This window comes from Mixophyes fleayi, chromosome 10, assembly GCF_038048845.1.
Source record: "Mixophyes fleayi isolate aMixFle1 chromosome 10, aMixFle1.hap1, whole genome shotgun sequence".
Taxonomy (NCBI): Eukaryota; Metazoa; Chordata; class Amphibia; order Anura; family Limnodynastidae; genus Mixophyes; species Mixophyes fleayi.
This window is the reverse complement of record NC_134411.1, coordinates 64,379,380-64,451,468: the sequence shown is the minus strand read 5'-3', so window position 1 is coordinate 64,451,468 and position 72,089 is coordinate 64,379,380. Positions and strand designations below refer to the sequence as shown.

The 72,089-nt window shown below is 38.5% G+C and overlaps 1 protein-coding gene across 1 annotated transcript; it reads left to right on the top strand.

The window, feature by feature from the left end:
- Nucleotides 1–53,458: 53,458 nt before the first annotated feature.
- Nucleotides 53,459–57,575, top strand: IRX5 (iroquois homeobox 5). The gene is made up of 3 exons (XM_075187534.1): nt 53,459–54,011; nt 55,752–56,154; nt 56,431–57,575. Exons 1-3 carry the CDS (start codon nt 53,763–53,765, stop codon nt 57,249–57,251), a joined length of 1,473 nt encoding a protein of 490 aa, XP_075043635.1. The 5' UTR covers nt 53,459–53,762; the 3' UTR covers nt 57,252–57,575.
- Nucleotides 57,576–72,089: the final 14,514 nt, after the last annotated feature.

Genomic DNA, 72,089 nt, shown 5'->3' with positions numbered 1-72,089 from the left:
GAAACCCTGCCCAGCGTGAGCAAGAGAAATATAAGTCACTGATGTCTTTACAGTTCTAAAAAGGAAAGAAGAGACCAATTGTTCACCAGTTGCAGTGAAGACAGAGGCGAACTGCTTCAAGTAGGGTTATTAAATACAAATATCCTATATGATGATTTAGTGTAAAATATGTTATACACCATTATATTTAAAAATTACAATTTTAATTTTAAATCTACTGTATATACTCGAGTATAAGTCAACCCGAATATAAGCCGAGGCACTTAATTTTACCACAAAAAACTGGGAAAATTGACTCGAGTATAAGCCTAGGGTGGGAAATGCAGCAGCTACTGGTAAGTTTCAAAAATAAAAACAGTGCTGGATATCGTTAACACTGGGCTCCCAATAATACAAACGTGAGGTTGTAAATGAATATGTCAAAATTTATTGTTATTAAACATCAATAAAATTTTATAAGTACATAATATATACCCATATCCTAATAAATTGTACACAAATGGTTAAACTAAATCCTCTGCACTTGGTATCAAGCCTAATAGGTGAACACAGATATAAATAACATTCACTAAAGACAACTCAGATCATTAATATATAAATCAATGAGACAGTCTGTGGATACTAAATACATGTGCCAGTTAAGTTTATTCACCTTTAGAAGGTGATGAGCAGTTACTCCTAAGTGTTCAGAACAGTACAGTAATTTAGGCTTTAGTAATGCAAAAGATGCTGCACATACACTAAATAGAATTTGATATAATAGCTCAGATAAAGATAAGTTTGATTTTGTTTGCTGGAAGAAACATTTTAACAGAACAATACAATTTGCTTTGTGTGATTTAACCCTTATTATACTTGAAGTTTGGGATGTTTTTAGACTTTTCAATGATTTCACAGTTATGCAAAAGAATCTTCAGACACTTATTAATAGGTGACAAAAAATGAAAATATTGGACTTTATAAAACTGCTGCAAATAATTGCAGTGGACAAGTCAGTGTACTCACATGTGTCTCTGACCAGCGGGGCTAGATGGAAATGTCCCGGTCTTTAGCTTTGATTGACAGGCTCCTTTTGATTTAACTTTATTGTTCCATGTGCAATGAACACACAAAAACGGGCTACAATAAAATGGTGGCTGACAGTGATCCACAGAGGCTGCAGATGCCTGCAGATGAGCGGGGGAGACTGGAAAACGGAGACCAGGTAAGTGGGACTCGAGTATAAGCCGAGGGGGGCTTTTTTCAGCACAAAAAATGTGCTTATACACGAGTATATACGGTAATTATATTGTCTTCTATGCAAACAGTAGTTTATTGTGAGTTAGATTAGGGTTATGGCCTCATTAAGACAGATTTTTGACAGTCATTCTAAAGACCTCTGATAAAACCTATAATATATTGAAATTTTAATTTTATAGATTTGCATTGATTTATAAAATGCTAAAATATAACTTGGCATTGAATACTAAAAATACTCTGTATTAATTTTAGTAAGTGTTTTGATTATTTCATTTTTTTAAATAAATTACACTAAAATATCAGATTTCCTTATTGAATTGTAAAAAATCTTTACTGCTATCTTTTATAGACTTCTTTTCTTTAATTGAACAAATTGGGACTGATAACAATAAAAGTGATAACTGTCCTATACTAGCAAATACTTATAAGTAGTAATTATTAGATTCTTTAAAGAGCATGATAAGTTAATATGTGATTTTGTCCATACATATATACCCGGTAAGAAAATAAATCTTTTTTAGAAGGGTGGATGATGGAAGTTAACTGACTTGACTATTCTAATTTTTTTGTCAGATAATGTCAGTATACCAAATTTCAGGTCAATTGGATGAGCCCTTTCTGAGAAAATAGTTTTTTACACACACACACACACACACACACACACACACACACACACTAACGCACGCCTCTACACATGTGTGTTCATGAGGTAAAATTACCTCATGAAAATGAGTTTGAGCCCTACCAAATTTCAGCCCTTTTTGAATTTTTTTTCCCACACACACTAAGAATTTAGTAGGTCAGTGTATAACTCTGCCCAGCAGGTGGCGCTGCAACTTGTTTTTTTTTTTTTCACACACACACAGACGCCACTAAGCATTTATATATTAGATACATTTCAATGATAGGTTAGATTGCTATTTTTAATACTGTATGTTGTACAAGTTTAGACTTCTGTAACTCTAAACACAATGAAGGTTTAATAATTTTCAATATTGAAATAATTTAAATAGTGTGAATTAGTGAAAATATGATACAAATCTGCTAAGCACATTGAAAGAGACAATTTAAAAAATATGCTACACTATATTCATGTGTATTCTGCAGAAGTTTTTAAATGTGTTTTTTCACATTTAGATTGCATTTGTTTGTTCATGCCCTCCTGTGACTTCAACCAAAAATACATTGATTTTCCTTCCTAGCTGTGGGCTTTAAACCTTTTGACACTAGTTAACAGTCATACGCATTGTGTGTTGTACTTTAGACTGTAGTGCTTGCTAGTGGTAGTGCTTTGTAGGATTTTTATAACTAAAATATCTGTGTAGGTTTTTAATACCATCTAGTACATTGACATTATAGTGTGTAATATGTACTGAAACAAACACCATAACAGATTTTAAACATAAGACTTTTATTGAATACATTCATACAATATGGTCACAGGTAACCATGGGTGTGCTGGTGCTTGTAGTAATACAAGTGCAAAATGAATAAATGAAAATTACCCCACACCCACTTCCCAATGCTTGTGGAAGGAGCCCTAGAGCTATCAGCGCAGGTCTGGTTAAACCTAAGGGGTAGGCCTGGAGTTTTTTTGCAGTCCCGATCTCCCTAGGGAATCCAGCCCTATCCTGAACGGCCTAGGGCTGGTTTGGCATTACGGCAGGGGGACCCCTCTCTGTTGGTTTCCCTGCTATAGTGTCACCAGCCCAGGCTGTTAAAGCTTAGTGGTTTTTGTCCCCCCCATTTTGATAGTACCAGCATAAGCACTAGGATTGGTTAAGGTGTTACGGTGCACACTTTTTTTACAGTTATTTGATTTATTGTGACATTTTGGATGTCAACATTACAACACTATAGACATTATGACCGTGTTGATATTCTCATGTGTCAACATTTAGATCAAGATTTTTGCATTATGTATGTCGACATTTTAATTGTGTAAACTGTTGTGACAATGTCATCTAAAATGTTGACATTTTGCATGTGTAGACATTAGGTATGTCGCCATTTTAATTGTGTCCTCATTACGAACATGTAAACTTTATGACTGTGTCGACAATGTCATCTAAATGTCAATCTAAAAAGTTGGCATTTTGCATGTGTAGACATTAGGTATGTCGACATTTGAATTGTGTACTCATTATGAACATGTAGACATTTTGCTGGTTGACATTATAAAAGTGTAGATATCATCTTTGTCGAAATTATAACAGTGTAGACTTTTTGAATGTCAACATTATGAATGTAGATATTTCATACCCAACCTGATCAGCCGCAACATAAAAATCACTGACAAGTGCAGTGAATAACTTTGATTATCTTGTTACAGTGTAACAGTCAGTTCTTGAAGTTGATGTATTGAAAGCAGTAAAAATGGGTAAGTGTAAGGATCTGAATGACTTTGACAAGGCCCAAATTGTGATGGCTAGACAACTGGCTCAGAGCAACTCCGAAACTACAGGTTTTGTGGGGTGTTCCTAGTATGCAGTGGTAACTTCCAAAAGTGGTTCATGGAAGGACACCAGTGAACTGGCGCCAGGGTCATGAGTGCCCAAGGCTCATTGATGTGTGTGGGGAGCGAAGGCTAGTACGTCTAGTCCAGTTCCACAGAAGAGCTACTATAGCACAAATTACTGTAAAAGTTAATGCTGTCTATGATAGAAAGGAGACAAAACACACATTGCATCACAGTTTGATGCGTATGTGCTGCAGACCGGTCAGAGTGCCCATGCTGACCGCTGTCCACCACTGAAAGTGCCTACAATGAACACATGAGTGTCAGAACTGGACCATGAAGCAATAAAAAAGGTGGCCTGGTCCAATGATTCAGTTTTCTTTTACATCATGTGGACAATAGGGTTTGTGTGCATTGCTTACATGGAGAAAGATGGAATGGCACAAGGATGGAATATGGAGGGAAGGCAAGCCAGCAAAGGCAGTCTGATGCTCAATGTTCTGCTTGGAAACTTTGTGTCTTGGCATTCATGTGGATGTTACTTTGACACATTTCACCTACCTAAATATTATTGCAAAACAAGTACACCCCTTCATGGCAATTGTATATATTGATGGCAGTGGCCTTTTTCAGGTTGGATAATCCATCCTGCCACACTGCAAAAATTGTTCAGGAATGTTTTGAGGAACATGACAAAGAGTTCAAAGTGCTGACTTGGCCTCCAAGTTCCCCAGATATCAATCCGATCGAGCATCTCTGGCTTGGTGGTTACCACTTCTGCCTCACAGCACTGGGGTCATGAGTTTGATTCCCAACCATTGCCTTATCTGTGTGAAGTTTGTATGTGTTTGCGTGGGTTTCCTATCAAATTGACCCTACCTAGTCTGTGTTTCTTTCTGTCTGTGTGTGTTAGGGAATTTAGACTGTAAGCTCCAATGGGTCAGGGACTGATGTGAGTGCATTCTCTGTACAGCGCCGCGGAATTAGTGGCGCTATATAAATAAATGATGATGAAGATGTGCTGGAAAAACAAATCTGAGCCATGGAGGCCCCATCTCGCTACTTTAGGGCTTAAAGAATCTGCTGCTAACACCTTGCGGCCAGAGGACAGCTTCAGAGGTCTTGTGCAGTCCATGCCTCGATGGTTCACAGCAGTTTTGGCGGCACAAGAGGGATCTACACAATATTAGGCAGGTGGTTTTAATGTTGTGGCTGGTTGGTGTTTATCAAGAATACAGGAGCACACTTTAGACACTAAAGACATATTAAACATACACAATAACAAACATGTTTATTGGTCCCTGTAAGATTAATATACAACATATTAGAAATATAATGAGGTTTTGATCAAATTGTGAATGCCCATATAATGCGACAAGTTGGCCTCATTCAGATGGGTTGCACAAACAAATCTACTGAAACTCAATTATTTATACAAATTGAATGAGCAGCAAAGCAAAATGGAGTCTTCTTTATGGGCTATTTAAACTTTACAGATGTAAAAAAAAAGGGGGGGGGGATAAAAGCTGTAAGTAAATAAAAAGTTATTAAATAAATCCAAGAAATTAAGGCAAATGTTTAACAATAAAATCAAGATAACAAAGATAGAAATAAAAACTGCACACAAAGCAAAGCTGATCTGTTAAATGTGTTCAATTTATTTGTGTTAAATTACAAATTAGTAAATATGTTGTGTAGTAATAAACCATTTACACCATTAAGTATTTATTGTCTCCTCGTTTCTAAAAGCTTGGTGCTATTGTGAGCGGATCTTGTTACGGGAGAGAGAGTCCATCCATGCCTCTCCCATAGAGCTTTAAAGAAGCTCTTCTATTGAGCTCTATGGGATAGACTAGGATACACTCCCTTTCCCTGTACTGACAGATTATAGCCCAACCACTGTGTGGCACTGCCAGGCTTCAAGTACCGGGGGTTCCCAGTTAAGGAACACTTTCAAATTGCTACCTGTGGGCAGGGGTGCCAAGAGGGAAGGGTATGAATTACCAGGGCCCGCCCTGCTTGGGGGGCCTGGGCCCTGCAGCCAGGTAGTTTAAAAAAATGAATTACTTTTTTTTTGTCCAGCACACACCCGCGAATGGGGAGTGTTAAGGGGGAGGGGGGAGCGGGGATGGAGTGAGCTGACAGCTTTCAGCAGCTCACAGTCCCTGGACAGTGTCCCAGCAGCCTGCAAAGCAAGGACGGGTTCTACCTCAGGTTAGGTAAGTATGTGTATGTATCTGAGGGGGTTATGTTGTGTCTTGGGGGATATGCTGTGTCTGGTGAGGTGGGGGTGGGTAAGATGTGTCTGGGATAAAGGTATGCTGTGTCTGGGGGGAAGTTATGCTGTGTTTGAAAGTGGGAGGTATGATGTGTCTGCGGGCGTATGATATGTCTGGGTGGGTATGATGTGTCTGAGGTGGGTTATGATGTGTCTAAGTGGGGTTAGGATGTGGCTGGGGGGGCAGCGTAATGTGGCTGTTGGAGTGGCGTGAGGTGTCTGGGGGGTGGTATGATGTGTCTGGTGGGGTGGTGTGTTGTGTCTGGGGGGTGGTGTGATATGCCTGGTGGGGTGGGGTGATGTGTCTGGAGGGGTGGTGTGATGTGTCTGGGGGGTTGGTGTGATGTGTTTGGGGGGGTGGTGTGATGTGCCTGGTGGGGTGGGGGGGGGTGTTATGTTTCAATGCATGTATTATATACTGCATGATCTGTGCTCAATTATTATTTTCCGTATTTCATGTAACTATACATTTTCAAAACAGGTCCCAACATTCCAAGATCCATACAATAATCCAGTACCAGGTTGTGAAAACTGCAAAGACAGGCGGGGAGAATAATACCATTTTAAAGCATAATGGGAAGAATTCAATTGCTGGCAATGTGGCGCACGGACATCACGGTGCGCACATTGCCAGCAATTCCGGAAGAATTTTCCACTGACCCCATAGAAGTGCCTCACGAACGTTCCGGAGATACTTTGTGGCTAATTGAATTCCCCCCCCATAATGTCATGTGTAAAGAGGCGCAGCCACAGCCAATGCTGGCCACGCCCCATCACTATTTGGCAATGCCCCCTTCGACAGCGTACATCATTTCTTCTGCTGTGTGTGGAGGGGGGGCAAAAAGTTGCTGTACCGGGGCCCCGAATCCCTCTTGGGGGCCATGTCTGTAGGGGAGGTAAGACAGGCAGAAACCAGAAATTGTCAAGCGAGTTTAATTAAGCACTGGGCCAGAGGATATCCACCCACATGTGTTAAAGGAACAGTAATTCACAGACAATTGTTTCTTATATTTATGAACTCCCTCATAACCATGCCAGTACAAGACTGGTAGAAAGTAGACATGGCATCAATTTCTGAAAAGGGAGCAAAATCTAAACCAGTAATCTAAGCCACTGAGCTGGCCATCAGTTGTAATTAATATATATTTTTTTTAAATAATCTAATAACACACTGTTATGTTGTTTTTCTGAAGGACCAATCATCCTAAATCAACCTGATTATTGCTAATGGGTTAAAACTGTGTCTTTATTGTTGAGTGAATGTTATATATTTTGATTTTGTTTACACTTTCAATACTTAACGTCACATATTAGATTGGAGCATATGACCAGGGTTCTAGAACTAGTGTAAAGAGTATGTACATTGGAAGAAATATAAACAATGAGTAGTCAGACATGAGACATGTCTTGAGTGATGAGGTCCTGTTCTTTTGAACCTTATTAATAATAATAACATTAATTAGTAATATATAATATAAAGTGAGATAAATACAGACTTATCTTTGTAAAGTTCACAACTCAGTTAGTTTGTGAATATGGGTAAAGTTTTGGGCCATTTACTATAAATTGGACATAGGAAAGAAGATTTAGAGATGGGCAGGCCCATTGATATAGGGATTTAAGTCATTATAAAAAAAAATATTTTTATTATTCAAATGTACTAATATATCCAATATGAGTACAGACATTTGTAAAAAAATAAATAAAAAAAAAATCACAATGCAAGTGACAATAGGGTATTCACTGCGATTGGAGGAAAGATGTTTTCACCATCAACCAGTGGTATAGCTAAATGTCTCTTAGCCTAGTGCAAAATATGAGCTAAAATTCCTTGTCCTGACATCTCCATATATCTCCACACACTCACACTACACTAATTGCATCTACTTCATCGACATACATTATGTCAATTTTGCCTGATATATCATGGACTTTATGAAATCTGTTTCAAGGTGATAATTCTGTTTGAACAGAAAATCACTTCAAATGCAGCATTAGTAAGACATCCCTAAACATACTACTTGAAATACCTGACAGTGAAGCTTTTATTGTTCAAAGAGATCCTTTTGGGAAGTTTTATTTCATGTATCAAAATAACTCTTGGTGCATATTTGGAAACAAAGCTTGCCTATGTTGGGGCAGGCTGGTAAGGTTGGGCAGAAGGCTTTGGCTGTAAAATGGGATACTTGTACTATGTTCTTGTCATGAGTATGAATGAGACTGTGAGAATGCTAAATGCTGGAGAGTAACAATATGCAATACTTATTTTAAAGTCATTAACCTTTTATGGGGACAAAATAATTGTGTGTATTTCAAAATTCCCAAGAATCTGAAAGGACTTAAAACTTTTCAGGGTAAGACTGTAAAATAATCAGAGGCTTAAATGCTAAATTAAATGGAATTTGTGCTTTCAATTCCTATAGAAATGCAACCCTATTGCTATTCTATAAGAAATGCATAGGAAAAAACCTTGTACAGTGGATTCCTTGGAGTAAAAAACTAGGAAGGCATTAAGCATACCTACCAATGAACCAGAAAGCCTTGGTAAAACTAAATTTATGTGTATCTCTTCCCAAGTTATAAATGTGCCAAATGGGTTCCTATGAAATGTACATATAACTTATATATGACTCTAAATCCACTAAGAAGCTTTTGTTATCAAAATAACAAAATGCAAAATGTAAAAATACATAAAAAAAACTATTATAATAGAGCTAGGATTACAATGTAAAAAGTGGGCTATGGGCAAAAACGTGTGTATACAAATAAGTTGTGGGGGTGGCATCTTCTGATAAGAAGAGCTGGTCAGATCAGGACATTCCTAGCTAAATGCTGGGTGTACTCATGCATCTTGTATCACACCCAAATGCAAAGTATTATGCTGCATAATATATTTAAATTAGATTAAAGGGGGGTAGGCATTTTTTGGCTAGAGGGTGTCCACAGAGCCTATGTCCCCCACAAAATGTTATTTGATAGGTTCTCAGGAAGTGCTAGTAATTGAGACTTGCCCTCTACTTTTCATGTATAGCTTGGCCCATTTGATGCAAGTAAGGACATTTGTATTTGTACAACCACATGCAATAATCTGCTCAATTTTATGATTAAATTAAGACATATATGTTTCTATATCAAGCAGTATTTTAGATTAAACAAAGGCAAAACTAATAAAGGACTAGTTCCTTAAGTGGCAGTACGTGGAACATTTACCTTTTTTAACATTTTTTTTTAACATTTTAAATTTAAGGTGACATTGTCCACCATTAACATTTTCATGAATGCCTGTGTTCTCATAAAAATAGGTGCTTGCCCAATTGATGGGGGACGTTTCAAGCTGTAGGCAATTTTGTAAGTGGCAGTATCAGTGAGTATGACATCTGAGCTATTCAGTGGAGAAAAAATAGGGTGCTGTATAGAGATTAGTGGTTCAGATTTGGAGAAATCTGACAGATTCGAGATTTGAGGATCCAAGTGAAACACAGTCATGACTTTCATTTATGCAATGAAAGGGAGATATCCACACAATGCAGTTTAATTATTTGGAACTGAATGGGAGAAATCAAATGGAAACGATGGCAAAATTACAAAATCCTTCATTAAAAAAGCTTGTTGCAGACTTTGGCTAAAATTGGTGAAAAATGGGAAAGTTGTGACAGGATCATTAGAAAGTAGACTGGAAATGACTGGAGAAGAATGTTAATGCTATAAACAAATGAGCAAAAAAACAGCACAAAATTACCTTTTACATATTTTTCACAATTTTAAATTACATTCTGAGCCAAACCAGAACTTTTTACAATTTTTGGGCAAAACCAGTTACAAAGCCAAAACATAAACACATTTTAGAACCAAAACCGCATCCAAAACCAAAACATAGGGGATAAACCAGAACTCTAGTCCTGTATGACTGTGAGCAGCACACCTCAAAAAGAATAAATAATAAAAAAAAAAATTATATATATATATATATATATATATATATATATATATATTGCTTGCATTTAAAATATTAAGTGCTTTAAGTTGAAAACAATTTTGTGTGAGCAGTATCAATGAGTGTGACATCTGAAGTATTTATTTATGTTTGTGAGCAGCACACCCCAAAAACAAATATATTTCTTGATTTTAAAATCCAAAGTATTTCAAACTGAACACAATTATGTGAGGGGCAGTATTAGTAACACCTTTATTAAGAGGCAAAAAAATTAGTTTTGACACTGATCAGCATCCCCCCACCCCATATATATATATATTTAGTAATGGTCTTTATTAAAGCTTTTAATTACAGGGTACATACAAAAAAAGAAAAAGTGCACACTTTAAAGAACAAAGGGGATGTGGGGGAACGGAGGGGAAGAGGGGAAGAGGGGGAGGAGATAGGGAGGCAGTACAAATCCATACATTTCAAAAGCATCAAAAAAGTACAAATCCCAACAGCTTAACAAATTACAGATTGCTGAATATGTAACCTGGGTAGCCACTTACAGATATTACTGTGATGGATTGTGCGGGGGCCTCAAAGAGACTGACTAGACTGAAGTTTTGGAGACATATTGATTTCAATCAAACCATTAGATGTGGGGAGAGGAGGCAGAAGAGGTGTATGGTACTCCCATAGTTTCCATGTCACAGCTTAACTGAACCTTAGAAATTATTTTAGCTATGGAGGGTAACGTGGTTGATTTCCACGCTTAGGCTAGCACCGCACGGGTAGCTATAAAAATGTGACCTATGACATACCGTTCCCCTAATAAAACTTGTGGAGGAAAAAAGTGTAGAAGTGCTACTTCCGGAATATTAGGGATCAGAGTTTGGATGACCTTAGATACCAAGGCATATACCTCTGTCCAGAGAACAAATGCCACAGGGCAACTACAGAAGACATGGAGGATGTCCCCTATTTCCCCACATTCGCGCCAACAGGCCCTAGTCTGGGCTGGCCACATTTTATGCACTCTATCAGGGGTCATATAGAGTCTGTGAAGTAGCTTATAGAGCATCTCTGTGTGGTTCAAACACCTCAACATCCGATGGGCAGTGTGGTAAATACTGTCCCATTGATCCAGTTCAAATTTCCGGCCAAGATCTCTCTCCTAGGCTAATTGAGAGGAGGCCTTCACCGACTGCTGACTTATGTTGAGATGAGTGCACCAGAAAGAGATAGCCGCTTTGTTGATTCCAGTTGAGAGTCTAGAAAAGACGAGGGCTGGAGGGAGTTGTAAGGGAGTGTCTTGTGTGCACAATGAATGTAACCAATGTCTAACTTGGAGATATTTATAGAAATCTTGGTTAGGGATTTATGAATTTTACCCTCAAATCAGAGAAAGGTAGTAGCGATGTGTCAGAATGAAGCTCTTTGACATTAGTAATGCCCCTTGAACACCACAAGGATAGATTTAAATTAGGTATGAGTTTAGCTACAGCGAGGAGGGAGAGATTAGAGGTAGGGAGGGAGATGAGATTAGATATCTTTAGAAATTTATCCCAAATTATAAGAGCATCACTCGTAAGATGTAGTAGGGTAGCCTGAGAGGGTGTTCAGGACTTGGGAATCCAAAGAAGATCAGCCAATGGGAATGCATGATTAAGGCCTCTCCCCAGTTCAACCCAAGGTTTGTGGGAACCTGGAAGGGACCAGTCTCGAAGCTGGGCTAAAATGACTGCTTCCTGGTATTTTACCAGATCCGGTAAGGCAAGACCCCCTGTCTTTTTTGGGCGGGACATAGTCGTTTGAGTGAGTTTAGGTGGTTTACCCTTCCATACATTAGAGGTAAGTAGGCTACATAGTTTATCTATATAGAGTTTGGGCAACTTAAAAGGCAAAGTCCTAAATAGATACATCATTTTGGGTAAGAGGGACATTTTAAATGCGGCTATCCTGCCCAGCCAGGAAACCTCATGATATTGCCACGATTTTGCTAAAGCGTTTAGTTGTATGAATAATGGAGTGTAATTAGCCTCAATCAGGGTGTCTAGAAGGGGAGTGATCATAATCCCTAGATAGGGCATAGAAAGGGACCTCCAAGAGTATGGAAAGGTCACCTTCAGTCGTACCAGGATGGATTCCGCTATATTAATAGGGAGAACGTCTGTTTTGGATGTATTCAGTTTGTAGTAAGAAACTCTTCTGAATTTTTGTAGCAAGTAATGTAGGAGTGGCAGAGAGGTCTCCGGACTAGTCACATATAGCAAAATGTCATCCGCAAAAAGCCATAGTTTGCGAGTGGTTGCGGCTAAAGTGATGCCTGGAAGTTGAGGGTGTTGCTTGATTTGCTCGGCCATGGTTTCAATTGCTAAAAGAAAAATGAGAGGCGAAAGGGGACAGCCCTGTCTAGTATCGTTGGAGAGTGTGAATTTATCTGATTTGAAACCATTGCTATAAACCGCTGCGGAGAGGCCCCTATATAGAGCTAATATAGATTTAAGTATTTCACCACAAAAACCAAACCGAGCAAGGACCTGTCCCATATAGCCCCAATGGAGCCTATCGAAGGCCTTTTCCGTGTCTAATGACATAATTAACAATTCATGGTGATATTTGTTGGCCTGCTCTATAACACTGATAGCTGTACGGGTATTGTCCGATGCTTGTCATCTGAGGAGGAAGCCTAGTTGATCAGGATGAATCAAGGCTGGGATAAGGGGGCTAAGCCTATTAGCGATCAGTTTGGTGTAGATTTTTATATCCATATTAAGAAGAGCAATTGGTCTATAATTCTGGCATTGGGTTGGGTCCTTGCCCGTCTTGGGAACCGTGACAATACGGGATTAAAGCATTTCTGACTGAAAATTCCCCTGGCAAGTGCCTGCATAATATAACTGTTCTAAGGGTGGAGTGAGTTCAGTTTGAAACGTAGCATAAAAATTGTTAATGAATCCATCTGGTCCCGGAGCTTTATCTTTGGGAAGGGATTTTATAACATGCACAATCTCGTACTGTGTCCAAGGGGCATTTAAAGAGATTAAAGAGTCAGCGTCCAGGGATGGTAGATAGCTCACTTAAAAACTCTTCGATCAGAATTGGAGTCGGTTGGGGAGAGGAATCACAGTCACAGAGGTTATACAATTTAGAATAGTAGGCCGCAAATTTATTAGCAATATCCCGCAGATTAGATGTTCTAGCACCCGACTCATCAGTTAAATACTTAATATGGTTTTGGGCCCTCTGGCTTCGCAGCTTTCTAGCAAGCAGTCTCCCTGCTTTATTTTCTGATACATAATACTTCTGGCATAGTCTACTTAAAGCCTGTTGAGTTCGGAGGAGCAATAGTTTTTGTAGTTGATTCCTGGTTTGAGATAAACGGGCCTCGAGGTCTTCTGAGGGATGGGTTTTATTTAGAGTCTCAAGGGAGGACAGCTCCGCCTCCAACCTCATCTGTTTGCTAAGAAACGCCCGCTTAAGTCTGGCTCCAGTCTGAATGGCTGTGCCACGCATTACAGCTTTGAGCGCGCACCAAAAGTTAAACACGGATGTGTCCTCCGGTGAGTTAATGTCAGTAAACATATCAAGTGTTTCTTTAAGAGCAATCCTTGCTTCAAGTGACATCAGAAGGTATGGGGCCATTTGCCATGAACCAGGGGGAATTACTTGCTGAGGATATCGCCAGGTCCAGACTACCAGGGCATGATCAGACCACGATATGGGGAGGATCTTAATTGACCTGGTATTCTGTAGAGACCATTTATCTGACAGAATCAGATCAGTTCTAGAATAAGAATTATGCACAGAGGAGTATTACGTATAGTCTTGCTCCAATGGGGCATGAGTCCTCCACACATCGTAAAGTCCGAACTCTGCCAGGAGTTTAGCAAAGGCAGCTGAGGGGCCAGTTATATTGTCTATTGTATGGGTAGATGGCGTGATGATCTATCTAATTTAGGATCAGTTACAATGTTAAAATCTCCTATAAGGATAAGAGTACCCTGCTTATGCTTTTCAATATCTCGTAGTGTGGTTCTAAGGAAAAGGACTTGCCTCGAGTTCGGAGCATATAAAGAGACAATCGTGACTAACTTACCATCTAGGAGACCCACCACAATAAGATATCTCCCATTTTTATCTTCGAAACTAGAGTTAGGAATGAAGTTGAATTTGAAGCTAAACAGAAGGGCCACCCCATTACGTTTGAAAGGGGCATTTGCGGTGAAACACGGCGGGAATCTATGATCTTTAAAGATAGGGGGGCTCTAGTCAAAAAATGTGCCTGTTGCACTGCAACAATATCCGCTTTTTGCTTATAGAAAAAAGAAAGTGATAAACGTGTTTTAGCCGGGGAGTTCAGTCCCCTTACATTCAATGATAGGAACTTAACCATTTTGGCTTACTGAAGAGCTCTGAAAACCTTGTGTAGACTTGCCTAAGAAGGGGAGGGGGCCCAGAGGGAAAGGAGAGGGGAAGAAGGGGGGGGGATAACAAGACACAAAAACATTAAAATCATCTGGCAAAATCATTAACTATGGGGACATGGCCCTAGAAACGAAGCACCCACCCAAAACTGTAACACAATTGAATGGCATGAAAACAGAAACACAAAAAAAACAAATAAAAAAGCAAAAAGGTTATCACCTGTAAAGTTAACATTACTAGAAACATAGAAAATCTTGCTATAACTTCGAAGATATATATCTAAACATACTCATTATATAAAGATATCATCTAAATGTAAACAGGCACAAAGTATCAGCAAGAAATACCATATAACAACATTCATATAGTCAAATAGTCCCAATCAGCACCGAAACTGCGCACCGACCAGAGGTCCACGATCCAGCTTCCCTCAGAAGTCTCACATCGTAGTATAAGTGAGGTCCATACCTCACAGTAGTAGTGGCCCTAGAGAGTCTAGAGGGCTTAGCATAGAGCTAAGTAGCTCCAAAATGGAGTCGGCCATCCAGTAAGAGTAGTAGTAAAAGTAAAGAATTTAACTAGCCTTTTCCAGCCACAGTCGACTAGTCTTCCTGGGATCAAGACGAAGAGGTTGAAGTCGCCATAGAAGCTTGAATGTCCCAAGATTGCAATAGTTGGAAACAATCTTCTACTGCAGCTATCACATGGGTGGCATTATTGCGCTGGACAATAAGTTTGACCGGGAAGCCCCAGCGGTACTGGATTTGATGCTCACGCAGCGCTCTCGTGATGGGTTGAAATAAGCGGCCTTTGGCTACAGTGGTCGGAGAGAAATCCGGGAACAGTTGCAAGTTCTGCAAGACCTCTTCCACTGCCTGCGTTCTGGCTGCTTATAGGATTCTTTCTTTAATATGGTAGAAGTGGACCCGCATGAGCGTATCAGGTGGTGCAGACTCCAGTCCCACTCTTGGTTTCGGGAGTCTGTGAATATGGTCCAGTAGTAGATTGTGATCAGAGGCTTCAGGGAGAAGTTTTTTGAACAGATGTTTAGCAAAGTCTGGAATTTCTGAAATGGAGACAGATTCAGGGACACCCCCGCAGCTTTAGATTATTCCACATCAGCCAATTTATTAGCCATACCAAAGACATAATTTTCAGGTTTCTCATGGGACGTAATGAGTGCATTATGAGACGCCACAAACTCCTCCATCTTGTCTTTAATGTGAGAAGTTTTCCCTCCCATTTCCGTCACTTGTGCCTTGACTTTTTGGATCGAGGAGCGCACTTCGAATAGAACCTCGTTTTTAAATGAGTCGAATAATAATTGCATAGATTTAATGGTAGCTGGGGAATCTTGGTTCATTTGTGTCAGGGCCGAGGAAGATGAAGACTGAGTCGGAGATGGCGAGGTTCCTCTGGATCTCGGGTCTTCTGGACCTTTGTGTTCAGGAACCGACCCTGCAGATGGGGAGGACTGAGGTTTGAAAAACTGTACCGCAGAAGGCGTCTTTGTGGATTTGAGTCTTTTAGGAGCCATCACGAAAGCGAGTTCCAAGTAGCGTGGAGGCGAGACTAGATGCTTTAGATAGTTTAGAAGATTGAGCTGGAGTCTTTTTCAGCAGTTAACATAGTAAGTGGCTAACCAGGCATGATCATATTAGTAATGATACAGGGGGTAATAGGCTTAAGGGATCCTGGGTGGGTGATCCATCTCACATTCACACTTGACACATCTCCATGTACATCGTGCCTGCAGACCTGGCACTTATATATAGAACTTAGGTAGCCGTGCAGTCTAGGATCTAGCAGGATCGTATTCATTTACTCTCCACACGGGTGGGTACCAGCCCTCACCAGAATGATAGGCAACAGCAGACCTGCGACCAGCAGCGCCCGTTAGGGACCTCAGCGAGGAGCCTCACTCCTATGATATTATTGCGTCAATGGTAGTGGCAATTGTAGCAAGCACTGTAGATGAGGGTCAGGCTCTCAACCATGAGCTAAATGCTGGAGCTGGAAGATGACTTGTATGGTGCCTTAGGGTAATTGGTAGTCCATACCATAGGTGTAGAAAGGGAGGGATGGGTCACTGTAAGCCCTTTCAATACTTTCAATATACTCCACGATGGCACATATATATGTATATATCTTCAGGAGTCCTGAGTGAAATTGAGGCCACGCAGTGCAGGCTCCCCGCACACCCCACAATGGAGCACAGCTGGGCAGTGACTGGAGAGACACTGTTCGAGTCCCACAGCAGAAGACAAGTGCGCTGCTCATTTAAATCCGGCCCGAGCACCACCCGCAAACCGGAAGTGCGGAAGCAACGACGGGCCAGGGACTTCCGGTTTTCTCTGGTGAAGCTGCATTCAGAAGGCTCTGGAGGGACGGCCGCAGGACCCCGCAGCAGTACCATAGATCGGGGAAGGTGAGTGATACTTCCAGGGGGGCGGGAGGTTGCTCAGTGTGACTATATACGTCTGGGCTCCTCACTTGTAACAGCCTTCCAGACAGGCCACGCACTTGATGGAGGTAATAAGTGGCAACAGAGAGAGGGCTGCGGGCCACACAGAAGCCAATAGAGGCAGCTCCAAGGACAGATCACTCCATGCCGGGGCTCTCCTCTCCTCCAGGCCCAGGCTGCGTTCAGCCAAATCGTAGCCACTGGAAGGGCAGAATGAACCCCCAAATTTCTTGAGGGGAGGTTACCCCCATGGAGGCAAAACTTAGAAGACTTTGTGGGGGCAAAACAGCAGCGGAATCCTCCTAAATTTAGGCACTCAGGGGAGAGCTACAAGACTGCACGTCTGCACAGTATGGCTGTCAGGCCACGCCCCCACCCCATATTTTTTAAGAACCAATTGTCTAAATTACAATTTGTGTAGCACTGTCTGAAGAATTATAAGGTAACATTAAATGCTTTCCCTATCAACAAGTAACTCCATCTTTCAGGAGCATTACTTATTTTGTCAACCATGGGTCAATCTAAAGATCAGGAGCATCCCAGTACCAGTACTTTTTCAACCTCTACTAGTGAAAAAAAGGTCATGCAGGAAGAAAGTATAAGTGAGCCTGCTCAAAATCCAAACACTGTTTGTCAGTCTCAAACAAAACATCAGCTCTTGATGTAAGGTTTAATAGAAAAGTTTCTGATGAATGAAGACATTTCTACAAAAAAAAAGGAAAATAGCTAACATTCCATACATCACCCATTTTGGCAAGAAAATGCTCAGAACATGCCCACTTTTTGCTGGTAGAGGTCCTGTTAGTGCTGGTACATGTACTAGAATGCCCATTGCAAAACACAGTGCCCAACATGGTCATACATCTTATTTAACTTTCCATGCACCACTTTCTTGATCAGACTGTAGGTGGTCTGTCACCTCCAAAACAGCCAAATAAGTGCATAAAAAGAACACTGAAGCTGAACAACAACTTGGGCTCTCACAGAATCTTCAGGAGAGTCTAGGGTATTCATGAGTGCTAAATGGGAGTCTGACATTTCAAATTCTGTTTCTGTAATTATAGAGCAGACTCCTAAAATATCTCAACCATCTGGAAATGTGAGGATGAGTAGTGATGATGAGGATTTAGACATAGAAAATTGAGGATGCGACTTTGGAATGTGTAAAAGGATTATGAGGATAATTGTGGATATGACAATAAATGTGTTGTAGTTGAACAAGATAATTAGGAGGATCATGATGATTGTGTTAAACTATGGCAACCACCAGTGGTACCACCTCATGCCCATGGTAAGCGAATTGTGATGCCAGGGCATAAGACCAAAAAAGCACCTCTTATGTTTGGAAAAACTTTTATCCCAACCCAAACGACGTTTATCAAGGCATCTGTGGCCACAATAAGTATAGGTAGGGGCGTTCATCATCTAGGCACATCCTCCCTGTTACATCTTTTGCAGTGAGTTCATTCAAGTAGTTTTTTCAAAAGGTGGAAAATTGTATTTAGTAGCAAGCAGTGCAGCATCAGCTAGCAGCTGAATGGATAATCCCATCATCTTCACCATCAACACCTTCATCATCAACCTCAATATTAGTACATAGTTCAGCATCCAATTTTCCAATTCCAACTGACTCCCCTAATGCAATCCACGATTCCCAAGAGACATCCTTGCAGACTATAGCTGCTGTTGCTGAGACTGATACATCTATACAGAAGGGGGCAAGAACAGTAAGCTTAGTTTTAAATAACAATTGTCTGTGAAAAAAGTGTTTGCAGGAGGAACCAAGTATGACTGCTACAGCAGATCACTGAAACCATGATAGCTATGTTATCATTGGGTGTGCATCCAATTTTCGCCATCAATGCATCAGGTATTACCAGATTAGTTGAGGTCATGTGTCCACAACACCTTTTCGATTCCATTTCTCCTGAACAAGGAATTCCTCAGCTGTAGTGGGAGGTTAAACACAAAGTCATTCAGTCCCTAGAAAATGCCACTATACTGATCATCTACTTTAGATATGTGAACAAGCATTACTGGTCAAACAAAATATTACACGACTGTGACAGCTCACTGGTTGGGTGTATCTCCTTCAACAGCAGTGCCTATAACATCATCATCTTTCTCCTCATCCTTTTAGCATAGTAGTGCTCGCACACAATGCCAGGTAATTCACTAGCAAGCTGCTCTCTGTATTGCTGGCTTCATTAAGAAACATACTATTGGCACTCTGTTGGAAAGACTAAGGAATATGATATCAAAATAGTAAAATACCCACCCTGCTAAGACCCTTCTCTGGATTCCTCATTGCCGATGACGGAGTGCGCATAGTGTGTGCATTATGACTGGGTGAACTTTAACACATATCATGCTTGGCACACACAATAAACTTCGTAGTGCAGAATTTCCAAAATCGAAGAGTTCAGTGCAGGAGATAACGTTCATGGCCAATAAAATTTCTGGCCATTTTCAGCATTCAGCTGCATGTTGATCCTTGCAGCAGCTTTCAAAGGAATAACCTACCATGCCATCAACTGAAGAAGGTAATAATGGGGAATTTCACACTTTATGCAAACTGCTGTGCCACTATGTTTCATAAGGATTGCATCTTTCATTAAAGTGCCATGTATTTGTGCCGCTGCCCTGTCACTAATTTTAGACAGCCAGCTCACTGCAGCCTTTGGCCAAAATTGGTGAAAATGTTGACAGTTGTGAAAACATTATTAGAAAATAGACTATGAATAACTATAAAGGGATGTTATTGCTATAAACAGTAATGTAGGCACAAAAACAGCTCAAATTTTTCACAATTTTTAATTAAATCCAGATCTAAAGCCAAAACACAAAGATGGTTTTACAGCTTAAACCAAAAGCAAATCACAGGGGTCTGCACATATCTCTAATTGCTATATTACAACTGGATGAAGAAAAGGGCCTCTTAGGAAATGTAAAATCCGATCATTTTGTTAATGGGCCATCCATTAAATTGTAATGCACACCTAAGCTCTTCTCAGTATCTCATCCTACAACACAAAATCTAATTTTTGAATGTGGATACTATACAATGCACTTTACTCCGTCTAACCTACATTTGGCAAAGAATGTTTCTATCCAGCTGCTTGTATTAGATGGAGCTAAATTTTTGCCCCCCACAGTTGCCTACATATTGACATGTTAAGCCTTGTTGTTACGGTCTGACTCATTTCTCCATTAAGTCCTTACTGGCGCAGTTTTGAATTTCCACCACCAGTGCCCACTATAGAGCTGATTCACTAAGCTGTAGCTGGTAAGGCTGATGACTAGCTTATTTATACTCACCTCTTACAATCAGACCTTGCTGGATCATTGCTTTGTCGCTCTGGATCACTATTATTCCTGGTTCTTGTATTCCAACATCTTGCTATTCAGCAACACCCTTCTTGTTACCTGGTTATTGACCTTGGTCATTCCTGACCACGCTCCTGACTTTCTGGTATCGTAACCCACGCTTTGGCCACGGTTAGTCTGACCATTCTGCATTTCTGGTACCCTGAGGCAAATTTAAAGGACACTGTCTTGACTGGCCCTTCAACCAATGAGATCCTTCCCTTATTGTAGTAATAATAAACATTACTTTAGTTCACTGTCACTGTTTTTTCTGTGTGATAATACAGTGTGATATACATGAGTACCTTGACACATGTGCTTTTTCGTAACGGTAACACAATAGCACAAAATAGGTGTGTAATTTTATTTTGTTATATGTTGTGGGCCCACATTCTTGCAGCTTCATAAAGGAAAAATGTGAATTTAATCCAATGATATGGATTTAAAGGAAGGCACAATAGAGTTATGGAAAGGGCACAAACTTAAGAGTTACACATGAAGGTATACACAGGAGAAGGGGCAACATAATTAAAAGCAAAGGGCAAGCACCGATACAGTTGGGGCATAAATGAATAGGAGAACAGGTTTCCTGTATGGCTCCATTTTCATATTTAAGTGTATTTGTCTTCACTTACCTATACCTTCCATGATAGACATTTCAGCATGTATAACAGAGGGCTCAGATATTCCTTATTCAAACTCAGCGATGTAAGTAAATTTTGACAAGGTATAATGTGATCTTGGGGTGAGGATCTTAGAGTATATTCCAATGATGTTTGGGTGGTGTTCTTCCAAATTATTCCAACAAACTTGCAGAGATGTTATTGCTGTTTATTATAATTAGTTGAAATATGAGGTTTGTGGTGTACAGTATATTTACCACTTCCCAACTGCTAACTTTCTTTCTACACCATTGTGGTGCTAATTCTCTGGGATGATTAAGAAAGGTGGCAGATGATGATGGCAAGGCACTGGCACCATTAATGTACCTTCAGTGATTGAGGAGTAGGGAGAAACTGATTGATTTACGTTTATGTCCACCAGATTCTTTGAGCATTGAGTTCAAAATGCCTCAGCACATGCATGCAGTGCCAGGTGGTTGGTAGGTAACAACTGTTGATGTTGTTGGATAATGAAAAACTATGAGGTGAAAGCAAAAATTTAAGGAAGATCATTACCTGAACATCACGTGGAGACGCTTAATGCTACTACGGCACCTTGCTTATTTAACCCATTTATATTAATTCGAAAACCACATAACACTAAATCTAGTAATATTAGTGTGCAGGAGACATTTGTCAGACTATAAGGCAGTGTTAAGTGTGTAGCTCTCTAGCCTTTAAAGGGGCTGCACAGAGGAAGGAGGGAAGGTACAGTCCACTCCCTTCACCTCTGGGTATGCCGTGTGATCTCCCTGCACTGGGGAGCAGCTTTCTGGGGGGCTATAAGGAGTCTCAATAAATAAATATTAAACTAGGAGTCTCAATAAATAAATATTAAACTAATTTAAGAAAGTGGTTAAAAATATAAACCACAAGCTAACACATTTTCCCAGCTCAATAAAACCATTTTATTTGTGTTTAACACATTCTGTAAATTGTACCAGCACCTAGCCCTGTCATAACTTACTTCCACTTCATTTGTGTATTCAAGTAGATTATGTCCACATGTGGTGACAGCACACCTGTCACTGTCCAAAAATAAATAAGTAAAACTACACTGAAGACCCCCCTCCATACACACACACACACACACACAAAAAAAAGAAAGAAAAATCAACCACACATACTAAGAAATAAAAGCATTATTCCAAGTGAAACAGGTATATCACCAAAATATGAAAACTGGCCTGGTATTGAAGGGGTAAATCATCCAAGTATAAAGTGATTAATAAGCAATCCGGAGTGGATACTAAATAATTGAGTCTTTCAGACAGTGAACACACATAGAGAAAGCATGTGTAGTGGAGGCCTATGATATTACACTGCCCATTGGCTTTGGTACAATAGGTAGTATTAATGTTAAAAAGGTAGAATTTGGAGGGTATAAAAGTAATTCTTGCATTTGTCAAAACGTATCTAAAAACACAGACATGGCATAAAAGTGAAAGACACAAAGAAAGAGAGGTACAGGAGAAACTTGGAAAACAATAGTACTGCCCACTAAAATATGTAATTCTTGCATTCTATAATTACCTTGTAAAGTTGTTGAGAAATCACACATTTAATTAAATCTAACCTCATGTCCCCAACTTATTACTTGCTATTCCTATTATAGTTTTATACATAATTCCACACAACAAGCTACATCAGTTATTGTCAGTTCTGTCACTTATTCAGTCAGGTAGGAGTTAACATTATATTACAGATCTCTTGGACTATGGATGGATTTGCGTCTGCGTATATTTGCAAACATGCTTTAATGTTAATATATTCAATTCTCACTGTCAATGCAGTCAGATTTATTTGGTATAGGCACAACTAATATTTGCAGAGTAAAAATACTTTTTTAATTTACCTCTCATGTTTACATTGGCAAACTTAAATACAGAATACAGCTTTGAGTTTCTCGTAGTGATCTTCTGCCAGACATGGAAACTAAGGACTTTATATATATATATACACACACATAAACTAGATAAAATATATTGTTTATACAGCTATTATTTTGGTATAATGCTTCTAACATTTAGTATGTTGGTTAATATTTTTCTTTAGCTTACAAGCATCATCAAGGTTAGTTCATGCATAATTAAATGCCCTTAACAGACAGGAAAATAGTAAAAATAAGTAGCTCCAGAAAAATATAAAAATAAAATCTATTTATAATAGTGTGCGGGGTTTAATGACTCAATTTGAATAATTTAACAAGTGGGACAATCACATTACCAATCCCTGCCCATCTCAGTAAAATAGAGTGTCAGGGGGGTTATAACGCAATCACATGATCATACCCCTGCCAATCAGTGTTTACTGAAGTGGGCAGCACTGAACATCATCAGATGGGTGAGATAAGAAGAATGATAATGATCACAGACATTGTTGGAGTGAATTGCCTGCTCCCCTTAGAATCCGGGGTGGGTGGGTCTCCCAATAAACACTCTAGGGAGTAAATGTATCAAGCTGTGACTTTTCCGGCAGGTTTGAACAACCAATCAGATTCTAGCTATCATTTATTTAGTACATTCTACAAATTGATAGCTAGAATCTGATTGGTTGCTATAGGCAGCATCTCCACTTTTCAAACCCACCGGAAAACGTTCAGCTTGATACATTTACCCCTAGGAGTGTGGGCAATTATAGAGAAGTATTTGAAGGCATTCAGGATTTTAAGTAAAAAAAATATTAATTTAAAGTGAACTGACTCTTTGAAATTTTCATTTAAAATGAAGATGTAAGACACTTGAAAAAGACTGTTTTAATCTCACTTTAGCTACGTAGGTATAATTGCTACATGAGGGCCAAAGTTTATTCAGAAAAAAAAACGCAGCGTTTCAATTAATCAGTGGAGATGTCAAAATGTTATAGTAGGTAGTGTTTGGAGTTGACTTTTACACTTTGGCATACCTTATATATTTTAGTCACAGTAGAATATCTGGAATGATCTTGCAAAGTGTCTTGGTAGATGGATAGCCTTTAGAGGCATACAGAGCAGCACAATCTGTGATGAACTAATATTTTATTTAATCACAAGAAGCCATGTAGAATAATGCACAGTGAAAAATAATTCAGTACATTTATTGCTGCAAAGGTTGTAGAAATAAAATTGATGTGCTACCTTTTGCTACCCTCAGTAAGTGTGCAAAATTTGTTTCCACATTTCTTATCTATAATATCTGCTGTTTACAGAATTGAGGCATCAGAACAATAAAAAAAAAAGAAAAAAAAGTGAGTAATATAGCATCCCACTTTCACAGGAGCTTCTGAGTTGGAGACAACGGGTTATATTTACTAAACTGCGGGTTTGAAAAAGTGGAGATGTTGCCTATAGCAACCAATCAGATTCTAGCTGTCATTTTGTAGAATGCACTAATTAAATGAGAACTAGTATCTGATTGGTTGCTTTAGGCAACATCTCCACTTTTTCAAACCCACAGTTTAGTAAATATAACCCTAGGTATCTTAGTGCAATAATATCCAGTGCTTCAAAGCTAGGAGACAGGTTAGATATTACAAAGTTTAGTGCAGGTTACAGACAAATAGGGAAACTAATCTCTCTCAATAAGTTGCTATTGTTATCTAGTGCAGAACTATCCCACTGGAGCCCAGCATGCTGCAAGTGGCCCTCCGAGATTTTATAGATCAGAGCCTTTATAAAGCTGCCGTAGACTCTGTTGGATGATATTTTTTCAACAGTACAGTAGAGTAGTTATTGCAAAAATGCAGCCCCCTTCATGGACATACTTGGACAGCAGTGGTCTAGAAGTCTGACTACATAAGATCTAGTGGGATCACTTTAACCATCTTTGAAATTCTTTGAAATTAGCAGTAGTTGTATGCCACTGAAGATCTCTGTCCCAGTTCATATATCAGTCTTACAGTTGGGGTTATTGGTTTACATTTTCAATGCTACTTGAGACTAATTAATACCTTGGCTCAGGGTCCAAATGTCATAGTTGTCTGATTCCTAGGTTGGCTCATATTTTAGTGTCTCAGCAGAGGGGGCAGCTGCATCTGTAGTTTGGAGGGTCCTGTATGCATTCAATGTGACACAGTTAAATATTCAACGTCTATTCTGGTATACCCTATATATTGCTATAGGAGGTATAATACACACAGAACTTCTGGGAATGCAAATACATAATCATGAGGTCATCTTGGTCCCTCTACCCCCTACAGGAGTTAGAGCTGCTAGGTCTGGGCAACTTACTAGTTTAAAGATAATGTATAAAAGTGTTCCTTTCAGTAAAAACTGTATTTTTATACATGGACAACTGTAAAGTATGTACTTTTTCCCAGACACTTTAGAAATCATTTGCACAAATGTGAACTTAAATACTCACCTTTCGCATGGAAGTGATTATCCTTTTCATTACATATTGCCTTTGCTAAAAACCTTCATATTTGCATAGATTTGGGAATACATTAATATATTTGTACCTGTAAAACGGATGTACCCAGGTATTTTGGCAAGAACAATAAACACAGGCAGCACACTCCTGCTTTGTCTGTCTGTCCATATGTACTCAATAAGAAGGTCTTACTTAAATGACATTCACAGCCATCAAGGAATATTTAACAGAACTTAACACAAAACTCATGTAGATATGAAGATTACCGCAAATAAACAATCTTTGAGAGGAGCTAAAAGTTAAATCTAACTTTTGACGGAACACATATCACATTTGATTATGAAAAAGCATATTGAAAGAAAAGTCACATGAAGCACAAAATATAGATATTCTAAAATCACAGCCTTAAAATTTGATACAAAACTACAGTGACAAGTGCAGTGAGAGAACCACATGCCTTGTCACTCAGGTGAAAATCATCTTCTCCGGTGATAAATTCATCTATGCAATCTCTATTCTGTAATCCATGAATAGCACAGCAGAAGGTGACTTCAAGATCTGGAATTGTTACAATCAAATGTGAGAGCATCACATTGACCCTGAAAAACAAAAAAATTAATTAAATTAAAGCATACATACACTATCATACAAACATACATTTTCATTATGGTTCATTAACAATCTTTTAGAATTTTAAGGCTAGTGGTATCACTATAAAAACTCTGTAAGAAAGCCGACTGATTCCATGGGACTGAAGTATGTTAGTGCACAAATGCCCCTTTGATACCAACCTATTTTTTATTCTTCTGAATGAACTTCCAGTTCCAGTTTAAAGTGCTATATCTACAACACCCATAAATCACTCTGTTGTACTTCTTTTATTGTTAGTTTGCATTGTAATATAGATACATATTTGCATTAACGTTATTTAGGAGAACTAAATTTGATAAGTTTATATTTTAAAATGTAAGATTATATATATGTATATATATATATATATTATATGATGTTGCCACAAATGTTTTACACAGTGGTTTATTACTAGCTGTATTTTTCTATAGAATTTTTTCATGATGAATGGATTTTAATTCCTGAAACATGTTATGCTTATAGTTCCCTATCCTCATATATTAATACAATATATTATATATTATTGTCTTCAACAACTTTAATGAATTGTGTTCCCTTGAAATTGGGTTCAAAGAAGTCATCTTTTGGGATGGTACAGATTGTAATCAAATACACCAGGGCCAATTTTAGACACAAACCTATTAACCTACCATTAAGTCTTTGGTTGATGGGATCAAATAAGAGCAGTCAGAGGAAACCCATGCAAACGCCTCAAGACAGAAATACCCCTGTGTCATCCGTTCCTGACCCTCTTCCTTTTCTAAATCATGAAGTAGTGGTGGTGGTAAACATGACCACAACTCTGCAGTACTATAAAAAAAGACAGCTGCATGCAAAACATCAGAATTTGATGTCATTATAATGCTGCAAGAATCAAAGTCAGCAACCCCATTCTGGTTTATAGAAGAGGTGAGCAGTTCAACCTGGTTAAGCAAGTATGCTTTGGTGAATAGCCAAACATAAATGATCTACTACCATGGTGGTAGCTGTGGCACCAAGACAGGGCCTCTTTCTGATATCCCATACAATTAAGGAGGTAAAAGTAGGTAGCTTCAGATAGGGAGTGGTGGAAAAAAAATATAAATTATTAGTATTAGTAATTAGTTTAGCCCTTTTTTTCAGTTAGTGATTGGGTCGCTCAGAGAGGTGGAACTAGTGAGCTGTGGGCCCCGATGCGGGGAGGGGGGAGCAGGGCCCCTAACCCTCTGCATCTTCAATGCACTGGGTCCCATTATCTCCATGGGCCCTGGTGCATTGCTCCTGCCACGCCAATGGTAGTTCTGCCACTGGTCTCTCTCAGTTTTTTATTTGGATCTATTGCACACCAAATCACCACAGAAAAATGAAGATCAAATGGTGAGGAGGATTGTTGTCTGCCCAGTTTGGTTATTTTGAGATTACTGTCTGAACCAATGTAATTCTCTAGGGGATTGAAATAGCTGTGAGCATTTTACCAGCAATCTGTTGTTGTTGATTTCAGTTCAGACGCGCGGTCACAATTACCATGTGACTATTTCTTCACTGCTGTATTTTTACTTCTCCAAAGCATGTCCATTGCTAGTAACATTACAATGAATGGCAGAGATCATATTATTATGTACACCAGTGGTATGACAAGGTCCTTTACAACAAAGGTCTTACCAGCATTGTTTCATATATTACTGTGACTCTACAAATAATCAACAGTGTCTTCCATGTTTTATCAGCAATGCACCAGGGTCTTTACCAACAGAGCCCTATGTTTTATACCAGCAGTTACCTCACACTTCATACCAGCAGTGCCTTTGGCACATTATACCTGGAGTGTCCTGTAAACATTATACCAGTAGTGCCCCAATACAATACAAATTAATACCAATAGTGCCCAAAGATATCAGGATGAGCAGCCAAAGTATATAATTTGCTGAGTAGCATGGTAAGCTGTACCAGTAGTATGCCCAAAAGTAACATAGCCAGTAGAATATTATATTGCCCTTAATATTCCCATCAATCATCCAATAGCCAGCTATATGTACCAGTGGTCATGGTCACAAATGTTTTGCAAACAGGTACCCTGCCACAATGACAGAAACAGCATGTGCCACCAACACTTGGACCCCAACTGTTTTTGACAATCTAGTAGAACTAGGGACAATGTCAATTGGTTCCTGGTTCGGGAAAACAGCATCAAAGGACTTCCATATTTACAGAGCCCTGTTAAAAAAAATGTTTTTCATAATGTGAAATATAAGAGTTCACTACTTGATGATGTCAGCCTACAAAGCACCACAATATTACACAAACCCTTTAGGGCAAGATGGGTACAGGTTAATCTGGATTGGAGCCTCAAGGGCAGAAATATGCCACTGATTTGCCTAATGCTAGTAATAACATAACAGTAGATATCCAGAGAGTAGTCAGACGTTTGCTGGGTCGGTACACAAGAGGGTAGTCAGATGTTCGCCAGGTCGGTACACAAGCAGGTAGTCATGGATGCAAAGTAGAATAGCAGGTAGCAGGAGTTGAGCAAGGAGAATACTCAAGCACATGTCTGAACTAGGAAGTGCCATTTATAGGCCCAAACAGGAAACAGGATCCAAGATGGTTTCTCTTCGATGCCAAATTGGCCATCTTGGATAAGGGCAAGTTTGCAAACACAGAGACCTCTGATGGTCGGAGGTGCAAATATCAAAGTAATTCCTTACAGTGGTTTTCCAATGTTTTACCAACCAAAATTTCCCAATTTTGTATTCTGGGAAATAATACTTTTCATATGAGCAGATTTTGTTTGAGATTCCTCTTTCTTTTTGCCAGAAAAACACATCACAAGACAATACAAGAGACACTAGGAGAATACTATTACTTTCAATTAGGGATGAGCGCGCTCGGATTTCTGAAATCCGAGCCCACCCGAACGTTGCGGATCCGAGTCGGATCCGAGACAGATCCGGGTATTGGCGCCAAATTCAAAAGTGAAACTGAGGCTCTGACTCATAATCCCGTTGTCGGATCTCGCGATACTCGGATCCTATAAATTCCCCGCTAGTCGCCGCCATCTTCACTCGGGCATTGATCAGGGTAGAGGGAGGGTGTGTTAGGTGGTCCTCTGTGCTGTTTAGTTCTGTGCTGTTTAGTTCTGTGCTGTTTAGTTCTGTGCTGTTTAGTGCTGTGCTGTGCTGTGCTGTTTAGTGCTGTTTAGTGCTGTGCTGTGCTGTGCTGTGCTGTTTAGTGCTGTGCTGTGCTGTGCTGTGCTGTGCTGTGTTCTGCAGTATCAGTCCAGTGGTGCTGTGTGCTGTGCTCTGTCCTTCTGAGGTCAGTGGTGCTGCTGGGTCCTGTGCTGTGTCCTGTTCAGTCCAGTGGTGCTGTGTCCTGTGCTCTGTGCTTCTAAGGGCATAGTTATTTCCCCAATATTCCCCTGTGTTTAAAAAAATAAAAAAAAGGTTTTTTTATAAAATACCAAAAATTACTTTAATATTTTTTAATTACCACAAAATTTTCACAACCAATCCTGCAGTATAAGCCCATTGGTACTGCAATATTACCAAGTTCACACATTCAGCAGTAAAAGTCCAGTGGTACTGCAATATTACAAAGTTTACACATTCTGCAGTATCAGTCCAGTGGTGCTGTGTCCTGTGCTCTGTCCTGCTGAGTTCCGTAGTGCTGCTGGGTCCTGTGCCGTGTCCTGTTCAGTCCAGTGGTGCTGTGTCCTGTGCTCTGTGCTTCTAAGGGCATAGTTATTTCCCCATTATTCCCAAGTTTGTAAAAAATTAAAAAAAAGTAAAAAAAAATAAAAAAAAAAAAATATATAATAATTATAACCAAATTTGCAAAACCAATCCAGCATTATAAGTCCATTGGTACTGCAATATTACCAAGTTCACACATTCAGCAGTAAAAGTCCAGTGGTACTGCAATATTACAAAGTTTACACATTCTGCAGTATCAGTCCAGTGGTGCTGTGTCCTGTGCTCTGTCCTGCTGAGTTCCGTAGTGCTGCTGGGTCCTGTGCCGTGTCCTGTTCAGTCCAGTGGTGCTGTGTCCTGTGCTCTGTGCTTCTAAGGGCATAGTTATTTCCCCATTATTCCCAAGTTTGTAAAAAATAAAAAAAAAGTAAAAAAAAAAAAAAAATTAAAAAAAAAAAAAAAAATATAATAATTATAACCAAATTTGCAAAACCAATCCAGCATTATAAGTCCATTGGTACTGCAATATTACCAAGTTCACACATTCTGCAGTATCTTGTGCTACATATAATGGAGACCAAAAATTTGGAGGATAAAGTAGGGAAAGATCAAGACCCACTTCCTCCTAATGCTGAAGCTGCTGCCACTAGTCATGACATAGACGATGAAATGCCATCAACGTCGTCTTCCAAGCCCGATGCCCAATCTCGTAGTACCGGGCATGTAAAATCCAAAAAGCCCAAGTTAAGAAAAAGTAGCAAAAAGAGAAACTTAAAATCATCTGAGGAGAAACGTAAAGTTGCCAATATGCCATTTACGACACGGAGTGGCAAGGAACGGCTTAGGCCCTGGCCCGTGTTCATGACTAGTGGTTCAGCTTCACCCACGGATCTTAGCCCTCCTCCTCCCCCCCCCCCCTACAAAAAATTGAAGAGAGTTATGCTGTCAGCAACAAAACAGCAAACAACTCTGCCTTCTAAAGAGAAATTATCACAAATCCCCAAGGCAAGTCCAAGGGTGTTGGTGGTTGTCAAGCCTGACCTTCCCATCACTGTACGGGAAGAGGTGGCTCGGGAGGAGGCTATTGATGATGTAGCTGGCGCTGTGGAGGAACTTGATGATGAGGATGGTGATGTGGTTATTGTAAATGAGGCACCAGGGGGGGAAACAGCTGATGTCCATGGGATGAAAAAGCCCATCGTCATGCCTGGTCAGAAGACCAAAAAATGCACCTCTTCGGTCTGGAGTTATTTTTATCCAAATCCAGACAACCAATGTATGGCAATATGTAGCTTATGTAAAGCTCAAATAAGCAGGGGTAAGGATCTTGCCCACCTAGGAACATCCTCCCTTATACGTCACCTGAATAACCTTCATAGTTCAGTGGTTAGTACAGGGACACCTAAATCCCGTGGTCCAGTTGGATACACACCAGCAACACCCTCCTCGTCAACTTCCTCCACAATCTCCATCAGATTCAGTCCTGCAGCCCAAGTCACCAGCCAGACTGAGTCCTCCTCAATACGGGATTCATCCGAGGAATCCTGCAGCGGTACGCCTACTACTGCCACTGCTGCTGTTGCTGCTGTTAGTCGGTCATCTTCCCAGAGGGGAAGTCGTAAGACCGCTAAGTCTTTCACCAAACAATTGACCGTCCAACAGTCGTTTGCCATGACCACCAAATACGATAGTAGTCACCCTATTGCAAAGCGTATAACTGCGGCTGTAACTGCAATGTTGGTGTTAGACGTGCGCCCGGTGTCCGCCATCAGTGGAGTGGGATTTAGAGGGTTGATGGAGGTATTGTGTCCCCGGTACCAAATCCCCTCGAGATTCCACTTCACTAGGCAGGCGATACCAAAAATGTACAGAGAAGTACGATCAAGTGTCCTCAGTGCTCTTAAAAATGCGGTTGTACCCACTGTCCACTTAACCACGGACATGTGGACAAGTGGTTCTGGGCAAACGAAGGACTATATGACTGTGACAGCCCACTGGGTAGATGCATCCCCTTCCGCAGCAACAGCAACAGCTGCATCAGTAGCAGCATCTACAAAATGGCTGCTCATGCAAAGGCAGGCAACATTGTGCATTACAGGCTTTAATAAGAGGCACAACGCTGACAACATATTAGAGAAAATGAGGGAAATTATCTCCCAGTGGCTTACCCCACTTAGACTCTCATGGGGATTTGTGGTGTCAGACAATGCCAGTAACATTGTGCGGGCATTAAATATGGGCAATTTCCAGCACGTCCCATGTTTTGCCCACACCATTAATTTGGTGGTGCAGCATTACCTGAAGAGTGACAGGGGTGTGCAGGAGATGCTTGCGGTGGCGCGCAAAATTGCTGGACACTTTCGGCATTCAGCCAGTGCCTACCGCAGACTAGAGGCACATCAAAAAAGCTTGAACCTGCCCTGCCATCACCTCAAACAAGAGGTTGTGACGCGCTGGAACTCCACCCTCTATATGCTGCAGAGGATGGAGGAGCAGCAAAAGGCCATTCAGGCCTACACAGCCACCTACGACATAGGCAAAGGAGTGGGGATGCGCCTGAGTCAAGCGCAGTGGAGACTGATTTCCGTGTTGTGCAAGGTTCTGCAGCCATTTGAACTTGCCACACGAGAAGTCAGTTCCGACACTGCCAGCTTGAGTCAGGTCATTCCCCTGATCAGGCTGTTGCAGAAGCAGCTGGAGAAAGTGAGGGAGGAGCTGGTAAGCCATTGCGATTACAGCAAGCATGTAGCTCTTGTGGATGTAGCCCTTCGTACGCTTTGCCAGGATCCGAGGGTGGTCACTCTTTTAAAGTCAGAGGAATACATTCTGGCCACCGTGCTCGATCCTCGGTTTAAAGCGTATGTTGTGTCTCTGTTTCCGGCGGACACAAATCTACAGCGGTGCAAAGACCTGCTGGTCAGGAGATTGTCCTCTGAAGAGGACCGTGACATGCCAACAGCTCCACCCTCATTTTCTTCCACATCTATGGCTGCGAGGAAAAAGCTCAGTTTTCCCAAAAGAGGCACTGGCGGGGATGCTGATAACATCTGGTCCGGACTGAAGGACCTGCCAACCATTGCAGACATGTCTACTCTCGCTGCATTGGATGCTGTCACAATAGAAAAAATTGTGGATGATTACTTTGCTGACACCATCCAAGTAGACATGTCAGACAGTCCATATTGTTACTGGCAGGAAAAAAAGGCAGTTTGGAAGCCCCTGTACAAACTGGCTCTATTTTACCTGAGTTGTCCCCCCTCCAGTGTGTACTCGGAAAGAGTTTTTAGTGCAGCGGGGAACCTGGTCAGTGAGCGGCGAAGGAGGTTGCTTCCTCACAACGTTGAAAAAATGATGTTTATAAAAATGAATAATCAATTCCTCAATGAAGTACAGCACTGCCCTCCAGATAGTACAGAGGGACCTGTGGTTGTGGAGTCCAGCGGGGACGAATTGATAATGTGTGATGAGGAGGAAGTACACACTGTAGGGGGAGAGGAATCAGAGGTTGAGGATGAGGACGACATCTTGCCTCAGTAGAGCCTGTTTAGTCTGTACAGGGAGAGATGAATAGCTTTTTTGGTGTGGGGGCCCAAACAAACCAATCATTTCAGTCAAAGTTGTTTGTTAGGCCCTGTCACTGAAATGATTGGTTTGTTAAAGTGTGCATGTCCTATTTCAACAACAGACCTCTCAACTGCAGCTCATCCCTCCTCTGCGGGGATAATGTCTCCTGTGCTCTGACACGTCACTCTGTGTACTCTCAGCCTCAGGATCTGACACTACAGCTACCATGCCTCTTGTAGCAGCCCTCACTCCAGGGCCTCTTCCATGTGCAGTGTCCCCCTCTCTCTTGGGTTCAGACCAGTTGAGGGTTTTATTATTATATTGTGTGGACCACTCTATCTATACCACACTACAACTCTATACCACTCTATTTCCTACTTTAATTCTATTTAATTCTATTTCCTACTTTAATTCTATTACTAATTAATTAACATAAAGAGGAACAAAAAAAACCAATTTTACCAAAAGTATAATATGACTTAGACTTACAAACACTACACTTGAAAGATCGTGCCTTTAAATGAAAAAGTAAGTCTTCATTGCACGACTATGTGCAACAGGGACAGTTTTTTTCTTTACAAAGTCAACTAATAACACTTGGACCCTGTCTGTCTTTAACATACTTAATGGGATCTCAATGACGAATTGTCTGTAGCATGTTTGGAGGAGGTATTGTGGCCCCGGTATCAAGTTGGGTACCGGGGCCACCCCACTACGCAGTCCAGATACTTGTTTGGTGGAATTCTGACACGTGGAGGGTGTATTTATTTTATTGTGGCCCCGGTATCAAGTTGGGTACCGGGGCCACCCCACTACGCAGTCCAGATACTTGTTTGGTGGAATTCTGACACGTGGAGGGTTTTTTAATTATATTGTGGCCTCGGTACCAAATTGTGTACCGGGGCCACCACACTACGCAGTCAAGATAGATAGATGCGTATCATAGATAAAGTACATTCAGTGGTGTGGGGCAAATTGAAAAATATTCAAAATGCACTGACATTATCAAAAACAAGAGGTTGTCACACGCTAAAACTCCAACATGTATATGATGGAGAGGATGGAGGAGCAGCCGTATGTGTAGTGTAATGCAGACCTGTTGAAGGTTTTTTATATATTTTATTGTGGTGCCCAGTGCCCACTCCTCTACGCAGTCCAGGTACATTTATTGGTGCGATTCATAAAAGTTCAGGGTTTTTAATATATTGTGGTGACCCACTCCTCTACGCAGTCCAGGTACAATTATTGGTGCGAATCATAAAAGTTCAGGGTTTTTAATATATTGTGGTGACCCACTCCTCTACGCAGTCCAGGTACATTTATTGGTGCGATTCATAAAAGTTCAGGGTTTTTAATATATTGTGGTGACCCACTCCTCTACGCAGTCCAGGTACATTTATTGGTGCGAATCAAACAAGTTGATGGTTTTCTTATTATATATATTGTGGTGACCCACTCCTCTACGCAGTCCAGGTACATTTATTGGTGCGATTCATAAAAGTTCAGGGTTTTTAAGATATTGTGGTGACCCACTCCTCTACGCAGTCCAGGTACAATTATTGGTGCGATTCATAAAAGTTCAGGGTTTTTAATATATTGTGGTGACCCACTCCTCTACGCAGTCCAGGTACATTTATTGGTGCGATTCATAAAAGTTCAGGGTTTTTAATATATTGTGGTGACCCACTCCTCTACGCAGTCCAGGTACAATTATTGGTGCGAATCATAAAAGTTCAGGGTTTTTAATATATTGTGGTGACCCACTCCTCTACGCAGTCCAGGTACATTTATTGGTGCGAATCAAACAAGTTGATGGTTTTCTTATTATATATATTGTGGTGACCCACTCCTCTACGCAGTCCAGAAAGATACCTTTTTGCAACGTTTTGGACTAATAACTATATTGTGAGGTGTTCAGAATACACTGTAAATTAGTGGAAATGCTTGTTATTGAATGTTATTGAGGTTAATAATAGCCTAGGAGTGAAAATAAGCCCAAAAACTTGATTTTTAAACTTTTTATGTTTTTTTCAAAAAAAATCCGAATCCAATACCTTAAATCCGAACCGAGACCTTTCGTCAAGTGTTTTGCGAGACAAATCCGAACCTCAAAAATAACGAAAATCCGGATCCAAAACACAAAACACGAGACCTCAAAAGTCGCCGGTGCACATCCCTACTTTCAATTTATCATATGTTTTATATCATGTTAAATTTAGAATTCACTCTTAGGGTAAAGGACTTTTCTCTGGTTAAAAAAAAAGACCAAAACTTTACACCATGGAGAAAGACTTAATGCAGATGAAAATCCAACATAATTATTTTACATTTCTTTCTGCTTTTTTTTTATAAATATCCTGTAAAAGGTAAGCACTTCTGGCAATGTCAAATCAAAATTCCACACTGGTTATTCCAGAGTTTTAAAAATATTCCATAACCATGATACTTGATACCTCTTTTCAGGTTATTTATTTTTGTAAAATAAATTGATATTGTATTTTTAAAACTGTATTTTCAAATATAACTGTACCTTAGAGTTTGAGCTTGTCTGTTAAAGGTCAAAATTTATAGTAGTATTAGCAGAGAAAGATTGCTGTATAAATCACAGTGACATGAATAAACATAATACATTTCGACACTTTTGTACATCTTCAAATTCAAAGATCTTCAAAAAACAAAAACTTTTTGCCAAAGCTTCAATAAAAAAGGAATTTAACAGTAAACTATATCATACTGCTTATAGTCCTGTTTTCGGTGGAACAGCCCTTATTTTAGGGGGGTGGAAGCCTATAGGAATGCTGGTTTGGGCAATAATAATAATAATAATAATAATAATAATAATAATCAAGGCTGTAGCTGAGCTAATCGGGGGTATGGTTGAATGAATTGGGATGTGATTTAGCCAGTTCGGAGGTGGGCATGTTTTGTACTTTGTTTTTTCATTTCAATTAATTAACTTTTCCCTCTGCCATTGAACAGTACTACTGAAAGGAAGAGTGGAATCATTTATGAATGCACAAAATGGCCAAGGTCCAGCACAAAATACTTGCTGCTACTGCCACAAAGCTTGCACACGTGTGCTTGGATTTCTGCCAAAGCAATTTAATGAGCAAGACGGCAAAGTTTTTTTTAGAGGACCTGAAGTCTGTACCACCCAAAGGGCAGAGTTGGGTGTTAGTAGAAAAGTACAGAGCAGGCACACCAGTGCGACTGGTTATGCTGAACAGTGCAAAAAACATATTTCAACTTGCGGAGAGTGATTATTAAATAAATTAAAAGAGTGGCATATTTCGGGTTATCCCTTTCTCTGTGGACAGACACATGGCCATTTTCACTCGACAAAATTACTTTATTCTGATGATAGCTCTATGCCGGCTGCATCTCATCCTATACCTTTTTTATTAAGTTGCAAGCAGGAATGCACCTTTTGGGCTGTGGGCACCCATGAAGGCCAAATAAGAATAGGTCACCCCCTTAATATATAGGTAAGTCCATGATTAACAGTGGCAGGCATAGACTTACATTTTTTTGCTATTGTAGGTCACCTATTTTGCATGTAAAAATAAAGCAACCAATGACCCCCTCCACACGCAAACTAAACTCCCCCAAAACAGAGAGACAATATACACAGTAATATACTGTTTTTTATACATAAAATAAAATAAAGCCTGGATAACATTACTTGAAACAAAAGCATAACCAGTAAATGCATTTGTTAACTTCAGGTTGGTTTAGCTCAAAATCATATCTATAAGTGATTAGATCTCTCAACGTGCATCACAACTTGAGAACAGTAAATATGTGTTTCCATCCAATAAAAAGACTAAAATGACTCGGAGGCTGGCACAGCTAATGGAGCTGCAGAAACCAGACTGTTTTGCTGCAACCTCAAGGGGCTGTAGTCTGATAATTGATAACCTCAAGGGGCTGTAGTCTGATAATTGATAACCTCAAGGGGCTGTAGTCTGAGACTGATCATTTCAATGTGGGGCATTGGGAATGAGGTTGCAAAATTTAAGGAAACAAATAAAAGAAAAACAATTATCTACTGATTAACAAACCCATTATCTTTATTTCTGAGTCTACCCACTACAGAGAGCACTTCCTTGAGTGCATGCACATAAAAGATGTCACAATTTGATTTCCCGATATAGGCGAATCAATTGTTTTTTCCAAACAGTTAAGTGCAAAAAAAATTAAATTCTGGATAGCTTGGCAACCATGAGATTTGCACAAGTGTAGTGGAAAAATAAGAGGCATGTATATTATAATACTGGTCTAGAAGTGCTGAAATGCGATGGGCGGTAAGGTGCAAAAATGTTTTGTATAATAAACAAAACCTATGTTTCTCACAGTGGAATTGGGTCTTAAGTAATACAAATTTTCACAAACTAAGTCGTGAACAAACAGGTTATAAGAGTTTGTTTACCACAAGCAGAATGAGCAAGTGACAGTAGCTATTTAGAGATCCAAATCGGAAACAAGGACCAAAAAGGTATCATGTGATGCAGCATTGGCCATATTGGCTGAAGAAGGTGTTCAAGAGCAAGGGGAGGCCTCTAGTTTTCAAGAGCAGTACAACATCTAATCAAAGTCAATTCTGACAGTGACACTAATAAGGCTATTTTTTTAAATAGTAACTATTTGCAATTACTGTAATTTTTTTATTGCTGTCAGAAATAATAAAATTACATATCACTTGCAATAGGGCTCTTCACCCTTTGATAAATAAAGCTATAAGTGCTCAAGTTGATGGTCACAGAGCCTCACTCTTGGGCCATAATGGATGTCCACTTCTACCAACAGTGCAACAATAAATAGTGCAGATAACTGGAAAATGTAATTACAATAATTCTTGTTTTTGCACTGCTTCACAAACAATGCTCTCATTATGTTTAGCTCTACCCACCACCTGACCAAATGTTCCAGTTTCTTCTGGATCTTCAGGGTCTCTCCCTTTTGACAAAATGCTGAACCTATTGTACACAAATTTACCACCTTCATTTCAATATGTTGGAAAGTTTTCAATGTGCCTTGTTGGGTCTCTTCTGCTTCTGTGACTATGCCAGCAGAACATAAGGATACTATGACCATAGGTTAGGACGCCATCAGACTTTGCACCCTGGCCTCTGAAAATAGCTCTAGTAGTCACCGTTTGACAAGTAGTTACTGATAAAATCAAGCATGAAGTATCAGATTGCAATGTCCCAGCCTCCTAATTTGGAAAATTTCCAGAACTTATTTTCTTCTAACAAAAATCCCATGCAAGTTGCCCATGTTCATCTTTCCAAAGAGGATACTCTCACAGATGACACTTTGGGTCTGTGTATGTACTATGGCAACAAAGGTTATTTTGTCAGCCAATGTTTCCTGACACCAGGAACCACCAAAGCCTAGGTGGTTCTTTAGAAGCAATGATAACAGCTCTCCATGCTCTGATACCCTGTTTCGACTTCAGAGGATTAAACAAAATAACTATAAAAAATTGATAACCATCTTTTGCAATCTGGAATGTCTTATTGTATTGTATATCTTCATTATGCATTCATTATTTTCATTATTAATATTGTTTATATACAAAACAATGTTAAAACATTAAAACCACTGACAACTGAAGTGTATAACATAGATTATCTTGTTACAATGACATCAGTCAAGGGGTGGGATATATTATGCAGCTAGTGAACAATCAGTTTTTGAGGTTGATGTGTTGAAAGCAGGAGAAATGTGCAAGCGTAAGGATCTCAGCAACTTTGACAAGAGGCAAATTGTGACAGCTAGATGACAGTGTCAGAACATCTCCAAAATGGCAAGTCTTGTAGTGTGCTCACTGTATGCAGTGGTTAGTACATATCAGAAGTGGTCCAAGGAAAGACAACCGGTGAACTAGCATGGGCGCCCAAAGCTCATTGATACGCGTGGGGAATGAAGGCTAGCACGTTTGATCCAATCCCACAGAAGACCTACTGTAGAAAACATTGCATAAAAAGTTAATGCTGGCTATGATAGAAAGGTGTCAGAACCCACAGTGCATCACAGCTTGCTACGTATGGGGCTGTTTAGCCGCAGACTGGTCAGAGTGCGTATGCTGACCCCTGTCCACCGCTGAAAGCGCCTACAATTGGCACATGAGCGCCAAAACTGGACTATGGAGCAATGGAAGTTGATGGCCTGATCTGATAAATCACTTTTTTTTTAGATCATGTGGACAGCCGTTGGCAGCAGAATATAAACTCTCAAAAGAAAGCACAGAAAAAAAAAATGCCTATTCAAATAATGTCACCTGTTATATAGTCATTAATGACAAAACATCATTAAAAAAACCGATGAAAACATTTGGCTGTAATTAATGTCTACTGTACATAAAAAAAAAAAACATTTTTACAGTTGTTCCTGATTGCAAACACATGTTCTAGCATACATACTCAGTCGTCATCACTATTAATCGTCACTTAGACTAGACCTGTAGCTGGAGCAAAAGATACAGCCGATGCCCAGAGCTTGAATCGAATGTTGCTGCATGCACTCAAGCTTGACACACTCTTGCTGTTCATTGACTAAAGGCATATGCCCCTTTCCTCACCTCTTTCCCTCCAGGAAATTGTAAGCTGTTGTAAGTGTCCTTTGCCCTTAAAGATGAAATGGAAGTTGTTGCATTCTGTGGCATATGGTCCAGTTCTTGGGCATGCGCAGAGTAATTATGCGTATTATACGGAAAAAATCACCAGCTATGTTCCTAATGAATCAGACCCTCTCTGACGACGCATTCTGTCTCAAATCACTTCAAACACTTTCACCATGCCATTGAATGGCTGAAAATCCGCGGTAATGGGAAGAGAGAAATGCACTGAATTTTTAAATTGCAGACCCTGCATCCCAAGAGTTTTAATGATAACTATGAGAGAGACCCATTTTTAGAAAGATATATGTGATAAAATGTGTATTTTGTACACTATCTGTGCATTTCAATTAGGTTGTTAATAAAATATACATGTTTTTGAAAATACTATACCCTCAAGTGCCCTTTTACATTTTTTCCCATATAGTTGTGGTTGAGTCTACTTGTTCATTTGGAGAATTTTTTAATTAAAGAATTGTGATCTTGAAGAGTGTTCTGGATGTCAACATAGATGTGACGTAGATTTGTTAATCCTTCAGCCCAGGACACTAGGGTTATTTCCCTACAGCATGGTATTCTGATACGTGATGATTAAGTACACTATCTGGTAGGTAGCTTAACATTTTTATTCCAATCACCAGAGGCGCAATAATATATAATTTATTAAAGAAAGAAATATAGAAGTAGTAAGACAGAAGTTGGAAAATTTTACTAGGGAAAAAACCCATAAATACAAATAAAATATTATATGTAAATATACAAAACTATTTTGAAATTAATTTACTTGAAAACCCACAGGCCTGCAGCACAGTTATCAACCTGTCACTCATTTTATCATATTTAGTGAAGGATGAAAGCTTCACACATTTCACTGTGTGGAACAGAACCATACTTATGTTTTCAGGGAAGTGGTGTCTGCAAAATACAGCAGTATGTGTTTGGGCCAGCACAATGTAGGAAAATAGGAAATGCTATTTTTCTTGCAGGTTTCTATCTTTGGTAGTTCTGATTGTTATAAAAATGATACTGTTTATTTGGTTTATTTAGTTGTGTTAGTTTATTGGAGTGTTTTTAGATGAACTGTGAACTATTATAATGTATTTTTAGACCTAATGATTACTTGAGGTCAACTTTATTGCTTTTATACACAATTTAGAATTTTAAATTTAATACAGCGGTTTAAAATAAACATTGCGAAATGGACAAATATATATGAAATGTTCTAAATTAATTTTGAGTGGTATGCAGTGTATAGGAGGGAGAAAAATCAAAGCATTGTATACCAACTCATATAGCAAACATAGTATTTAGAATAATTACCACCGCACTAAGTTTTCACATTCCTGATCTTAATTCATATCTGCCTCCAATATAGCAGTATCTAATATTGGGTGGTGCACCCAGTACATATATATTTAATATAACAACCAGAAGAACAAAACAGAAGAAAACATGTTTAGATGGGGCACTCAGTGATTAGTGTAAGTTGAACGTTATCTTTATTAATTTGATTAAAATAGTTAAAGGTAGAGTGTTCCCAAACTTGACCAGAGTATTGGTAGTAGCGAAATATTACAATAAAGTGGTGAAAAAGATAGAATTATTTTAAAAAAAAATCATAAAATGTCAGCTATGCCGCCAAGCCAAGCTGTGTTTGTTATTTAATAAATATATACTTTTGTATCTACATCAATATGTTACTACATAGTAACCATATATTAAAGTCCTTAGGCTGTGATCAATATAATAACTTTAATAAAGATGTATTAATCACCTATTTCGTCTGGTATTAGTGCTTTATAACAACGTTGGTAATCTTGGGCAATATAATAGTTCCATAAATATATTGTCTAAAGAAGCACACTTCTCAAAACATATTATAGTATCTAACTATTATCTTATTACCGATGGTGGTATTACAAAGGGTAATACTGAGGGTCACTGAGAGGGTATGGAAGTCAAAATATGTAGCGCCAATTCTATTTGGTATAAGAGATCACCTGCATATTTTAATAACAGGTTCTCTCTTTAGCTTAGCTAATTAGCAACGAAGGCAGCTTTTAAGCTAGTGTTACAGAACATCAGAGCCTGTGATAAGCTATAACCCTCCTCTATCTACCAGTAATCAATCCCCCTTGTAAACATCATTTGTATTTTGTTCACAGCATCAGGCTATTTAATCCAAACACAGCGAAGCGAACACCGACGCGCGTTTCGCATACTTGCTTTATCTAGGCAACATTTTAATATAAATTCAACTTACACTAATCACTGAGTGTCCCATCTAAACATATTTTCTTCTCTTTTGTTCTTCTGGTTGAAACATACTATTTAGTTGCATAAACTATTATTTCAAGTGGCTTCCTATTATTTTGGGTATTACATATTAAAAGAAAAGGGCAATATTATTAAATGAATACTAGTGTTTGAAGACACAGATCTGCTACAACATAAGCATAAATGTAATTGTGTATAATATAAGAAGGCTAAGTTAATGGTAGCTAGTTAACACATGGCAGCCGTTCTATAAAGGCTAGTTCATCTTTAATGTCCCCACCTTCCTCAGTTTCTCTTCCTTACAATAGTATCACACCAGAACCTGCACATAAATACAAGTCACCAATGGTTGATTTAATATTAGTGGCCAATAACACACACAAACACACACTTTAACAACTACCAGTTACATTTGTCATTCTGCTAACTTATTTATCAATTGTTCACATCACTTCTTAGATTGTAAACTCTTTTGGACAATGCCAACTTTATCTTCTGTTTCATGTCATTGTATGTTATTTATTTTAATCATGGTACCGTCAATATTGGTGATTTATAAATAAAAGATAATAACATAAATTAGTTTGCTTGGAGACAGGGGAGGGCTGCCCCCCAGCCCGCCCCTGCTTGAGGAGGACTGTCTGAGTTACAATACAAGTGTTACAGGTGTGCTAATTGAATGCAAAATTGAGTAAGTGAGAGAGAAAAGCTGTCTGGGAAGGGAAGCAATCTGTGGGCACAGACTGAGGATGTATGTAAAATTAATTAAATGAATGTCAATGTAGCGTATATCCCCACTGTGCATAATAAACCAATAATAAGAAGTCTAAATCTCCAGTATAATAGCAATTTAATAATTTTAAAGGCCTCTGCAAAAGGATTGTTTAACAATTAATAATAATAAATCAATCCTATATAACCACTCTTTCCTTTTATAAATATAATTTATTGTATACATACAGAACCAGTAATTAAGTATTCTTCTTGTTCTTCATGCTAATATATTATATGATCAACTTGTTAGCTCCATAAGTGCAATGGAGGAGTTTCTATATTCTCTCTGACTCTGTCCCTCTTTTTTCTGCAAGCCGTTATAAGTGTCCAAGGCACAACCTCCCCAGATCCCCATTGGTTCCCATTTGATTACGTGGAACACATTAGCAATCAATAGACTGTCTTGTTCACTCATTGGATGTCAGTTTGACAATGATCATCATCATCATCATCACCACTAATTCCGCAGCGCTGTACAGAGAACTCACATCAGTCCCTGCCCCTTTGGAGCTTACAGTTTAAATTCCTTAGACCCACACCGACAGAGAGACTAAGGTCAATTTGAAAGCAGTCAATTAACCTACTAATATGTTTTTGGTGTGTGGGATGTCATCCCTCTTACTATCTTGCAAGGTACTGCATTCACATGGCTAAGCAAAATAAAAATAAACAAAATAGAAGTGCCTTCCATATGACATAACCTCAGCATCAGCTGGCATACTCTGCACTTCAGACATAAGGTTTGAAATAAAACTCAGCCACTTAGATCAACACTTAGATTTCTTGTTCGGAGGAGGTAAAAAGAGGATTGAGAAAGAGAACATGAATAGAGTGATTGGAAGACCGGGGAACCATATGCACATGAAAGAAGAAAGGTAGGGATCTCCTGAGAGAGGAAGCTCACCTTGCATTTGACTTCATGCTGACTGAGTGAGAAAGAGCAGCAGACTCTTTAGTGCCACACTGAGTCAATGGATCTGTGGATGCCACACAGAGTTTAACTGAAGAGCAGACACTGAGAAAGTAAGCAAAAGAAAAAAGAGACCTGCAGAGAGCCACATGGCCAAGTCTGTGAAAATAAAAACTGAAAAATATTTTGATTGCATCTATAATTATTATAAAACTTAACATTTACACTGGTCGTATTAGCCTGCATTACTGGACCTGGATGAAAACTACATGGGGGCTCCGGCTCCCGGGGGACAGGAGATAGGAGAGTCGCAAACGTCCCAATGTATTTTTCTGATGCATGTGACTTTAGACAAGGTTTGAGAACATGTAGGATATGCTCAGATATGGCTTATACCTATGTAAATGTGGTTTTATTTTGGAATATTCCATACATTCATTGGGTATACTAGTTGACAATAGAAAGAGGAAGAGAACTCATTGCTCACAAGTTCATGATTCACAATGAGTGGGTCACATGCCCTGGAGGTATCCAATGGGCCTCGTAGAGTCGGACGCAATGTGTGTCTAAGACTTGCATGAAAGAGTAGGAGTGGGAGTGTGCCGCAGCTTGGTAGGGTATTGCGAGTGGCATGCAACCCCAGTTGCGTCCCACTCGTAATACCTTACCAAGCTGCGACCAGTTCCTGCAGCTAGCTAACTACTTGTGCCACCTAATTCCTGCCGGACTTTTTCAGTCATGTTTTGCCGTGTGTTCCGCCTGTGTCTTGATCCGACTAGGGTAGTTTTTGTGGGTAGACGCCCATAGTATCTGAATTATTCACGGTCACACATACATAACTCCATGTTCCACCCTTTTCCTCGTACTGAGGTGCAGGGAACTGTTGCTTACTGTGCATGCCCCATCAGGGGAATTGTGCTGGATGCGCCTGAAATGGACTTTGCGTCCGACTCTAAATGAGGCCCTATATATCCAGACAGAAGGGAGTCCCACGCACTGGCACTGACCACACAGGTAATCTTGCACTGTTTATTGCAGGAGCTTGCCCACCCCTTACCGGTATAACTGCTGCCTGAAAACTAACAAACAGGTAGCACTCTACTTTAATATTGCTTATGTACTGTAACTCCTTCCTCTAATGCCCTCTAATATATGATTAGAATTTTCTAAACTTCCACTCCATGCTGATGTCTAAAATAAACTTAATTGCAGTTTAAACTCTTGGTATAAAGCTGGTATAAAGTCATTTTTCTTCATTTAACGCCCCTGACACTCAGAGACAGAACTAGCGAGCTGTGGGCCCTAGTGCAGGGAGCAGGGAGTTGGGACCAGGGCCCTGACTCTCTGCAATTGCCATGCAGCAGGCCCCATTATCTGTACGGGCCCCGGTGCACTGCACCTGCTGCGCCAATGGTAGCTCGGCCATTGCAGACACCACTGAATGTACCTGTTTCTCATACAGTAATATTTCTGCACATCACTCCTAGAATCCCTGCATTTATTTTTCTTATTTGCCCATTATAACTCCTCCTACATCTCACTGATTCTCTGAAATACAGCTTCTGCCATAGGTTTATTCAGCTCCTCTTTTAATATTTAATTTCTTCATACTAACAGGACAAACAGTTTATCTTGGGTGCACAAAGTTTCAACACGTATATCCAACAGAATTTAATAAGAAATGTATTACATCATTATTTAAGAATAAACTCTGTACTTTTTATATCACAAATTCACTAATTGTCTACACCATTAGACCACTTCAACAGCAGCAATACAGAAATTCCGCCTGGTCTGCTTCTCTATCTCAGTTTTCCTTTTGTCCTTAATCCCTAACTAAAATCCTGCTGGCAGCAGCATGATATAAACTGCATCACCAGAGCCCTATGGTGGGTTCCTGCTGCCTTAGTTACATCGCTAGCGATAACAGGGACTCACAATCAGGCCCCAGATGGCAATGCCTATTCAGTACATAGTGCCTGGGGCCACTATGGGCTTGCACCCCCTTGGGCTTACATGCTCAATTGGTGCTGTGACTTCAGTGATCCCTGTAAACATACCATTGCATATTAATGTGATAACTGCTAATTGATAAGCATTTTCACTATAACATCCACACTATGGTGTAAACTAATTTTTCTAATTATAAACTAATTTGGAGTTATTGTTTCTAGAGTAAGAACAAGAGTACAAACTATTCCTTGTTTTTTGTAAATTGGGTCTATATTTCTTTTAATATAATTCAGTTTGGATTATTAAAACTGTCCATTTTCTACAAGCAAAGTCAAAGTGGTAGTGAAGAGTGGTGTGTTTAGGTGATAAGATAAACCTATGATCTGGGCAAATCTTGGTTCTACCAAAAGTAAATAGTATAACTTTTTTATATTCACAATACATGCAGAATTAATATCTATGAACATAGGAAAAAGTATTCCTTATAGTTTTACTGCTTAAAAGGTTGCAGTTTGTGGGAAAACGATTTTGAAAAGGATGTTGTACAAAAAAAAAAAGCCTGACCTCTACAGACTAGAAATTTACATATTTACATTAGCTGATTGTGTTTTTAAGATGTACTCTTATTAAATGGTATCATAGTGATATCAAATGTACAAAGATACAGCAGCTAGCCAGAAACAAATGTTTTATATCTGCTCACATAATTATTAAATGCCACATTACCTGCTTAAGTAAAATAATTAAATGCCAAATTAGCAGCTTAACTCCCAGCAGATGTTGTGTTGGTTAGAACATAAATTGCATAGTATTTCAAATGCTGTAAGTAAATAAAATTTGGGTAGGTCTAGATAGCTTGGTTGCTTCAGTCCTAAATTTATTTTCCCTACCACTATGCAGAACACTCTTTAATATTTCTTAAAGCACATTTTTGTTTTCATTAAAGTATCTCTAACACTTTAATAGCAAACACAAACTAGTAAGCCACTTTTGCTCTTCAATATCTTTAAGGGGATTCCATTTTGTCTTATCTCATTAGTGATATGAAAAATATGTGAGATTTACATAAGTTCACTTGGATGGCCTTTTCCACCTCTGCTGTGAAACAGGTTTAGAATCAAGACGAACAAAAATCGGAACCAAATAATATGTATCTTTCTATATGTTCATTTACTTTCTTAAATTATTGATGTTTAGTAATGTAATATAGATATGGGTACAAGATATAAGCTGCTCAGTAGCAGATTAAATTATAGTTCTGCATGTATTGCGTGCTTCTAGAATTCTTTCTTATCCACTCCAGACCTCTTGTGTTACATTTTTTATTAGGACACACAACAATGCATAGTCAACTTGTGTATAAATTAAACACAGCAAGGCTTATATTTGCAAAAAAACAGTAACAATATGTCCCTATTGTTACAACAAGCTCCTCATCCAGTCTTACAAAATTTGTTATTAATGTCATATTTGCAGAAATGCTGGTGTGTGGGAAAAGTCTACCACCATCCCTTTATCCCCAACTGTTTTTGTTTTTTTTACATCCTAGGCCCAGGACCTCAACCCCAAACACCTGATTTGAAAAACAAACAGATACATCACCCTTTAGCTGAAATCATGATTAAATTCCCACAATAAAAAAAAAAAGGTACTGATTTCTGATCGGATCGCAGAAAACAGTCTTCAATCAAAAATTCATTAGGGAAAAGGTACATGTTACATTGGTAGTATGGGCAATATCTAGAAGAGCTTCGTAAGTTTGATGGCCTAGCACAGTTTTTACGAAAAATAACCCCATTACATTCACAATTAGGTTAAGTATATAACTAACTATGAAACAGTACAACAATTCCGATATTAGAAACTCTATCTGGTTGGTAATGAGGGCTTGCTGGCTATTTTGGCAGCAGAAGAGGTAAACTATATGTTGGATCTGCAAGGTATTTGCAAATCCATAAATGACCGCATGAACTTTCTGTTCACTTAAAAAAGTGAATGATAAAATAAACTACCTTTTTTTTGTAACTGACATTTTTGAAGGACACAAATGTCAAACTTCTTTGAATATTAATAATGGCAATAGCGCTAAAACGAAAATTCGGCAAGTAAAAGTGATGACACAAAGAACCTATTTGTGGTTTGTATTCCTTTTTATCCAACATTGCACAGAAATTAGTACTGTGCTTTTAAGTAGTTACGAGTCACTAAGGCAAAGCTCACAGATCTGCAAACAATCTACATTGGGGTTTTAAAAAAAGACATTCATTGTAGCTCTTAGTGAGAAGTAAGTTAGCCAGAAAATATATCAATAAAGACAGATGCCTTGAAACTGTCAGTAAATCACATTATGCTCTGAATATTTTTTTGTTAATGCCAGTTTTAAATAATGTTTATAAACAGTGCCTACCAAACTGCTTTATCGTTCACTGCTATCTTCCCCCAGGACAATAGGAATACATCAGGCTGAAAGACTATGTTTCAACTACTATTGCTTAGCGTTCAACAATACTTCAAAATGGCCTAGCCCTGGACAACTATTAACTGCTACAGAACCAGGCCATTTACAATGTGCTGCCTTTCTTTCTTTTCTTTCTAGCTAATGATAGATAGAGGTAGACATAACTATTCTATATGTATATGCATGGTAACTATGTGTCATAACTAAGACTATAATACTTAGTGTTAGAGCATACCAATAGAAATGTTCCCTTTGCATTTCAACAGTTGAGCAATATAGTAGCACAATAGATGGTAATGTTGCCTAACAATGACGGGGCAATAGGTTCCTTTTCCATCAGGACTCCATCTGTGTGGAGTTTTCTCTGGCTCAAAAAACATACTGATATGTTTACTGGCTTCTCACTAAACATGTATGTGTATCTATAGTAAGAAATAAGACTGTAAGCTGCAGTGGTGAGGACTGAGGTGAAAAAATAAATATATACTGATTGTAAAGTATTGCATAATAACTTAGCACAATGCAATAAAGGTATAGTAACTTTTAGCTGCTGTGGCTAGACTACAGGAGCCCACAAATGGAGCACACCTATAGGCACATGCCTAGTGTGGCAACAATAAATTCAATCCTCAATCTCCTACTTCTACAATATACAGCTGCTGCCTGGAAAAAAAACATTTAGCATTCTAGAATATTATTGCTTATATACTGCAGCTCCTTCCTCTAATGCACTCTAATGTATGATTAAAATGTCCTTCACTTCCACAGTTGCTTCATGCTAATGTCTAAATTAAACTTAACTGCTGTTTAAACTCTTGGTATAAAGCTGTGTATAAGAATCTATATAGACAGCCAGTCATTTTTCTCCAGTTAACGCCCCTTGAAATTATTGACAGTCTTGAATGTACTGGTTTCTCATACAGTAATATTTCTGCACCTCACTCCTAGAATCCCTGCATTTATTTTACTTATCTGCCCACTGTAACTCCTCCTACACCACACTGATTCTCTGAATTCCAGCTTCTGCCATAGGTATTAGGTATTTTCAGCTTCTCTTTTAATATTTAATTTCATCACACTAACAGGACAAACAGTTTTTCTTGGGTGCACAAATGTTTCAACACCTGATGTATATCCAACAGAATTTGATTACAAATCTATTATTAAACACATCTCATATTTAATAAATATTAATTTTACAGCCCTCTCCACAACATATGAGGCCTTTTATTACTATTCTTCCTGTATGATACTTTTTTTCAAACTGTATCTGAAATAAGCTCTAAATTCTCTATATTGTTCATAGAGATTATTTATTAGCGAATCTCTATAAGCATCATATGCACCAACTACTGAGTTGGGTGAATAACACTATGTGGCCAAATATAATGCTGAATGTATGCATGATTTCCTTGCAGGTATTTTAAAATAAAATATTTTAGAAGGGGGCTCCATTTTCTTATGTCTATATATAATGTCATAACCACTATATATATATTTATCCATTGCATGCAGGGTATGTTGTAGAGTCTTTAAATAAAAAAAAATCATTTGCATCACTGTTGACCTTTCAAAGCAGTTCCAAAAATAAGCATGTATTTAAATAAATGAAACTTACCTATCTTTAAATTGTATCCATATAAATGGATAACTGCTGTTTTCAGATTATAATGCAATGGAAACATTGATACGACTGCATGCATTATTATGAAACATGATGTTTTCAAACATAAGGCCACTTGTTTAGGGAAAATAATTTCAGAGCATAAAAGCCTAGTAGGCTTACAAATATATTTAGGCTCAGCAAAGATTATGAATTGCTTTTCAAGCAGTAATTGAGATCAGTGTTTTGACACAGTTCCATTTCATTTGAATAATTAATGATATACCATTTCTAGACAGTTTTACAATGTGAAATGGATCGTTCTGTGTTTAAGTGAGGATTTCACACATTCATAGTGTAGTGTCCCCCCCCCCCCCCCATTTTAGTAGTATTATAAGCCAGAGGCAGATGCCATTTCAACTATTTGTTGATGAGATATTTTGGGGTCATTAGATATAATAGAAGGTCTGTTTCAACCTGCCTGTAGGAATTTAAGACCAATTGAGGGTTAATAAACACCTGCATGCATCAGGTGTCCTTTTGTCTGAAATATATAAATTATTATAGAAATATCCCATTGAAATGTAAGTATTCACATTAAACAAAGCATGGTAATAATAAAATGATGGGATCAAAACTCTAAAAGAGAAAGTCAGATTAAATTACAGGATTAAAAATATCTGAATAACTCCCAATTTAGGTTTTTCTGGGGTTTTGAAAAGTGTAAAAGAAATAACGTGTAATACAAATTATTACTGTATAATATTAGTATTTGTGACCATACTCATTATATAGTAAGGACTATAAGGACTTGGAAAATTTATAGCAGGAATGCGAAGAATCTGAAAAAGTTGTATTTAATGCAATAAAACTGACAGGTCTCAAACTACCATTAACAAAAACTACAAGATTATACACCATGGTTGTTTAAACTACAGAGAATAATTGATATTCAAGCAAAAGAAACTAACTGCAACTAAAATAAATTATAGAAATATATTTTGAAAGCGGCAGTCTTTCCAGGTACACGAGAAAGTAGTTTTGTTCAATGGCTGAAAGACAGAATCAAGTGGAAGTGAATTAATAGAAATGAAAAGAGCATCGCTATTTATACATTGGGAGCTATCACAGAGGGAAATTAACGGCACCTCGGCACCCCACCACCTCTGCATATTTAGGGACCTGTTAATATTGGTGAATGTTGCTGTTGCATGTTGTGACCCTCTTCTGATCCCCAGTGCAGACAGGCACAGACAGATCCTTTCCACTTGATAGAGCAAGGAAAATGAGAGGTCTCGTAGCCTCCCACAATGGAAACAAAAGTTGGCCAACAAACTCTCAGGGACACTTTCTGTTGTCATGAGCACAAGTTGATGCACAGAAAAAAAGCAATGCGTAGAACTCGCCAGCTCCACCAAATCCCCATCAGATCCCTCTTACCTTTATCCTGTACTGACTCCTGGAAGCATATAACATCTGTGAGTCTGATTCTCTCCTCTGCCCTGGATCCCTGTAATTATTAACTGTCTGCTTAAACTGTATGGAAGCTAAGCAGGTCATTATTGTCACATAGCAGGGCATCAATGAGCCATGACGTCACTTTAAGAAGCACCCTTTTGCTCCCAGGGATTAGCACCTCCCATGGGCCAATCAGGAGGCAGAGGTCTGCATAGAAGAAGCCAACCAAAGGCAGCGGGCGGGGATTTATGTTAAATAGATTCCAGGAGGTGTGCGATTAGTAGGACATTAACTCTTAGTGGTGCTCGGTAATTGAACTCTGCCTCTCTTATGCATGACTCATTGAGTTATACACATCACCTTTTTTTGCATTCGACTTATTTGCAATCGATAAATATAAGTATTTCCATCATATCGGTTATATGTGTATTAATAAGTGTAGGCTATACTGCTAAGGATTACAAATTGATTCTGTAACTACGTTCTGCATAACTACCCTGGAAGATTTGGTTAACCCACCGTCTTTCACACACACAGCGGGAATTATTACTTGGCTCTGATGAACGCAATATAAATAAACTCAATGAATTAGTAAAAAGCCTGGGAATTGAATCAATAATCATGAAGCGTACAATCCTCAAGATAATGCTCATACCGCCAATTAAAGGTCTTTCCCTCAGGAAGAATTGTGCTCCAAAGAAATTATGTAAACTCTGTTAGTGTTTACGTGACTCTGATCTGTATCCAATGTTTGCAGGGTATATAAACTAGATCAGATATTCACCACTTACTTAAGAGTGAGATAGAGAGATAATTCGCTGATATATGGGATAATAATAGCAGAAGTCGCTGTTGCATGTTCAGTGGTATATATACAGTGAAAGAGTGATATGTCTGACACCTGTGGAAATACAACCTTCAAATAACACGGAATATATTAATTAAAAACAAATACTGGTTTAATTAGTGACAATTACCATACTGTCAATAATTACACCAGTACACAAAATCCAAGTTACTTGAGATAACGAAGCATATGAGGGAATAGTAATGTAGACATATGAATTTTAGCAGGAGTTACATTCATGTATATATTCTTCCGCAGTGTTCTTTGAGTCTGACACTTTTAGCAATCACACTTGGCTAACTAGTTTCAGAGCTGTTTAAGGTACCCGAAGACCTTTTATAGGGAGCGCCTCGCATTTCATTTCTGCGTCTTTATCCACTCGTCTGCAAATGTCTACGGAATACATATTTGTAAACACAGGTATATGAAATGAACAGGATGGATCTATTACGTTTTCAATGTATACCGATAATTTTACCGTAACTGACACAACATAATTGATAATTGTTTATACCCAGCATAAAGATTTAATCATCAGTTTGTGTCTTAATACATATATTATTTGAAACTAAAAGACCTATAATCATACTCTCACAACCAGGTAGGAGAAGAAATATATAAAAGTGTGTAGATGTAGATAGATAGATAGATAGATAGATAGATAGATAGATAGATAGATAGATAGATCTCTGTCTATTTCTCTATGCTACTGGGAAATATATCCGGTGGAATCAAAAGAGATTACATTCTCTGATCTGCAGGGATTTACTATACTTCATATGGTTTTAATCTGCTTTCTCTCAAAACATTTTATGAGTTTTAGATAGAAGGGTAAAATACCTTTATTCTTCTATATCCTGAGTTAAGTCTCTCGCTTTAAAGCTGATCTTCCATTGTGTCTATAATCGTTTATTCCTGGAAACAGGGAATCACTAGAGCAGGATAACTGTTATTATTAATAAAAATAATAATAAAGTAATAATAATAATAATAATAATAATAATAATAATAATAATAATAATAATAATATTTTCGTTAACTTATGCGGATATTGAATTAATACATCGGTTTTGCTAATGGTCACAACAGGTGACCACTGTCTGTCTGTGTGTCTATCTATCATTTAATTTAGACATTTTGGTATATTTTACATTTATCTGTCATAAACGTCAATGTTTAACCTGTCCATATTCAAAAATAAACCCAAGCATTCCAAAGTCATGATTACTACAAGACAAAATACAAGGCTACATGTGATTCCAGGGTTTGCAGTCCCCCACCATTAGCCCTGCGGGTCAAGAGGTGAGCTAAGCCTGCACGGTAAGTGCTGAATGTTAGGGCTGTTCTTTTATAGAGCTTGCATTGTGTGTGATGGCCATCAAGGGGCAGATTTTACTTTGGAACGGAGTCAAAAGAGAAAGGGAGAAAGCATGCTGATAATTGGACAGCCCCATCACCATCCATCCATCCCTTTCCTCTGACAACACCCAGAAGGAGGAGCATTATTCGTCAGATTCCTCAATTTCCAACTTAGCATCTTGGCAGGACCTTTTTTCGCTGCTTCCAAAGCTAAAGTCTAAACCAACCCACACTCCCACCCAACATTCCCCTCCCTCCCTGTACAGAGGGAAAGCACAAAAAAATCTTCCAAGGGAGAAAGGCAGTAAGAAGAACAGAGAGAGAGCGAGATATCAGCAGCAAGAGGTAGCAAGAATTACGACTGATCTCCAGATCGGCAACTGGTGGGGGGTTTTACCTTGTCTTACATCCAACAAAACCTTGTAGAAGTGGCCCCCTTTTTTTCTTGCAGTGTGTGCGCCTCCAAAGATAAGAGTGTATGCATGTGTCTGGCCATGTCCTATCCTCAGGGCTACTTGTACCAACCATCTGCTTCTTTGGCTCTGTACTCTTGCCCTGCATACAGCACCAGTGTCATCTCTGGACCCAGGACTGATGAGTTGGGAAGGTCTTCTTCTGGTTCTGCTTTCTCGCCTTATGCTGGATCAACAGCGTTTACAGCCAGTTCTGCTGGCTTCAACTCTCCTCTTCAGTACAGCGGGGATCCGGCGGCAGCATTCACGTCTTATGTGGTAAGAACTGCCATTATCACTCCCATAAAACATGTTAGAAAGAAGGGAAAGATTGTGAATGCAGAACTCAGGGGCAAAATATTCCCCGAATTCCCTCGGCAGTACCTATTGTAATTGTAGAAATTAAGGATCTGAAATGAAATGGCCACAGAAGTGCATTGGCTTGTAAACAATTCTAGCAGGTTGTACAGTGTGTCAGAACCCAAAAAGGAAGCTATATGCTTCACACGTAGAATGTTCAATATAAATAGCATCGAGAGCTATTAAATATTCAGACAATTGGGTATCCAGCTTTACGGAACATTTCTTCCAATCTATATCTAAACATATGAAACTCTACTTCAAACCAGCTGCAATGTTCTTTAATACAGAGGTAAAAGTTTTAGAAACAAGAAATGACACTGTTTATGAAAAGCAATATCTATGTGACTGGTGGTTCTTCCAATGTCTTTTGAGCGAGAATACAAGCAGTCAATTGCTTAACACAAACAAACATTATGTATTCGTACGTAGCGGTGTGTGTGAATTGTCTGGCAAGGAAGGAGTTAAAGTGTAATCTGAAATATGAAGTATGTTTTCAATTACAGAGGATTCCTCCATTAGAAAGAAGAAGGGAAAAAAATAGCCAATCGAAATGTGATCTTAAAAGCGTCCAGTTGTTGAATCTGTTTAACTTCAAACTAACAGAGACGCATAAGTAAATGTTATTTCACAACAAATCTAGACGTGCTATGCACAAGTGCTCATTGATCGATTATCCATAAATCCAATAAAGTTAACTCATGGCTTTAATTAAGTGGTTAATTGCAGAGTGAGTGTACACGATCGCCAGGAGCACAGATATGTGTTAGTAAAGGTTTTAAAATGTTCACGTCTGTCTTAATGTGCGTGTGAAAATGTATTTATCCAAATGCAGATACGACTGTGGCCTGTGGCCTGTCCCTGAGCATTTATTGTTGGCTTGATTTGCTATGTTCAAAACATGAATGTTCTAGAAAATATAAATGTTCTTCAGTGCGATTGTTAGCTCAGTACTGATTTAATTATCTGTATCTTTAATTATCTGTATAAAACCCCTTGCGACTGCCGATTTAATTAGATCTTTGTGAAATGTTTAATTTATAGTTTTGTGGTTCCCTGTCAAAGACCCATTCCTAGGTGTGGTTAAACTGGCAAATTAAAGGGTAGATTCAGATTCCTCCTGTTGTTTTGGCTTCCAGTTCCCAGCTGTAGAAAACCCAGTTTACTGTACACTAGTATATGCTTGTGTCATCACAAGTAAGACATGTAATGTTATTTAGCTTTCAAGCTTTGTAATAGCCTGTAAGCAATTGTGTAAGGTAGACATAGGCCCAATATAGAGGACGTAAATAGTTACAGAGCTAGATTATTTTAAAACTGATAGAAAATTCTAACCATGAATAAAAGGCAAATCTAATAATTCACCTATAAGAGCTGGGCAGTAGCGAGTGCGTACAAGTTTTAAAACTGCGTACTCTTGATACAAAATGAAGTGTTAAGAAGTACCCGAAGTACTGTTTAACTCAATGACGCTTATTAACTGTATTAAATTTATGTTGTAACCCGTATATAATAACATTATATATATATATATATATATATATATATATATTTATATATATATATATATATATATATACTTTATTCATGACGATACACTTACCCTTATTGTGAGCTATTACTAATGAGATTTTTTTTATTGTTTTCTCATTCCTCCAGGGCTCTCCATATGACCACAGCACAAGCATGGCAGGTTCTCTAGGGTACCATCCATACGCTGCTCCTTTGGGTTCTTACCCTTATGGAGATCCAGCTTACAGGAAAAACGCTACTAGGGATGCTACCGCAACCTTAAAGGCCTGGCTCAATGAACACAGGAAAAACCCTTACCCCACGAAGGGCGAAAAAATTATGCTGGCCATCATCACAAAGATGACGCTCACCCAAGTGTCCACCTGGTTTGCTAATGCAAGGAGGAGGCTGAAAAAGGAAAACAAGATGACTTGGACACCCAGGAATAGAAGTGAGGACGAGGAGGATGAGGAGAACATCGACTTAGAAAAAAATGATGAAGACGAGCCTCAAAAACTAGAGGAGAAAGGAGATCCAGATATAGATACAGGTTGGTTGTTAATTGATTGGTTGCCTGTCATTGCAAGTTATCTGTGTGTTCGGATGCGTGTGTCCGCTTTGCATAAAGTTACTTATGTCTTTGGGTGTCTATTGGGTTTGCTATGCGCAATGCAGTACTTTTAGGCATTGAAGATGATTCTTTTTTTTAGTATGCATTTAGTTCACATAAAGGGTAAATAATGAAATAAGCGTCATTTAGTCATCTTACACCCTGCCTGGTGTTGGAATTTGTCCTCAAACCTATTTATCTCTGTTTTATGTGCAGTGAAGAGAAGCCCAATAGTGGATGAGCCTGATCTTTTGGATCGTGAAACTTTGCAGGGGAAAGAGTTGGTCTCGAACAGGAGTGACTCTGAGTTGAACGAGGTGGAAGACAATACTGATAATCTTTCTAAAAGCGCTGCTCCAACCTCTCCACCAATGTGCCAAGCGGGTCTGGCCCAATCGACACTAGAAGAACAGACTATACACAATCACAATCATCATCTTCACCATCATCATCACCACCATCGCCTGCAACAACAGCCAACCCAGCATCTTCATCACCAACACCAATCCAAACCGATAGACCTGGTACATCGGAGCACTCCAGTCCAGCATGGCACAGCCTCTAGCAATGCCACCTCGGTCATCCACTCTCCCCCAGTGACTACTAATAAGCCTAAATTGTGGTCCTTGGCAGAAATAGCCACATCTTCGGACAAAACTAAGGAAAGTAACGACGTCACAATTGGACCAGGGTCAACTACTGCCCAGTCCATAGTTGGCAGTACCTGTTCACCGTCCAGATCCCCCTCAGCTCCTTGTCATTTCCCAAACAATGCTGTGTTGACCCGTCCCCTTTATTACAGCACACCATTTTATCCTGGTTATACGAACTATGGCTCTTTTGGTCATATCCACAGTCACCATGGACCAAGTACGACTCAGTCAGCCAACAGCAACCCACATTTCAATGGATTAACACAGACTGTATTAAACAGAGCTGAGGCTTTGGCCAAAGAGTGCAAACTTAGAAGCCAGTCCCAAGTAGACCTTAGCAAAGACACTGCTTATGAAATTAAGAAAGGTATGTCCAGCCTTTAACTTTGGCTTCTTCTCCAAGCATTGGGACTATTTTTATTTATTAAAACATAAAATGCCTTGACAGAGTACCAATTCACCATCAAGAATATTAATAACTCAAACTACACAAAATAAATGGGCCAGTGCAGAGTTAACATTTTGCTGGTCTGAATATGTATTAATCCATCTGCAAAGAAGTACATAATTTGTATCAATATGATTCTGTATATTTAATGTAGCAATTTTTGTATTTAAATGGATCATAACTATCTTTGAAGTAAATTATGGAATTATTCGTTGTACAATGATTTATGCTGTTTTTGTAATATAAATATATAAACCGCATTGTTTTCCTCCAACTGTTTCATAGTTAATAATACAAATTTAATTTAATTTTTTAAATGTCTCTTGATTTTTTCTTCTTTGCGAGATCTTACAGGGATTATAAATATATGCATCTTTGTTCTTTGCTAACATTAAAACATAATTAAAACAGATTTGCACAAACACACTGGCACATACACACATACACAAAACACAACGCATCACAACACACACGCACGCACACACACACACACACGCGCGCGTTGCTCACTTTATAAAAAAAACTGCAAATACCTTCGTGCATGTTTCGTATTAACAATTGATATGTAATATAGAGAATTGTACTGCTGCTAACTAATGAATGGAAGGACTTTATAACCAAGTGGCAATCATTTCTTGGTTTTCATTGGCTGTGAATGTGTTAACCTAATTAATTTTAACCAGTGGCCTGCTTTGTGCGAAGCAATCGAACAGTGACCTTTACTAATGAATTCGATTTTATGCAGGAATCTTCTCATTAATGTTAGAGACTGGTCGAATTAACAAGTATCCCAGTTTTGCTAAATATTATTATACTATTTATTCAAAGGAACAACAAAAGCAAACACTTACACTATCAATCTGCCGTTTTCAAGTTTTCAAACGAGGTGATTTCACAGTTTGTCGAGTAGACTTGAGAGCTCCTATTTAAAGGAATCTATTATGCTTATACATACTGGTGGATATAGGGAACTCCAATGTAAGTTAAATCTCGGTAAATACTCAGTTTCACAGGTAGGTGTCACAATTGTGCTTGATTTCATCCTCAAATATAAGTAGTAGTGGGAATACGTGTCTAATCATGAAAGAAGCTAAAAATAAAAATCTACCAAATGCAAATCAAGAATTAGGCATTGAAAGGTACCAAGTAAAAAGAGCTTTAAATCAAGAAAAGGATTTTAATTGGCAAATGTCTTGCCAAGCATATCAAAAGTGTAGTTATAATGCTCACTCGTTGATTTTTTTTTATATATATATATAAGTAAAATAATTATGTAAGCATTTTAGCTGTTACAGCAGATAATAGGTAGATGTTTTATTATGTACATATGACAAGACGTGTGGCATTGAAATGTGTTTAATTATTATTATTGATAATGTACTTACTTATTTATTCATGTTTTTATTCTTCAACAGGAAATGTTCTACAGAGTTACCACATTTTTTTCTGAATGACCCATGCGATTAAAATTCATAGTATACCACGAAGTCAATAGTTTTCACTATTTTGGTGAAAACAGTTATAGTACATATAGTAAAATTGATACTTGCGCTATCATTAATAGTTATATTGTCGATTAAATGAAGTAATTACGTTTGAATCAAAAATAGATAAAATGTATAATATATTTTAATATTTCTTTTAACACCAAAGCATAAAAACAAAACAAAAGCTCTTTGCTTGCTCTCTGTTCAGTAAACACTTTAATTTAACGGAAACATTTTCCATGCTTGGTTTTCTTTGTTTAACGTAATCACCAATTTTATACCATTTTTTGGGGGGTGGGGGTGGGGGGACGACTTCTTTTTATCCTTAATTGTGATTTGAATCGAAATGTGAATTAACACATTTATGCTTTCCTTGGAGGAACCTGCATAATAGTTTTCGATTATTATTATTATTATTATTATTATTATTATTATTATTATTATTTTAGTACATGTCATACTTCGTTGTATTTTTCTGCTATATAAGCAATTCTTATGTCTGAAAAATCTAAATTACACATTAGTTTACTAAAAGAGTTTAAGAGTTCATGAATGTAAAAATTCAACACTACGTTTATTAACATAATTATAACTATTTTAAATGATTTCGTTTTAGGGATTTCGAAAACATGCATTTTAGTATCGAGAATATTTCTATTTATTCTCTCTCTCCATACATTTTTTGAAGTTGTTATTTCTAATTGCGTTGGCAAAAAATGGTTAAAATATATATCCAACTTCCCACTTATTTGCTAAATTGTGTATACTTAAACAAAAAACAAAGGCGAAATTTAAAGGACTGGTATAACAAATTATTTAATTTTTTTTTTAAAGGTGGGTGATCAATCACAAAATGAAAATATCTCCTAGTGTAAATAGCGCTCTGCAAATATAAAGCTGTGTTAAGTATTTATTATGTTCATTTAATGTATAAGGCATTTAATGGTTTACAAGCTTTTATCTTTTGCATCATGGACCAAATGATTCTATTTTTACATTCTCTTCAAGTCGTTTTAAGACGATTAAAATGATCGTTAAGAAATGAATTCAGTTTGTTTTGTGTTCGAATCCAATGCACTTTATGCTTCGGATTGGAAGTAATAAACTCGGTGAATATATTAGTTTGCTCAATTGCATATGGTTTATTGCGATTCCTTTTCTTCAAAGCACATAAATATTGTATAGAGGATTTTCTCTTTAATTAAATGATCTTTACGCCTGCTCATGTGGAATTGGTGGCTCGCATGAGAATCCTTGTAGATTGAATCAAGTTACCATTCTGCCCCGTAGAATAAAGCAACCACTTTGCTCTCCACCTATAGAAATGACTCTATTGACCTCTTACCCTTGACATTTTGGTCAAGAGAGTACCGTGCAGGGAACTGATCTGGACAACTTGTAATAGAGAATAGTTGCAAGTCACAGCAGTCTCTTTTAATGAGGCATAATAAAGACTATAAAGTGTTCTCCCAAGTGTAGTGTCCACAATTGTGCTCGATCCCCACTCTCTTTCCTTTAATATTGCTCAATCAGTATAATTTAACTATTTGTTTTATTTTATAGATGCAGTGTCTCAGCAGTTACAGAGTTAAATTGAGATGCAAACCGCAAAGGGTTTTCTTTTCTTTTTACTATTTGAAACGAGCCTACACCGTACATTTAATACATATTTACTCCGAGATACCAGATCAGCATTAATGCCTTATAAATAGAACGTGAAAAGTATTTATACACTACTAGTTTCATTATAACCATAACATTAGCATTGAATATGCATCACATTAACTATCAAGCCCGAGATTATGTTATAATGGGATTGTTTAACATGCAACTTTTATGTTACTGCCTTTGCTTTTAAAGTTTACTCTTTCTGCATATGATTATTTTGCGATCATCTGATGGATTAAATCTGCTAAACACTACCAACATGCCCATTTTCTAATTTACACAATACATTGCACTAAAATTATTTTATATAAATACCTGTTGACAAATGATGTATTTAAGGCAATACACAGAAAGGTGTCTGGATTGTCATACTACGAGCGATCGCTGAGTGCCTTTCTAAATCTGAAAACAGTTTTCTTTAACCCCACCCCTCTGAATATGTATGCATTTTACTTTGTAGTTTCAACATTTCTCATTTACTCCCTCTCCAGCCTTCTCTTTACTCCACCCATCATACAACTTTCTCTACCTCTAAACTAAGATTCCCCAAAACATCTACTTTGTCTTGTGCTTGGAACAGCATAATTAGTACATAATAAAAAAATACAAAAACACCAATTAATTGGTTAGCTTTTAGAGAGCTGTTCATGTTTTCAGAATCAGAAAATAATGATGGTTCACTACAAAAAGTAAAATGAACAGAATTCTCAAACTGTAACTGTAATATATATTTCATCTAACTCATATGATATATATGTTTGTTACTTAAAGTAGTATTTTAACAAGTTAATTGAACTCAGGATGCAGGATAATCATTGTCTTAATACTTAAAGTTTATACTGTAAAGAGTGAAACAACAAGATATATCTTGATAATAACATTGTTAACAAAAGTAATTTTACTCATTTATTGTAAGAGAACATTTGATTATGAAGCAAGAATGCAATGAATTGGGTCCTTTTCCTTTGACAAGATCCTGCTTTGCTAATTATTGTTACTGTTCAGTTGCAGAATTCAAATTTATTGTGGTCTAATTCAGCCACTTAAAACAAGCATCACACCAGCCTGTTCTGTTAGTCTTTAGTTCCTGTTCTCCTTGCTTAACTCCCACCCATCTACCCTATTTTCTTTTCTATATGACCTGCTTAGATTATTAGAAAGGACATCTGGGCTGGCAATGGAACAAGTGTTTTGAAACAGAAGACCGTCTGTTTTTCCAAGTGAGCAATATGTTAATTCTAAAGACCCCTTCCCTCTGCTTTCTTAAGAGCATGAGGGGGAAATCTGCCACAAATACATCAATAGAGGAGAAAGAGTTTTCCCTGCAAAACAAGTGTCAGTTTTTAATTTAGGCTTTGTGCTGGCCTCAGATATAATCATGTGGCATATTTTCTGGGCTCTTCAAGCCAAGGAGCAGAGAAAAGGCCTTAATCTGTCTCGTCTTGGGACCAGACAAAGTGGAGAGGAGTGTGCATGTGTCTGTGTATAAATATATATTTATATATATTCAGAAAAATCACTTTGGGAAATGCTCATTGAATCATCAAGTCCAAATAATGAGAACCTTAATTAATTATGGGTGCTGAAAATTCAGGCCAGCTGTCTTCTGCTTGTCTGTAGGTCTAACAGAAATACACTGGCCTGTGTACATTGATTGTGGTACGGAACATGTCACAGGTGTCTCTTTCAGCAGATGAAGCTGAAGGTAACAGATGGCAAGTTTGTGTATTGCATTCCTATACCTTATACTGATCCAATATTAATAATACTAGGGGGTAGATTTACTAAACTGCGGGTTTGAAAAAAATGGGGATGTTGCCTATGACAACCAATCAGATTCTAGGTGTCATTTATTTAGTACATTCTACAAAATGACAGCTAGAATCTGATTGGTTGTTATAGGCAACATCTCCACTTTTTCAAACCCGCAGTTTAGTAAATATACCCCTAGGCCTCTAAACTGGAAGGCTACTTTTTGTAATTTTTAATTTATAACCTCTAACAGATTTTAAGATGATTTGCTATCTAGGGTTCTTAATTGTTTTGTGGGCTACTCGTGGAAAAAAAATAAGTATATTATATAGTTGTTTGTAACCTATTTTACTGTTTTGCTGAAAATATTAGCTAGCAGGTATCAAGTGATATTCAAGAATGGGGAGACTGATATCACAACTCCAACTTCCATATTCACTACAAAAGACTTCAACTTATGATTGACCATGCCGCTCAACCTCCTCTCCGCTGCAATTTAAAATGGCAAATTAAATTGATTCGCTGATTCTGGCAGACCTTCGGGGAAAAATGGCTGCATGTAACAGCCCCTGGGGCTCTGGTTAGAGTAGGGGCACGTTAGTAAAATCTCTTTTATAGGTGGCAGCACAGCTTGAAATTCTCAACCATAGGACACTAAAAAATGACTACATGTATTTGCAGATCATATTATTGGCATTCAAAAATTAGTTCAATTATCTGTGAAATTTCATTACTTGTGACGTTATTAGGGTATAGTTTTAATAACAATGTTGCAAAGCATAAACAAACTCATTGCAAAAAAAGAGGGATTTAAATATAAAGCAAAAACTTTAACACTTTCGACATGTGATAAAGATTTATTTCATACTGCAAAGCTTTTGTTCCATAAATGAGTGCACAATTTAATACAAAAAACAACTAAATTTCATGTAGGATCATGTCCAATTTTTACATCACACTTTGGGGTATATTTGCTAAACGGCGGGTTTTAAAAAGTGGAGATGTTGCCTATAGCAACCAATCAGATTCTAGTTGTCATTTTGTAGAATGCACTAAATAAATGAAAGCTAGAATCTGATTGGTTGCTATAGGCAACATCTCTACTATTTCAAACCAGCAGTTTAGTAAATATACCCCTTTGTCTTTTGTGTCTTGTCACAGGTAAAGCATTATTTTTGTGCCCTGTTATAGATGTCTTTGGCAACAATGTGACTTTTTATTTATAAATATCCCATATTATAAGTGTCACTAATATACATGTACATATGTGGGTCTACTTGACAGCTAACCATGTATGTAATTGCTAATCTGTTTCTTTTTCCATGCATACAGTTGTGTGTATTATATATACTAAAAATGATATGTAATTCATATCATTGTGGATATATTGTAGAATGGTGCATGCAATTACTAGCAGCAATGACGATTTCAAATACAATATGGGACTGTTTGAAAACTGGTACAAACAAAATATGTGCTGCAACCCACAGCAACTAGTCCGATTCTGACTGTCATTCATCTAGTACAGTTTAGAAAATGAAAGAAAACGTTTGATCAGTTGCTTTGGGTTGCAATATCTGTTTCTTGTTCACCTATTTTCATGAATGTCCCACAATATATCTTAACAAGTTCATAAGTCTATAGGTTTTATGATTGCATTCTTAATAATAGCCATTATGCACTTTGATGTGGTTTATGCCAACAGGATCTACAGTGCAGACCTAAGATTACCATTAACATCTGTATGTTTGTATACCTGACTCTCAAATTATTTATTAACTGTTTCCGCCACCATTTTCATTTTTGCACCTATTGTGCTGCAATCAGTAAGGACGATATAGCTAAACATTATGTTTAGACACAGTAAATACTGCATGGACATGCAATTAATTTTTTTTTATCCTGTAATTAACTACAACATTACCATTAAAGATAGTTTAACTGAATAAGGCATAGTTGTAAAAAATTGCACAGTATTGTATAATGGACCTGATTAATGTGCATTTTCCTTTTTGCTACTGTGGCTTAGGTGCAGTGCACCATTACTACAGGATATTTATAAATCAGTGCCTGAAATATACTGTAAGTTGTAAGATGCACATTCCACTTTTCAAAGTTTCCTTTAGCTATAAGTAATTACTATGTTATTTTTACAAAGGAACTCTGGGGAGCATTCTTCTTAAGTGTAATACCTGCTTGTTAGAATTGGCAAAACTACCGTAGGTGCCGAGGGTGCAGTATCTACGGGGCCTGGCAGTACTCAACGGGAGTTCCCCTGCACTACCAGGGCCCCCAAATCGCCCCCCTTTAGGCTACCGCTCTGCTCTGAACAGAACAGTGGACACTTCAGAGAGGCACATGCGCTGGTTGAGCATGCTCGGAGGAGACCCACTCTTTGTTTATTATCAGAGCACAGAGAAGGGCCCAGGTGGTTACAGCTGCCAGATGCCTACCCAAACACAGTGATGGTAACTTGAGGAAAAAGTTGTAAGTATGAAAAATTGATTGGAGGTGAGCCAGTGTGGTGACAAACAGCTAAAAATGAAAGATTTGTGGACATGTAAAATACTGTCTAACTGGACTATAATTGTTCACCTCTCACAAAATTTTGCCAGTCTCAACCATAGGACAGGTAGCTTTTGTAAGTTTAAATCCTATTTTCAGAATATTACATTAATATTATGTTTACCATAAATAGCACATGGCTCCTAAGTAAAGTTCCCATAATTTTGAAATGAAAAACCATGACACTCAGGTGATCGGAAGTTCATTCATGGTCATGAAACCATTTCTCAATTGGTCCCATGTAATTTAAGAAAGAAAACTGTTTCCAGCTATTCTGTTATTCTGTTAATTTAGGTATAAATTTATGGAAAAATCAGAACTGTGAGTAAAAGATTTGGTGTGTTGAAACAGAAGACAGTCTTGGCAAAATGGGGACAAGTGTCCTACTTTCAAAGCATCATGGATCTCATGTAGATGTTGAAGTAATTCACACTTACAGCGTAAGAGATAAATTATATCCCGTAATTTACTTTTACTTACGTATCTAAAGATATGTGCGACTCGGAATAGTATGTAAATTGTGTACACTATGTAGGATGCACTCACTTATCTGCCTTACAGGTCCAGAGTGGCTGCTAAACTTTAAGTATACAAGGTGCAATGACCTGATAGGGCAGATAAAAACACAAATAATAATTGTTTTTAAAAGAAACAGTATGGCCTACCCCAACCATCTTAACCAATCCCAGCGCTGCCAGCTTAGGTTGGTACTATCTAAATGGGGGCGGGGTGGCAAAAAGCATGAGGTCTCCCTGACATTTTCAGTACTAGCACTAGGATTCAGTAGGACGATCGGGCACCCCCCTAGATTTAACCAGTCCCATTCTGAAAAAAACTATGGCTTTTCCCACACCTCTGGGCCACTGCCTCCCCCATTACATCTCTCTGAGTATGTAGAGGAGGAAGAGGGAGATACATCTTGGTCTGCTCTCAGACTGGGCTATTGCGCATGCGTAGTTTTAAGAAGCACCTTTGCGCTTATGAGTTGGACTTGCGTTGACTTTACCTAGGGTCCTATATAGGTAAGGTAGCAAAGCTGGACACTCCTAGACTAATTATATTGCACAATGAGCTGCTAATACAGATAATGCTGCCAACATGTGTACTGTACGTCTACATGTATATATCTACATATTTGTTTTTAACTGTGTAAACAGTTTTCTATAGCTTTTTCTCACCAGGTCATTTCAACTACCAGTATCAGGAATAGTGTCAGAGTATACTTAAATCAAACAAGCAACCCACCACTGTAATAGCAATCAAACAAATATTGCACAGTTTTTACAGGCGAAGGGGGCAGATGGCCAAATTGGGTAAAGTCAGCCATGTGGCTCCTGAGGTGAATTGCTGGATGTCATTGTAGTCTGTCCTCACACAGGTTGATAGTGGTCATTTACTGACTGGTCCTATAACATACCTAAAAAAATATCTAATCAAACGTGATGGTGTTGGTAATTTTAGCTACACACACACAGCAATAACGAGCCAGTTTGCCGATACTGGCAGAGATATCAAAGCATGTGCAACCAACATTAGAACATATTTGTGCTACTTGCACCAAATTATTAAATAAATGTTTTATACTGTTAAAAGGATGTACCAGAATATTGGTCTTTTTCTGTAAACCAGCTCTTATATAATCAAGCAACTAGCAGCACTGTTTAAAATATTTATGTGGGCACGGCATATATTGGTGGAGAGTAGACTGAGATAGTGTTACAATTGTTGTTCTCAATTTCCCTAATGTGCAAGGAGCTTATTTCATCAAATGTCTTCTCCCTTGGAACAAACAAACGTATCAAAAAATAAATATCACATTCCCTCATCCCCCGACTTCCAGCGCATTCCCTAGAGACATCCTGGTTATCCTGCAGATGTGATTCTCAGCTTCATTATAAAATATTATAAGACAGGTTGTATACAGAGCCCCAATTCTCAGACAGACATTACTAATAAGATGCATTTTACCAAGTGGAGAAAAGGTGCTTTCTACAGCAGCCTTATTTCTGTGTTTTATCAGTGTGTTTGGAAATGAGTCGCACTTTCTTCTTTGCAAAAACTATATATATCTATATATATCCATATATATCTATCTCTATATATATATATATATATATATATATATATATATATATATATATCTATCTATCTATCTATCTCTATATATATATATATATATATATATATATATATGTATATTTAATTTAACATTGCAGAGTTTTAAGGTAATACTTGGAACCGTTCGAACCACATCTAACAATCATGTACATATAATAATACAGATCGATGCAAACTAATCCACAAAAATGTAAAAATGTATATTTATGTAGTTGAGTCAGACGGGAACAAAAGGTGTTATAAATTCTTATTTGCATGCCACTACCCCAAGTCCCTAGCTGTTTTGAAAACACGGTGTACTGTGTGATTTTGTTTTGCTAACAGACTTGAACATGAACCCATGTGTAGATGAATTCCTTTGTAATGAGAATAACAAATGTGATACCTACTTAGCTAACTACAGCGGAGAACGTTCCATGCTTTAAGGAACAGTAAGAACCCTAGTTCCATTTACTGTGTATTAAATCCAAAGAGAGAGCTTTATTACGCTGAAAGCCTTCAATGATTTCTTTCTCAGTTGACTTTTAAGGTTATTTTAAAATTGGCACTGAGATGTAAACTTATTGTTAGAGTTCTGTACTTTTAAATGTGTGCTAGTGTCATGCGATCAATGTGATCAGGGTGTAAAGAAACAAGCTCACTGGGAACAAGCTCACGACTTTTACAGTCGTCTGTGTAAAGTGTTCAGACTGCACTTTGCTCACATCTGAGCTGACTTTCTCTATACCGTGTTTCCCCGATAACAAGACACTGTCTTATTTTTTTTTTTGCCCCAAACAACTGCATAGGGCTTATTTTCGGGGTAGGGCTTATTTTAATTAACATTGACTGCTTTTTCCCACATTGTGTCCCTCAGTCCTGCTTCTTTCCCACATTGTGCCCCTTAGTTCTGCTTCTTTCCCATATCGTGCCCCTCAGTCCTGCTTCTTTCCTACATCGTGCCCCTCAGTCCTGCTTCTTTCCCACATTGTGCCCCTCAGTTCTGCTTCTTTCCCACATCGTGCCCCTCAGTTCTGCTTCTTTCCCACATTGGGCCCCTCAGTTCTGCTTCTTTCCCACATCGTGCCCCTCAGTTCTGCTTCTTTCCCACATTGGGCCCCTCAGTTCTGCTTCTTTCCCACATTGTGCCCCTCAGTCCTGCTTCTTTCCCACATCGTGCCCCTCAGTCCTGTTTGACAATACTTTACTTACCGTTTTTCTCCACTTCTCCACTTTTCTCTTTCAGTACTCTCCTCCACGGCTCTGCTGTAAATGAAGCTGGCACACACCCCAGCGTCATTCACAGGAAAGAAGGGGAGGGTGCGCGCTCACTGTGAGACAGTAAGATGCTGCAGCTGTGATTGGATGCCACTGTTAAATCGTTAACAGCGGCATCCATTTCATGCGGGGGGGGGGGGGCAAAGGGGGAGGGGGACGACGACATTGTATTGTAGCGCAGGGACCGGCCAAAATGGGGATTTAGCTAGGTCTTATTATCGGGGTAGGTCTTATTATCGGGGAAACACGGTAGTACATAGCTCTACTGCTGTACGGACTGGTGGTGACCTGCCTGGGAAATAGCACAGCCTGCTGAATTAAATGTTCTTTACTGGGAGAATGTGGTTCTGGTAGAATTTGGTGTTTTGCGCTTAATACATGAGATTATTTAGTAAAGCAAAACAAAAAAAGCACCTATTGACAGGTTTGCTTTAATGTCGAGACCAATGTAGGAAAGGTTGAAAAACTCTAGGGGTGGGAGGGCTTATTTTTGCTTTGCCCAATACATAAAATGGGTTACTGCAGGCGATAACATTGTTTTTCGGCAACAACAATCCTGCAGGCGGTTATCATCATCTCAGTATCGCGATAACAGAACAAAACCATTTCAAAAATGTTTATTCTTTGAATAAAGCATTTTTGTTAAAAGACTTTAGTTAGAGATTAGCAAATAACGAAACGAGGAAAGAATTACAAACCGTAGCATATAAAACAGCAGGTAAGTAGGAAAAACAGTATCAAACATTTACACATCACAAAACCTTTAAATAGTACTAAAAGAGATGAGAACAACATTTGCTGATCAATCTTTGGTAAGTAACAAAGTGCAAATGAGGGGAAAGGGGAATCAAAAAGGAAAAAAGGGAGGGGAAAGCAGCATTACAAAGAAGGAAGAAAGGAAAGGAAGGGGAGGAAACCAGGTGGACCAACCTGAAGTTATTAGAAATTTTATACAGACAATTGTAGGCGTATGTTGAAATACAAAGTACAAGGTTCCCACCTCTTGAAGAATTACAGAGTTTATTCGTCCTGAATTCCATCTTTTTGGTGAGCCATAATCTGTTGAGAGCCGATTGCATGGGCGGTGCAGAGGCTTGTTTGCAGTCTGCCGCAATTTGGCATGTAGCCCCAAGACATGTTGGAATAGTTTGTTCTCATGTTTAATGGCCGAATAGAAGCAGAACGAACCTGGGAGACAGTAGGATATCAAGGTGCAATGCTGATACTATAGGACAATGCCCTCAGATGTGGATAAAAGAGTTGTCTGCTGGGCAACCCCTCCAACATGTGCTTAATACATAAGGGGATATTTTATTCAATCTTGGTACTAAGTACCAACAAAAAAGGATCTTATAAGCATTCTCCATTACCCTTGCACAAATGAAGCTAGAGCCTGTATTTCTCTTATTTCATCCCAGTGGGCATTTCCTAATGTCTCCCCCAAGTCTCAATGCCAAGCTCACCCATGTGGGTCCCTTCTGACAAACTCTCTTGGTTTAAGTTCTATATGAAGCCTTTTGTCGATGATTGTCTAATGCTAAGAGATTCAAAGGTGATTGGGGGTCTGCCACTAACGGTGTATCTTGTCTGAGAAATATAAATTTCTAAGTAGCAACAACTGGGAAAAATAATTGTTCAGCATGTTACATTTTTGTTTTATTTTGTCAAATGAGGGAAAGTGGAGTTTTCTGTAATGCTATTCATATATCTAATATGGCTTGTTATCCATGGATAGAAAGATACTGGGTTGCCACCTGAAGGAAAACTTGAGTTGTCAAAGAGTGAAACAATTGGTCCGGGAAATGAAGCTAATATATGTAGTTTGTTTGCCCTGTCCTAAAGTATTGGTGCATGAGAAGCTACAGGGTGACATAGTGCCAGTTTTGGGCAGCTAGGCTGAAGAATCCAGAGAAGAGATGAGACGGATGGGCTACCAATGCCCTTTACCTCAATCAAGGCCTAGGGGTAAATGTATCAAGCTGAGAGTTTTCCAGCAGGTTTGAAAAGTGGAGATGTTGCCTATAGCAAACAATCAGGTTCTAGCTCTCAGTTTGTAGAATGTACTAAATAAATGATAGCTAGAATCTGATTGGTTTTTGAAACCCGCCGGAAAACTCTCAGCTTGATACATTTACCCCCTAGACTCTCATAGTTTTTAGGCTATTTCAGAGAACCCATTGAGTGAGTTGTGCCTCTAGGTAATAATGTATAAAATCCACAACACCCAGGCCTCTAACTTGTACCAATCTCTGCAGAATCCAAATCCGAACTCTGGGGTGCCTCTTACCCTAAACAAATTACATTGTGTAATGATGCAAACATTTAAACACAATTAAGATCAGATCAAATAAAACTTTTTTAATGCAGAAATATTTTAAATTTCTTGCAATTTTTAAAATATTGTTGGGGCCTCCTCAACACTATTTTTTTTAGGGATGTGCACCGGCCACTTTTGGTGTCTCGTGTTTTGTGTTTTGGATTTGGATTTGCTTGAGGTTTTGGGTTCGAATTTGTTTCGCAAAACACCTGACGAAAGGTTTTGGTTCGGATTTAAGGTTTTGGATTCGGATTTATTTTGAAAAAAAACTTAAAAAGTGTTAAAAACAAGTTTTTGGGTTTATTTTCACTCCTACGCTATTATTAACCTCAATAACAATCATTTCCACTAATTCCCAGTCTATTCTGCAGAATCAGTGAACTTTGTAATATTGCAGTACCAATGGAGCTGTACTGTGCTGTGCTGTGCTGTGCTCCCAGCAGGAGATATAGCAGGACAGAGGACCACCTAGCACACCCTCCCTCTACCCTGATCAATGCCTGAGTGAAGATGGCGGCGACTAGCGGGGAATTTATAGGATCCGAGTATCGCGAGATCCGACAGCGGGATTATGACTCAGAGCCTCAGTTTCAGTTTTGCAATTGGCGGGACTACCCGGATCTGTCTCGGATCCGGCTCGGATCGGCAACGTTCGGATGGGCTCAGATTTCAGATATCCGAGCCCGCTCATCTCTAATTTTTTTGTTAAATTTCAGAGATAGAAAATTATAAATGTAATTGGGGACATCTTGATAATTATGCCCCCAAATTGCACATCTAGTAGGACCTATATCTGAGCCAGAAACAATTTTTTTAGTGTAGGGGTATTGTAGAGAAAAACCAAGCAAAGGAAACAAAACACACTCCTCCACGATTCTTTTCATTGTTATAGTAACTCTTGAAATGTACCCCATAAACTGAATCATCTATGTCTCCCAAGTACAGGAATAAACAATATGTATACTGTACTCAAGCTCTGACACATTTATAGTACCCAGGAACCAGAGTAAGTAAGATATGCTCTGTGAGGCTCATGCTGAGTTTAACACAATTTAAGCAAGGTTATTGGGGTATGATATGCTTTTTTACTCCCGAGCAAGTGCACAAAGTAACTAGTTCCGAAATTAGTGGTTTGTGCACATTTTCAGATGTAAAAAATGGTATTATGTGCCAAAAACAAAAAATTGCGTTCAACTCAGCATGAGCCCCTGTATGTGCAGAAGTCTTTACAGTGGTAGTAAAATGAGTTCATAACATTCATAAAAAATGTATTACTCAAAACGTCCCCTAATCCCACAATTTTGGCTGACCTCCATACAACCAGAGCCAAATTAGACCTCCTTTTCTCTAAACAAGTAGCCAAATGCCTCAAATGGCTTTGTCAAACCTTTTACGAAAAAGGGGACAAAGTCAACAAAATTCTTGCATCACATCTAAGAGCAGATAGGACACATAAAAACATAGTCTCGATCCGAGATTCACGCCACCAGCTGATTTACAGAAATTAGATATGAATTCCAAAACTACTACTCCAGTCTCTACAATCTGCACTCTCCTACTTCCACACCGGTGACTCCACCCAACTCCGAATTAATCTCAGATTTTCTTGC

Excerpts from the sequence above, each read along its gene's own strand:
- IRX5 (XM_075187534.1), top strand. The coding sequence starts at position 53,763 with ATGTGTCTGGCCATGTCCTATCCTCAGGGCTACTTGTACCAACCATCT. Across the intron at positions 54,012-55,751 it reads CAGCATTCACGTCTTATGTG|GGCTCTCCATATGACCACAG; the intron begins GTAAGAACTGCC and ends TCATTCCTCCAG. Across the intron at positions 56,155-56,430 it reads AGATCCAGATATAGATACAG|TGAAGAGAAGCCCAATAGTG; the intron begins GTTGGTTGTTAA and ends TTTTATGTGCAG.